Source organism: Stegostoma tigrinum, chromosome 9, assembly GCF_030684315.1.
Source record: "Stegostoma tigrinum isolate sSteTig4 chromosome 9, sSteTig4.hap1, whole genome shotgun sequence".
In the NCBI taxonomy this organism is placed as follows: domain Eukaryota; kingdom Metazoa; phylum Chordata; class Chondrichthyes; order Orectolobiformes; family Stegostomatidae; genus Stegostoma; species Stegostoma tigrinum.
Genome location: NC_081362.1, coordinates 53,635,492 through 53,707,580, shown reverse-complemented (window position 1 = coordinate 53,707,580; position 72,089 = coordinate 53,635,492).

The window sequence follows — 72,089 nt, the reverse complement described above, 5'->3', positions numbered from 1 at the left end:
TTCATGAACAACTCAGACACTATGCTGTACATCTTATTGTTTGAACTATTTTCTTTTTGGACAGTCCTTGTTCCTAATCCATGTCGATATGTGTGGCGTTACCATTTTGGTTGTGTTGAGTAATTCATAAACTCACACACTTTGTTACACCTGGTTACATTGATCCCTTATGGAACAGAAGTTTGGCTCTGGGTGAAGGATCTCCATACAGATAAGGGAATCATTTAAAATTAACCTTGATGGAACCTACCGAGGGGCGGTGAATAACCAAAGGAAATCAATTAATCACTCCCTCACTTAACTGCTTGAGGCATCCGGCCTAGAACAGTAACAAATTGGGAACTTTGCCTAGGGGCATACAGTGTAATTTACAAGAATAACAAAATGCCCTTTGACGTGGAAATCAAGGGGTATATGTGTAGCGATCAAAAAGACAATGGGTTTGTCAGCAAGGAAAACAGATTCATTGGACAAAGTTGTGGGAGGTCATTACTGACTGCAATAAACATTTAAAGAGCTGGTGGAGCTTTATTTGAATTATATGCTGGGGAGAACATGGTGTCCATGGTCTAGACTTCATAGGAAGCCTAGATAATAAAATGTGAGGCTGGATGAACACAGCAGGCCAAGCAGCATCTCAGGAGCAATGTTCATCCAGCCTCACATTTTATTATCTTGGAATCTCCAGCATCTGCAGTTCCCATTATCTCTGATTCATAGGAAGCCTGCCTGTCATTGCAGTACTGGGTACCATCCCCACGCTGGAAGAGCTTAACAAACTGATTCACCTGTCATGGGCAAAGTTCAGGTCTAATGGTATGATGTCTGAACTCATCAAACAGGAGAAACCAGCACTTTTGTAGCATCTACACAAAATGCTCAGTCTCTGCTACAGGGAGGGAGTGGTGCAGTCACCCAGACCTCTGTGATGCAGTTAAAGGTTGTGGTATTATACAAGTGTGACTGCAGAGACAGCTATCAAGTCATCTCCCTGTTGAGAATTTGGGGGAAAGTACATGTCTGTGTTGCCTTGTCAACCTGTAGATGTTGGATGATTACAATTACCCCAAAACCTAATATGGGTTCAGAGCAGGAAGATTTACAATTGAGATGAGTCTTTCTATCCAGTATCAACAGCAGGCACAACGTTGTGAACAAGGGAGAGCACTGTATATTGACTTCATTGATTTCACCAAGAAATTAACTTGGTGAGCAAAAACAATCAATTTTAACCGCTGGAGAAAAGTGACGGCTGACAACAGTTGCCCAAAGTTGATCTCAGCTCATTACAGTTGATCTCACATTTTCCATGACAGCGTGTTGTGTAAGGTCAGATATGACAGGACAGTATTGAAACCTTTTGAGGCCTGCATTGGGGTCAATCTGAGTTATGTTTTGGCACCAATATTCCTCAGCTTATTGTCCTCTTTGATGTTATCTTATGCTTTCAAAGCATTTACAAAGATTATGCACTTCCTATTCTGAGGGGGAAATGTTAACTCTGATTTTTCTTCGCAGATGCCGCCAGACCTGCTGAGCTTTTCCAGCAACTTCTATTTTTGTTCCTTGTTTAAAGCATCCGCAGTTCCTTCGGTTTTGTCACAACCCAGGATCTTGTTATGTATCCACTTACCAGCATTGACCATGTGGTATTGGAGTTTCATCTATCTAGCTTTCACAATCACTCACAGCCTTTCATTTGATGCTGAAATCGACATGTACATTACAAAATCTGTAGCTGTCACATTCAAGCTGAGTGAAAGAGAATGGAGCAATAACCTGACTGAGAACACCAAGTTGCGAGACAACCAAGTCTGCATTCATCAGTGCGCTCTCTGTAGTGGTGAGGAATAGGCAGGGCATGCTCGGGGGAAGAAAAGGCTGAACTTTTTCCATCTTTGTTGTCTCAGATATCTCTTGGTAGGGAATGCCATAAACTCAGTGCCTGGAGTGTGCTAATTCCATCAGCATACATCCATCGCTAGACCAACAATATCTACACTGGCTCAACCATATTCATCAGATGGTTATATACACAAACAGTTATATACACAAACATGTCTGTATAATAGCCTGGCCACTGGATTATGGCCAGCTGGGCATTCATATCTCACCTGTAAGCTACGAAGAAGTTGAACATTGCCAGAGAAAACTGGGAGACTCTCACCAGCATCTGTGATTTTCGGAGTATTACTATTTAGAATAGGCAAGCAGAAATAAAAAGCTCAGTTGATTGAGAAGAGTGTTCAGAGAAAACCAAAAGCTTGAAGATTATGCACCTTCTCAGATCAATGTCTTCCTCTGCAACAAAATGTGGCAGGGACTGCCATACCAGAGTGGGGCTCTGGACCCACATCAGAAATCTCAATGCAGATTTGACCACCATAGTGCAAGCCAACATCTTCATAATTACATAGGAACATCTATTTCTGTTCATCTTTCTCCATGCATGTGTGGGTGTGCAAAATCATAGAATGGTTCCAGTGTGGAAGCACGTCATTGGCCCATCATGTCCACACGGACCCCCCGAACAGCATCCCACCCAGACCCACCCCCCTACCCTATCTCTGTAACCCTGCACATCCTATGGCTAATTCACCTAACCTACACACCTTTGGACTGTGGGAGGAAACCAGACCACATGTAAGAAACCCACACAGACGCAGGGTACATGGGCAAACTCCATACAGACAGTTGCCCGAGGGTGGAATCAAGTCTGGGTTCCTGGCACTGTGAGCCAGAAGCTCTAGCCACTGTGCCCCAAACAAAAGCGAGTCTTAAACTTTTGCATCTTTTTGGCTAAACAGCTCATATCACCTGCTTGATCCCATACGCAGATATATAAGGCAAGTGTTACTCTAAACATGTACTTCTGAGCTGAAATATTGAAGTCAACTTCTAATGCGAGTACTGTCCTAAAATAATATGATTAACTGAAAAAGTTTAGTGTCAAATAATACCTTGAACACAGGCCTAAACATACATCTTGACATTGAAAAAATTGAATTGTCTTAAACACTGGATTGATTTATATGCTGTATTCTAACATAATAGGCTGCTTAAGAAGGCGTTTAATACACTTGTCTTCATCACTCAGACTTTTGAGTATACGAGTTGGGATTTTATATTGAGGTTTTATGAGATGTTAGTGAGGCTTCTTCTGCAGTATTATGTCCAGTTCTGGTTGTCCTGTGACAGGAAGGATATTATTAAGTTGGAGAGGGTGCAAAAGAGATATACCGGAATGTTGCTGGGAATGGAACGTTTAAATTGTAAGGAGAGACCAGGTAGGCTGGGACTTTTTTCACTGGAGTGTAGGAGGTTGAGGGGTGACCTTATGGGAGTTTATAAAAGCAGGAGAGATATAGATAAGGTGAATGATAGATATCTTTTCCCTATAGTGGGGCATATCAAGACTAGAGGGTATATTTTTAAGGTGAGAGGAGAAATATTTTAAAAAGACTAGAGGGGTGTTTTTTTTACACAAAGAGTAGTTCTTGTGTGGAATGAGCTTCCAGAGAAAGTGATGAATGCAAGTACAATTACAAGATTGAGAAGATATTTGGATAAGGACAGGAATGGAAACTGTTTGGAGGGATAACGGGCCAAGTGAAGGCAGGTGGGATTAGTTTAGTTTTGGATTATGGTTGGTATGGACTGGTTGGGCCGAACGTTCTGTTTCTATGCTGTATGACTCGATAATTCCATAATAATAAAGTTGCCATTTAACCTTGCTGAGCGTCCTAATGATGTTGAAAATCTGACATTTAACATGGCAGTGGGAACGTGGTGGAAACACCTGATTCCACTGTAACTTCTGACTTACTTTGTTCCTGACAGGCAGATTGGATTAAATGTGACCCTGATATGTAATAAAACTCTGTAACATTCACAGCATTCTGTAGCTAACTACTTTAAATCTTTGAATTAACGCAAAATAAGAAGTTATTTTCGAGTGGTGACAACATTTATGAACTTCATGGGCAACATCCACAATAAAGTGAATTCATAAATTATATTGCTTTTGCGAATAATGCAGACATTTTGGGAGCTGACAGTGGCTGATTTGCATTGCATTTTGCTGCAATTGGCAACTTAAATGTGAGGAAAAATGTTTCTGCTAAAAGAAAAATACATTAATATTCCAGGCCATCAATCTGACATTTCTGCAAATGTTATTTAAGACCTTCTCAACTCTTTGTGAAACTTAACACCTTGAAAGGTAGTTACACACTTTTTATGAGGTAATAAAATCTACTTTATTATAAAATTCATTATAGGACATTAAAACTGCTGTGGGCTTGCCAGTCTGTTTATAAATACTTTCTTCCTCTCTGAGATGCTATTTCTTTAAAATAGAAACAAACAAATTGTCAAAAGAATTTAAGGTACCTACTCTCTTCTTGTACCTCAGACAGCTGTGAAGGTGGCATGTCAAGGCCATTTGGTCAGATCTTTAACCTGAAGACCTTAACCAGAGCTGTAGGGGTTCAGTCTGTTCCTTCCTAACAGGGCTCAGAGGTGCATACCACTAGACCACAGGGAGGAGAGAACCTGTAGTGCACTGAACTTAAGTTATGTCATATCCATTCCTTTCTTCCTGCCTTCTTTCCTGGTTTGCAGTGCAACCACCATCCCCATGGGGTAAAGAACATTACTGGCTACTTACCCAGTATGAATAGACACCAACAGGCTTTTTCACCATTCTAATATTGCTACATTCACAGACACATCCTGTAGGTCATCAGCAACAGCCTTAATTTCAATTTAGTGTCTCCCAGTGGAACGACCTGCTCTAGTATCAGTACAAACTTAACAGTTACTTTCTTTCAGGTCACAGAATTAAACAGAAGTTTTATCTGACATGATTAATGTTTCCTGAACATCATGTATATAAAGAAAAGCACCCTTAATGAAACACATAGATCTGAGGATTATACAGAGGTCATACTTAACGCTTCCAAATAGTCAAGCATAGATCTGCAGTTCAAATGAGACTGATTTATTTACAAGTGGAAGAAAACACTGCACTGATGCCATTTAAACTTCAATTAGTCAGCAGAGAAGAAGTGTGGATGCCTAGAAGTAATTATCCTGCTCTCTCTGACAATCCTTTCCTGTATTCACAGCACTTGCAGGTGATTTTGAAACACAATCTACCAACAGCTGCAAAATAGGCAGTTAGTTTAGAGACTGAAGTATTTAACCCGTGTGGCTCTTTGAGCCAGTTCCAGTTTATTGTTTTCAGTCTCTTTGGAAATCCAGCCACCCCTGAAGAAGATTACAATATGTCTTGCAGAATTATTACCAGTGTTTTACATATGATGTCTGGCTTTGGAATTTGTTTCTGTCAAAGTTTGCAAAGTTCATTACATTCAACAATCATGAAGAATTTATCATTGCCTTAAATTTCATTATTTCAGTAAGACTCAATTTTATGATCTTGTCTTTATTGAACAAGATGTGATTTATCAAATTAAGAAAGACTGACTTGATGTATAGGAGTGAGGCTTAAGAACAAGGAAGATACCAGCTTCAGTATCTAGTAAGTCAGCATATTAGAACTTGGGAAGTAGGCTCATTTACAGATAATATTTAACAAAAGAACAGACTGTTTAGCATATCCAGCCCATGTCTATATTGTAGGAGCTGAGTGGGGAGAAAGTAACCAGGGTTCTTGCCTTAGATTATTGTTTCCTCAGCCCTTTTGGAATATTCGGCTCTAAGTTTTTCAGCTGAGGATAGATTCAGGCTCAATGTGATGACCTTACAATCAAACAGTGTGCTACAATAGCCCCAAATGTTTCTTAAGCTTGTGAGACTTCCACAACCACAGTGAACTAAAGCTCTTCCATCTGACTCTAAAATACTCAGACCATGTTGAGATATATAGGATCAGAATTTTTGCAAAAATCCAACAATACAGGAACATCCAAAAAGTTAAGACCTGACAAGGACAAAAATAACTGCCTTATTCAATTTTTTGGTCTTGACTGTTAATTTGAAAGAGCTTGGTTGAGGAAAATATCTTTCCCACTACCAGTAGGCTACTTGTATTGCAGCAGGTGATCACTCTGTACCTGACTGTGAAGAAAACAGAACATTCCTAATTGCTTTACCGTGCTTTTACCACTCATCCAGTATCATGCACATTCTTTAGAGGCAGAGATAGAAATTACAATTATTCACTGATAGTCTTATCCTACTGTTTTGACATTTTTGTTTGCACAGTGGGTGGAATTATACAACTGGAAATGGAAAAATGCAACTAGACAATGGAATTATATCACTGAACAGTGGAATTTTGTGATTGGACTATAGAACTGTACAACTGGAGGGTGGATTGTAATGTAGGACTGTGAAACCCAAGCAGTTTTTGTACATGAAAATAAAATATGGTAAGTGTTTAATCTGAAATAACTAGTAGAAAACCATAGAAATTCAGAGCAATTCAGGCAGCATCTGAGGAGAGGCATAGAGTTAAAGTTTCAGGTCAATGGCTTTTCATCAAAACTGGAAGAAGTTAAATTTATAGATGCAGTGGATCGAGCAGAGAGGAAGGTGAAACTGGAAAAGTGAAATATTGTCTTCTAAATATACCAATCAAAGGAATGGTTTCACAATGCAGTGATTTACCAAATGGTATGCGAACTAGTACAGAGACAATGTTGCTATTGAAACAAAAGATTTACGAAGTAAGAAATAAACAGCTCGAGAACTGAGTTATGAAAACCAGGAAAATATCCCAGTGAAAGATTTTGTTGCCAAGATGCAATATTATCGAGAATTTCAATGCAAGATTTATTGTTTCATTTTCTTATTTTTACCAAACATTTACAAATCAGACACAAATGACATGCAAGGCCTAAAAATATCACATTAAATACTTTTATCACACATATTGATCATCTCTTTCCCTTCTTGACTCAAAGAAATGTGTCACATTAATTTCAGAATTTTTTAAGTGCTTCGTTATGTGCAATATCTATTTTTTAAAATTACTTCTTCAATTTTAAAGTCAATACACATTGAAAAAATTGTTACTGATCTAAATCCTGGTGTAAGAGGTGCCTTATTTGGTCCTGACCATAATCCAGAAGAAGAACCTAAGTTCTTTAATGGCTTCCTGGAGGCTAGGTTGAGCTAACCCATGTACTATAATGGCTGCTAATAGTACAAGTTATGATCTAAGTCTACTTTAAGAGAGCTTTAAGACCAGTAAAAATCCAGATGTTGAAAATACTTAAATTATGGCTTGAGAGAACCTTGAAGATTTGTAGATTATGAAAGCTCATAAATCTGCTCAATCTTACAAAAAAACAATGCCTTGCCCATTTAAGGACTTTGAAGGGGTATATTCATCCTTAGGATGTTAGGCAGAAAGTTCCATAATTTTAATCCTCTGAGCGGAAAGAAGAATAAGGCATGTCTCCATTAAAATTATCTGACTTGATCAGAACCTTGAAGGTGATCAACAGCACCTTCCATTTCAATGAACTGCAACACATAGAAGGAAAAGAGCAGCTGGGACTATCATTTCCAACTACCTTATATAAAAATATAGAGCCATTACTTCACCTGTACTGAGCCAAAAAACTTGGCACCCCTGTGTTTGTAGCATGATGGAAATACCTTCACCGCACAGTGTTATACTATAGCAGTCTACACACCACCTGCCCCCTGCCTGCCCAAGGGAAGTTAGGAAATGGGCAATAAATGCTGACTTTGCCAGTCATGTTCACATGACATGACTGAATAAATTAAAAGAAAGGCCATTGTTGTGCAAGTTCAGGAGGGCTGCAAACACATCTTGGTGAGTTCTGCAGTGTATCCTGAAGATAGTACACATTGCAGCCAACATGTGCCAATGGTAGCTGGAATGGATACTCAGGGTGGATGGAGTTCCATTAAAGCAAATGACTTTGCTCTGATGGGGTTGCATGTCTTGTGTGTTATTATAGTTACGCTCATTGAAGCAGGTAGAGAGTATTCCATCACACTCCTGACTTTTAAGTTGTAGGTAGTGAAGAGGCAATGGGGAGTCAGGAGATGACCTATTCATGGTAGAAAACCCAACCTCTGTTCTGCTCCATTTGCCATGGCATTCATATAGTGAGTTCTGTGGAGTTTCTTGTCAGAGGATGCAGGTAATTTCTTGATGGTAAAGTTGTTGAATATCAATGGAGGTACCTAGAATCTCTCTTGTTGCAGATTGTAATTGCCTTGTCTTATGGTGTGAATATTCCTTGTTACTTATCAGCCCAAGTCTAAATATTGTCCTGATTTTGAATTACTTTATATGTGAAGAACTGGAAATTGAAATGAACAATATGTGTTCATCAGCAAACAGCTGAGAGAGATTAAATGCTCCTTTGGGTTTCACAAGAATAACATGGGCTGCTGCCATTCTGAATCAAACCATAATTTATAAGATTTCATTAGTGGTTTGTTAATCTTAACAATGATTTCACCCAATTTTTCATAAATTCCCATGTTTATAAAACAGCTGTTGCCAAAAGTCACTTTCACTTCCAATACCAGTGACCAACTATTTCGAAACATATAAGCATGTAAGAGTATTGTATTTGCACATACTCCACAATATTTCTTTCTGTTAGAACAAGCAACAAACTGAATTGAACTACTGATCACACATCAACTTCCGAGTGGCCTCCCAAGGGGATGCAATGGCCTAGTGGTATCATTGCTGGACTGTTAATCCAGAGACTCAGGCCATGTTCTGGGGATAATAAAATGTGAGGCTGGATGAACACAGCAGGCCAAGCAGCATCTCAGGAGCACAAAAGCTGACATTTCGGGCCTAGACCCTTCATTCTCTAACACTTGGACTAAGGCTGGAGTACAACAAAAATCCTCTAGATTCATTAACAGCGTGCTCTTGCGGTGTAATCTATACCCGACGAGAACCACATTATCTAGAGGTAGGCCGTACAGAAACAAACTATGCCGTAGGTGTGAGATGGCAAATGAGACCCTACCACACATCTCAGGATACTGCCCATTCGTTAAGAACGCTCGAATCAAACGCCATAACAAGATCGCTGACCTGTTACAGAAACATGTCAGTAAGTACGGCTGGACATCGTACGTGGAGCCCAGACTATTCGACAAATTAGGCTCCCTATGGAAACCCAATCTTATATTTAAGAAAGACCAGAAGATCGCAGTTGTAGATGTCACAGTGCGGTACGAAAATGACAGTAAAGCACTGGAAACAGCATGGCGTGAAAAAGTGGACAAATATAAACACCTGAATGCCGAGATCACGGAATTGACAGGAGGCGTGGTGCCCAGCTACTTTGGCTTCGTGATGGGCGCACGAGGCAAGTGGTCGGAAATGAATAACCGCCTCATGACATTCCTCGGCATCGAGAGATATGACACGTTCGCCCAAAAGACCTCGAGACTCACTTTGTCACTGACACTCGAACTCTTGCAACTCTTCAGTGACAAGTGAGCAAAAACCACAAACGGTGAGATAAGATCCTCCACCGAGACATAAGACCATCAAAGCGGCACGTAACATCAGTCTCCGTTAATGACAATAACAACCTGCCTCATATAACACCAGTATCAGCTGGGCCCTTGGTCTGTGGTGGTGCTAGAGAGTACAAAAACATCGACGAGCGATGTAAAGACTCGGAAAAGGCACTTCCCCAAGTGTTCCATCTCTGATGAAGGGTCTAGGCCCGAAACGTCAGCTTTTGTGCTCCTGAGATGCTGCTTGGCCTGCTGTGTTCATCCAGCCTCACATTTTATTATCTTGGATTCTCCAGCATCTGCAGTTCCCATTATCTCATGTTCTGGGGATCTAGGTTTGAATACTGTCATGGCAGATGGTAGTACTTCAATAAAAATATCTGGAATCTAGAATCTAACGATGACCATGAACTCATTGTCCATCACTGGAAAAACCCATCGAGTTCAATAATGTTGTTTAGGGAAGGAAATTGCCATCTTTACCTGGTCTGGCCCACATGTGACTCCAGTCCCACAGCAATGTGGTTGCTCTCTGGGCAATTAGAAATGGGCAATAAATTCTGCCTAGCCCGCGATACCCTCATCCTGTTAATGAATAAAGGGAAAAAAAATCACTGTTCTGCATAAGCAATTGGACAGTCTATTCCAGCCAAATGCATTTTTGTGCTTTGATTATGCATTGTATTCCATTTTGCAGCTTGCCTTGAACTTAGAGAGACGAGCAGACTGTGTCTTTCATCCAGCTTCCTCCTGCCATCTTCATGCACTTGGAATCCTTACTCTAACATCCTAATTAAGAGCTTTCAGTATTCCTCTGAGACTCAGTGGTTAATGAGCACCATCCGGTAGGTCAGCTACAAGCTTTTTGCCCTGAGATAAGGGGCAAACTGTTGAAAATTCCCATGGAAATAATCAGATGAACCTTTTAATGAGTTGAACATCACAGAGAACAGGAAAAAATAGTGTAGAATAGGTTGTTTCAGGAATTTAGTGAATAAATCTTATAGTTTACTTCACTGTTGTATGGTGAGCATATGTATTATGAAATACCATTGAGTTAACATTTATAATCTGGCAAATGATTGGGATAAGCCAGCCCTCCCACCCTTCATTAGAAACTCAACCTCAACGGATTTAGTTTAACTTAAACTCTCAATGTGATGGTGCCTTCAGAAATATAATTTCTCCAAATTTGTAAAGACACTTGGGAGGTCTGCGCATAGACTGTTGAGCAGGATAGTATGGCAGCTGGTATGAGGTGTAATCAAATACTAATAGAATGTTTCTCACTCACCATTTGTGACAATGAAAACTACAAATATAAAAGGTAATTAGCTCCCAAGTTTTGACAGGATGACCTAGGGGTAAAATTCTAAATGCCAGTTTGTACAGCAAATTTAGGTTTTGCCATGCTTGGTTTTTTTCATGCTTTAGGCTACGTTATGATTCCAAAGTGGCATTAGTAGCGTATCTGAACAATTCTGATATTAGGCACCATTTTGGTGAAGGTGTAATTACAGGTTGGAATTATGGAGAATAGACAAATTCTGATGTCAATCTATCAATGTGAAATGTTTATTGATACTCCAGCACTGGAGTTCTTAAGTCCAGGTGTTTTCCTGTCTTAACCTTGCAAACTGAGGATACGGTCATCACATATAGGAACCTGAGCAATGCTTCTTAAAGGGTTCATAAACTACTTTAGTGTTGGTTAATTTTGTAGAAGTATTTTTTAGAAGTATATGGTGACCTCCAGAGCCCTACAAAGTCATTAAAATGTATGGGAATGGTGCAGACGTACTCTCTTGACTTCATGAATTATGTGTTACCACATTTACTCGCAGGCATACATTGGAGTAATTTTCATCCATATGGAATGCATCATGGCAAAGAAAATGAGCAAAAGTGACACAGAACAGCTCAAAAAGGCAGCAGAGAATAGGGGAGAAGGACTGATGGGAGGAGATCGTTAAAGTGCTTCAACAGCAATTTCCCTGATTGAAGGTCAGTGAGGAACAATGTGTCAGGGGTTTCTGCCTCACGAAGTTGCACCTTATTGAAATCTGTACCAAATGCAAATATAACTGCAAATTTAGAGGGTGAGGACAATACCTGTGAAGGTGACTGTGTCCATGAATATTACTGTATCTGGCCCTTACCAGGTCAGAGAAGGTAATATGTGTAATATCGTTGTCTTTATTGTCTAGATAAGAATAGTTGCTGAGATTGTGTATTCCAAGTGAATATCTAATTCTCTCTTAGCAAATAAAAACAAAGCAGGTAGCTGTGTGAGGTTTGCAGGTTTACCCTGGTACAGGCTGTTATTCATTGCACGCAAGATGGTTTCTCGATGTTGCACATCAACCTTGAGCTGTCCCACACGGAGAAGAATTCTGTTCCCTCACTGTCCAGCTGTCATTTACAATCAGACACATCTCATCGTGCAGGCCACTGTCCAGAATCCTGGCATCCGTCAATCAGTCTGTGACGGGCTGCTGAGCCAACTCGATTTTAACCCCATCATCATTAATACAGTGCCTCACGGGATGCTGCTGAGCAAGGTGACGGCCCACGGTGTTCGAGGTGAGCTACTGGCTTGGATTGAGGATTGGCTGTTGACAGAAGGCAGAGAGTTGGGACAAAAGGCTCTTTTTCGGTATTGCAATTGGTGATGAGTGGTGTCCCGCAGGGTTCAGTGTTGGGGCTACAGCTGTTCACCTTATATATTAATGATCTGGATGAAGGGACTGGGGGTATTCTGGTGATGTTTGCTGATGATACGAAGATAGGTGGGCAAGCAGGTAGTACTGAGGAGGTGGGGAAGCTGCAGAAAGATTTAGACGGTTTAGGAGAGTGGTCCAGGAAATGGCTGATGAAATTCAATGTGAGTAAATGTGAGGTTTTGCACTTTGGAAAAAAGAATACAGGCATGGACTATTTTCTAAATGGTGAGAAAATTCGTAAAGCAGAAGTACAAAGGGATCTGGGCGTGTTGGTCCAGGATTCTCTAAAGGCTAACTTGCAGGTAGAGTCTGTAATTAAGAAAGCGAATGTAATGTTGTCGTATATCTCAAGAAGGTTGGAATATAAAAGCAGCAATGTGCTTCTGAGGCTTTATAAAGCTCTAGTTAGGCCCCATTTAGAATACTGTGTCCAATTATGGGCCTCACACCTCATGAAGGACATACTAGCCCTGGAGCCTATCCAGCGGAGATTCACGTGGATGATCCCTTGAATGGTAGGTTTAACGTATGATGAATGACTAAGGATCCTGGGATTGTACTCATTAGAGTTTAGAAGGTTGAGGGGAGATCTAATAGAAACTTACAAGATAATGTATGGTTTAGAAGGGGTGGACGCTTGGAAGTTGTTTCCGTTAGGCGGGGAGACTAGGACCCGTGGGCACAGCCTTAAAATTAGAGGGGGTAAATTTAAAACTGAAATGAGATGACATTTCTTCAGCCAGAGAGTGGTGGGCTTGTGGAATTCATTGCCACGGAGTGCAGTGGAGGCCGGGATGTTGGATGCCTTCAAGGCAGAGATCGACAAATTCTTGATCTCAGAAGGAATCAGGGGCTACGGGGAGAGTGCAGGGAAGTGGTTTGAAATGCCCATCAGCCATGATTTAAATGGCAGAGTGTACTTGATGGGCTGAATGGCCTTACTTCCACTCCTATGTCTTATAGTCTTATAGTCTTCCTTTGTCCCACAGCATCCACTTCCACTCCTAAGATGCTGCTTGGCCTGCTGTGTTCATCCACCTCCACACTTTGTTATCTCGGATTCTCCAGCATCTGCAGTTCCCATTATCTCTGATACAAATCTTCCCCGTCTTACTTGTCTTTTTTTGAATAGCTTTTACAGTCATTGAGTCATACAGCATAGAAACAGATCCTTTGGCTCGTCATGTCTATGTTGATCAACAAAGACCCAACCACAGTAATCCCATTTACCTGCACTTGGTCCATAGCCTACCTTTAGCCCTATTAGCTTGTCCAGCACTGTCTCCTCAGTGATGAAGATAGTTTCTAGGTCCTCACCTGCTAGAACTTTCTTGTCATTAGTTTTCGGCATGTTATTTGTGTCTTCCACTGTGGAGAAAGACACAAAATAACTGTTTAATGTCTTGGCCATTTTCTCATTATTAAATTGGTCTTCTCATCCTCTAAAGGACCATGTTTACCTTCACCACTCTTTTATGATTTACATATTTATAGAAACTTTTGCTGCCTGTTTTTTATATTCTGAGCTAGTTTACTCTCATAATCTATCTTACTTTTCTTTATAACATTTTTTTGTGGCTTTCTGTTGGCCTTTAAAGATTTCCCCGTCTACTAGTTCCCCACTACTCTTGGCTTTTTTGTACGTTTTCTTTTTCAATCTGATACTTTCCTCTATTTCCTTAGACATCCATGGCTGGCTCTCTCTTTCCCTAAAGTTCTTCCTTATCACTGGAATATACTTCTGCTGAGCACTATGAAAAATCACTTTGAAAGTCCTCCACTGTTCCTCAATTGACCCACCATAAAGTTTTTGCTTCCATTCTACCTTAGCTAACTCCTCCTTCATTTCTTCATAGTCTCCTTTGTTTAAGCACAGGACATAGGTACTGGATTTAACCTTCTCATACTCTATTTGTATTTTAAATTCGACCATACTGTGATCGCTCCTTCTGAGAGGATCCCTAACTGTGAGATCATTCATTATTCCTGTCTCATTGCACAGGACTAGATCTAGGATAGCTTGCTCCCTCATAGGTTCCATTACATATTGTTCAAGGAAATTATCGCGGCTGCATTGTATGAACTCCTCCTCATGGCTGCCATGACCGATCTGGTTTGACCAATCGATATGTAGATTAAAATCCCCCATGATAATTGCTGTACCATTTTTACATGCATTAGCTATTTCTATGTTTATTGCCTGCCCCACCGCGATGTCATTTATTTGGTGGCCTTTAGACCACACCTATCAGTAAATTCTTCTCCCTGCTATTCCTAATTTCTACCTAAATGGATTCAACGTTTTGTTCAGTAGAACCCATATCATCTCTCACTACCGCCCTGATATCATCCTTAAAAATCAGAGCAACACCACCTCCCTTACCTTCCTGTCTGTCCTTCCGAACAGTTTGATACACCTGGATATTTAACTCCTAGTCATGACCATCCTGTAACCATGTCTCTGTAATGGCCACTAAATCATGCCCATTTGCCATGATTTGCACCGTCAACTCATCCACCTTGTTTTGAATGCTCTGGGCATTCAGATAAAGTGCCCTTATGCCAGTTTTTGCACCTTCTTTTTGCGTCTTATTGCGTCCATTACTAATAGCTCTTGAGTTCTCCTTCCCTTTAACATTTTACCTAATTTTCAATGGAGTTGAAGGCCCCTCGTCACCTGCTAACCTGCTGCTTTGACTTACCTTTATTGTTATCCTCCCTCTACGCTCACTTCTCCCTTCCCCCCTACTTACTAGTTTAAAGCCCTATTAGCCACCCTATTTACCCTTTTCGCCAGAACACTGGGCCCAGCCCAGTTCAGGTAGAGTCCATCCCAGCGGTATAGATCCCTCCTGTCCCAGAACTGATGCCAGTGCCCCATGAAAAGGAAACCCTCTTTCTCACATTACTCTTTTACTGTGTTTACTTCCCTGATCCTCGCCTCCCCATGCCAATTTGTACGCGGCTTGGGCAGCAATCCAGAGATTAGGACCCTTGAAGACTGTTTTTTAATTTTGTTCCCAGTTTTTCATAATCCCGAAACAGGTCTTTTTCCCTTGTCCTGCCTATGTTGTTGGTGCCTACAACAACTAGATCCTCCCCCTCCCTCTCTAGTATCCTCTCAAGCCGGTCAGAGATGTTTCGTACCCTGGCACTGGGCAGGCAACACGCCATGCGGGATTCTCTATCCTGCTTGCAGAGATACTGTCCATCCCCCTGATGATGGAATCCCCTACAAATACAATCTGTCTTTTTGCTCCCCCCTCTTGAATGGCCTCCTGGACCATGGTGCCTTGGTTAGTTGACTCATCCTTCCTACAGCCCTGTTCCTCATCCATGCAGGGAGCAAGTGCCTCCAACCTGTGGGACATTGTCAAAGGCTGCGGCTCCTGTGTTCCTGTCCACAGGGTCCCTGTACCTGCCTCTCTTGCAGCCATACACTGCTGTCCCTGCCTGCCGATCGAATTAACATTAGTTAATGCCTTATTTAGGGAAGAAACTTATGATTTTTGGCTATTTCTGCCATTTTCTATACCTGTGGTGGACTCTGACCAAGAATTCATCCTTGCGTGGGGATCAGGATCTTGAAACTCGGCGATCCTTTGCCACCTACAAAGATTTATCAATCAGATCTCACTTGTATTTGAGGTGAAACTTCTATCACCCCTACATTTTACCTCAGAACAGGAAGCATCTCATCACAAGGTGAGTGGAGATTTTAATCAGTTAGAATAGAAGTTCCTCTGCCCTCGCTTCTTGTTGAAGGAGATGCATTGTGTATTATGCATGTAGACTATACTTTCCAAAGACTATACTTTCCAACAGGTAATTGGTACAAGGCACTAACTGTTTTGAATCAGCACGTGATTACAAAACTAAAATTGTGTCTAATAATGGGTGCAAATGTGTGATTGGAAAACATTTGCTAAGTGAGATGATTGCAATGTTGGAGGAGAGATATCTTGCTGCAATTATACAGAGCTTTGGTGAGAGTACACGTGAAATATTTGGTCTCCTCATCCAAGGAAGGATGTTCTGGCCATAAAGGAAGTGCAATGAAGATTTACCAAATTTGATTCCCGGGGTGGCAAAACTGGCATAAGAGGAGAGATTGAGTCAGTTAGGATTGTATTCACTGGAGTTCAGAAGAATGAGGGGCGATCTCATTGAAAGGAAAAGAGCTTTAACATGGCCAGTTAGGGTAAAGACAGCAAGGATATTTTTGATCGCAGGGTGGGCATAACCAAACATTAGAAGCTAAGAATACAGGGTAGGCCAATTAGGACTGAGCTTGGAAGAAATTTCTTCAGTCAGGGAATGGTGAAGCTTGTGGAATTCTCTACCACAGAAAGTGTTTAAGGACAAATCATTGAATGTTTTCAACAAGGAATTTGTTATAGTTCTTTGGACTAAAAAGATCAAAGGGTACGGGGGAAAAGGGAGGACAGGATACTGAGTTAGATGAACCACCATGACCACATTAAATGGTGGAGCAGGATTGAAGGTCAAATTCCCTGCTCCTGTTCCCATTTTCTATATTTCCATATTTCTATGTTGATTACACTGGTAGCCAATTTAAGACTGTCAGTCAGTCAGAGTGGTGCAATTCTTCTTACTGTAAAGTACATATATTCCTATGCAGGGCCCAGTTCCTTGTAGATAGTAGGATCACACATACACACTGCACCTATTTCAACTTAATGAAAGAGGCCACAGCTACACTGTAGCTCATTCCTTCGGGCAATGCCTCGAGCATTCAGAGTCATCCTGCTCGGCTGAGGAAACATAGAAGACAGTAACAGGAGGAGGCCATTCAACCCACTGAGAGCACCCTACCATTTATTATGATTATGATTGATCATCGAGTTCAAACCTCTAATCCTGCTCTTCCCCATATCTCTTGATCCCTTCAGCCAAAAGAAATATATCCAGCTTCAAACCATCTTGAAATCATACAATGTTTTGGCCTCAATCACTTTCTGTAGTAGTGAATTCCATTTGTTCACCACTCTGGGTTAAAAAAAATCTCCTCATCTTGATCTTAAAAGGTTTCTCTCTTATACTTTATTTACGACCACTGAACTCCCACACCATCAGGTATATCTTTCTTGAATTATCTTGTCGAGTCCTGTTAGAATTTTAGAGGTTTCTATGAGATACTTTCTAATTCTTCCAAATTTCAGTGAATATAATCTTAACCTCTCCTCATACACCAGTCCTGCCATCCCAGGAATCAACTTGGCAAACATTTGGTGTACTCCCTCTATAGTAAGAACTTCCTTCCCCAGATGAGGAGACCAAAACTGCTCACAATGTTCCAGGGTATGCCTTTACCAATGCTCTGTATGATTGCAGTGAGACATCCTTGTTTCTGTACTCAAATCCTCTTGCTATGAAGGACATCACACAGTTTGCCTTCATCTCTGCCTGCTGCATCTACACCTACGTTAAGTGTCTGGAGCATGAAGACACCCAGATCTTACTTAACATTCCCTTCCATCAGTTAAAGCTATTCAAACAGTAACCTGCTTTCCTTTTTTTTTGTTACCATTGGGGATAACTCCAGATTTATCCAGATTATGCTGCAACTGCCATGCATTTTCCTACTTACTTCGCCTATCTAAATCACACTGCAACAACTCTGCATCTTCCTTACAGCTCATCCTTCCACCCAGCTTTGTGTCCTCTGCAAATTCTGAGAGATTACATTTAGTTCCCTCATCGAAATTATGAATATATATTGTGAAGAGCTGGGGTCCTAGTACCAATCCCTGCTGTGCTCCATTTTAGTCACACAATTTTCAGAAAAAATACCCATTAATTCCCACTCTCTGTTTCCTGTCTGCTAAACAATTTTCTCTCCATCTCAGTACTCTACGCCCAATTCCATGTGTTTTCGTTTTACATGTTCATCTCTTATGTGGGACTTGGTCGAAAGCCTGCTGAAAGTCCAAAGAAACTACATGCAGTGACTATCCCTGAACGACTCTATCAGTTACACCCTCAAAGAATTAGAACATAAACCGTACAGGCCCTTTGGCCCATGATGTTGTGCCCAACTCATACCACATACCTAAGGTCTATCTAAACTCCACCCCTACCTTATACTACCATCCATATGCATACCTAATAGTTGCTTAAAAGCCTCTAATGAGGCCGACTCCACTTCCCTCCCTCCCGACCACTCTCTGAGTAAAGAAACTACCTCTGATGTCTCCCCTATACCTGCCTCCACTCACTTTAAAACTATGCTCCCTTGCAATAGCTATCTCCACCCAAGGAAAAAATCTCTGTCTGTCCACTCTATCTATACCTCTGCTCATTTTGTACACCTCAATCATATCACCTCTCATCCTTTGTCATTCTAAAGAGAAAAGCCCTAGCTCTCTTAACCTTTCCTCGTAAGACCTTCCCTCCACTCCAGAGAACATCCTGGTAAATCTCCTCTGCACCTTTTCCAATGCTTCCACATCTTTCCTGTAACAAGGCGTCCAGAACTGGACACTATACTCCAGATGTGGCTGAACCATGCTTTTGTGTAGCTGGAGCATAACTTCAAGGCTCTTGAACTCAATCCCTCTGTTAATGAAAGCTAACACACCATACGCCTTCTGAAGGTATATCCACCTGGGTGGCTGCTTTCAGGGACTGTGGACATGAACCCAAAAATCCCTCCGCTCCTCCATGCTGCCAAGAATCTTTCTGTTAACCCTGTATTCTGCTTTCAAGTTTGTCTTTCCAAAATGAATCACCTCACACTTTTCAGGATTAAACTCCATCTGCCACTTCTCAGGCCAGTTCTGTATCCGATCAATGTCCCTCTGTAACCTAGAACAGCCCTCCGCACTATCCACAACTCAACCCACCTTCATATCGTTTGCAAACTTACTAATCCACCCTTCCACTCCTTCATCTAAATCATTTACAAAAATCACAAATAGATGGGGACCCAGAACAGATCTTTGTGGTACACCACTCGTAACTGAGCACCATGTTGAATATTTTCCATCCATTAACACTCTTTGTTTTCTAAGGGTCAGCCAATTCTGAATCCAATCTGCCACATTTACCCCTATCCCATGCCTCCTTACTTTCTGCACAAGCCTACCATGGGGAACCTTGTCAAATGCCTTGCATGTATACCACATCCACTGCTCTACCTTCATCCATATGTTTGGTCACGTCTTCAAAGAATTCAATAAGGCTTGTGAGGCCTGATCTACCCCACTCAAATCCATGCTGACTATCACAAATCAATCTCTGTCTATCCAAGTGATCATAAATCATTTCTCTCAAAGCCCTTTCCAATAATCTGCTCACCACTGAAGTAAGATTAACTGACCTGTAATTTCCAGGGTTATCCCTATTCCCTTTTTTGAACAAGGGAATAATGTTTGCCACTCTCCAAACTTCCGACACTGTACCCATGGGCAATGAGGACGAAAAGATCATCGCTAAAGGCCCTGCAATCTCTTCTCTCGCTTCCCATAGAATCCTTGGATAAATCCCATCTGGCCTGCGGGACTTACCTATCTTCAAGTTCCTCAAAATTCCTAGTACATCTTCCTTACTAATATCTGCCTCCTCTAGCTTACCAGCCTGCTTCACATGGTCTTCCCCTATAACTAGGTCCCTCTCAGTTGTGAAAACCAAAGAAAAGTATTCATTAAGGACCTCTCCTATCTCTTTAGTCTCCGTGCACAAATTCCCTTTATAATCCTTGATCAGCCCTACCCTTTCTCTGGTCATTCTCTGATTTCTCATGTATGTGTAAAAAGCCTTGGAGTTTTCCTTGATCCTATCTGCCAAGATTTTCCAATGCCCTCTTATTGCTCTCCTAAACCCTTTCTTCAGTTCCTTCCTGGCTAACTTGTATCCCTTCAGAGCCTTTTTCGGTCCTTGTTTCCGAAACCTTATACAAGCACCGCTCTTCCTCTTAACCAGTTGTTCGACCTCTTTAGAAGACCAAGGCTCCCTCACTCAGCCACATCTTCCCTGCCTGCCAGGGCAAACATATTGAGCACACGTTGTATGCATTCCTTAAACAATCTCCACATTTCTATAGTGCTCTTCTCTGACAGCATCTGTTCCCATTTTATGTTACCCAGTTCTTGCCTGACAGAATTATGATTACCCTTCCTCCAATTATAAACCTTACTCTGCTGTATAGACCTATTCTTTTCCATGACTATTTTAAAAGTAGCAGAGTTATGATTGCTACCACCAAAATGACCTCTTACCAATAGGTCTGACACTTGGCCTGGTTCATTGTCAAGCACCAAATCCAAAGTGGCCTCTCCTCATGTTGGTCTATCAATATACTATGTCAGGAATCCTTCCTGAACGCACTGGATAAAATCCATTCATCTAGACTATTACAACTGAAAAGTTTCCAATCAATATTTGGAAAGTTGAAATCACCCCTGACTATAACCCTGTGACTTCTGCACTTTTCCAGTATCTGCCTCCCAATCTGCTCCACTTGTTTACAACTATTAGGGGGTCTGTAAAAAACCCCCAACAAAGTGATTGCTCCTTTCTTGTTCCCGACCTCAACCCAAACTGACTCTGTCAACGTATCATTCTCAAACTGCCTTTCAGTAGCTGCTACGTTAGCCCTGACTGGCAATGCCAATCTGCTGCCTCTTTTACCACCCTCCCTATTTCTTTTAAAGTATCTAAATCCCAGAACTTCCAACAACCATTCCTGTCCCTGAGTTACCCAAGTTTCTGTAATGGCCACAACATCATAGTTCCAAGCTCCCCACCAAGCTCTTAGTTCATCCCCCTTATTTCTGATATTTCCAGCATTGAAGCATACACATGTCAAATGCATCCCTGTGCCCACAATTACCCTCCATTGACCGCATTTCTTTATTAACAACCTCACTCCCTGTTGTGTCTGTTGAAAGGCCGAATATCTCATCTTCTGAATTACAAATCCAGTTCCCAATCTAGTTTAAACCATCTCATATAGCTTGAGCAAACCTCTCTCCCAGGATATTTGTGCCCTTCCCATTCAGATGCAACCTGTCCTTTACTGTACAGGTCCCACCTTCCCCAGAATTTGCTCCAATTATCCACATAATGGAAGCCCTGCCTCATATACATGCCCTGTAGCCACGTATTTAGCTGCACTCTCTACCTATTTCTTACTTCCTTACCACATGGCACTGGTAGTAATCCAGAGATAAATACCCTGTTTGTCCTGCACTTCAGCTTCCAACCGAACTTCCAGTACTCGTTTTTCACATACTCAGTCCTTTCCCTACCTATGTCATTGGTATCGATGTGTACCATGACTGCTGGTTGCTCACCCTACTCCTTAAGGATCTTGAAGACATGATCTGAGACATCACGGACTCTGGCACCCGGGAGGCAACACACCATCCATTCGTCTTGTTTGTGTTCACAGAACCGCCTGTCTGCGTCTCTTCCTATTGAATCCCCCATTACAATTGCTCTCCTATTCTCCCCCTTCTGTTTTGTGCCACAGAGCCAGGCTCAGTCCCTGTCCACTGTGACCTTCCCCGGTAGGTCATCCCCCCAACAGTATCCAAAGCAGTATATTTATTATTGAGCGGATTGGCCACAGAGGACCCCTGCACCATCTGCCTATTCCCTTCCCCCCTCACTTAGCTACCTTAGTCCTGTACTTTGGGTGTGACTACAATTTGATTTGTCAAGTATGATTTCCCTTTTTAAATCCATGCTGACAGTGTCTGATTTTACTACTGCTTTCTAAGTGCTCTGCTATAAAATTCTTCACAATGGACTCTTCACCCACTTGTTGATGTCAAGTTCACTGGTCTATAATTCCTTGTTTTCTCTACACATCCCCTTTTAAATAGTGGGGTTAATTAGCTGCCCTCTGATGTGTAGGAACTGTTGCAGAGTTTAGAGAATTTTGGAAGATGACCATAATGGCCACTTCCTTAAACCTAAACAAAGTTTGGTAGTTAACTGTCAGTCATCATCTAACTGGTGGATTTTCCATGACAATACCTAGATCAATCAAAATTAAATCAAAACTGTGTGCTCTCCATATGTAATAAAGAAATATTTTAACTTCACATTGTTCTTCTTGCAAATGTCCTGATGAGTCCAAGATGAAAAGCTTCACCAAAATGTATTTTTGTTCAGAAATAATCAATTTCTGTAAGAACAAATGATGACACGTATTTAGGCCTATAGCATGAAAGAGTGATTATATTAAATTTTATGATAGTTCAGTTGGTAAATGCAATTTTCCTATGTTATGAGTCGTACAGACTGGCATCATATGCATTTGAAGCATGCTCTGTGCTGTATTTATTGGTCACATGGATGTGGCAGCATGAATTGGACAATTACTCTCAGTTGTCTTATGATGGGGATAAGTGAACAGTATTAATTAGGAACCACAAACTTGACTGTTCTTCCACTATTACCCCTGAAAATGTCAAATATGTGGCCCTTTAGCAAGTAAAGTTTCAGTGCCATGTTGATTTTTCATGGGTTTGAATACCTTGTATTATTTAGTGTCTTCTGTAACATATTTTAGACCATAAGACCATAAGACATAGGAGTGGAAGTAAGGCCATTCAGCCCATCAGGTACACTCCGCCATTTAAATCATGGCTGATGGGCATTTCAACTCCACTTCCCAGCACTCCCCCCATAGCCCTTGATTCCTTGTGAGATCAAGAATTTGTCGATCTCTGCCTTGAAGGCATCTAACATCCCGGCCTCCACTGCACTCCATGGCAATGAATTCCACAAGCCCACCACTCTATGGTTGAAGAAACGTTGTCTCATTTCAGTTTTAAATTTACCCCCTCTAATTTTAAGGCTGTGCCCACAGGGCCTAGTCTCCCCACCCAACAGAAACAACTTCCTAGCGTCCACCCCTTCTAAGCCATATATTATCTTGTAAGTTTGTATTAGATCTCCCCTCAACCTTCTAAACTCTAATGAGTACAATCCCAGGATCCTTAGTCATTCATCATATGTTAAACCTACCATTCCAGGGATCATCCGTGTGAATCTCTGCTGGATACGCTCCAGGGCTAGTATGTCCTTCGTGAGGTGTGGGGCCCATAATTGGACACAGTATTCTAAATGGGGCCTAACTAGAGCCTTATAAAGCCTCAGAAGCACATCGCTGCTTTATATTCCAACCCTCTTGAGATAAATGGCAACATTACATTCGCTTTCTTAATCACGGACTCTACCTGCAAGTTAACCTTTAGAGAATCCTGGACCAACACTCCCAGATCTCTTTGTACTTCTGATTTGCGAATTTTCTCACCATTTTGGAAAAAAGAATACAGGCACAGACTATTTTCTAAGTGCAAAACCTCACATTTGCTCACATTGAATTTCATCAGCCATTTCCTGGACCATTCTCTTAAACTATCTAAATCTTCCTGCAGCTTCCCCACCTCCTCAGTACTACCTGCCTGCCCACCTATTATCGTATCATCGGCAAACTTCACCAGAATTCCCCCGGTCCCTTCATCCAGATCATTAAAATACAAGGTGAACAGCTGCGGCCCCAACACTGAACACTGCAGGACACCACTCGTCACCGGTTGCCATTCCGAAAAAGAGCCTTTTATCACAACTCTCTGCCTTCTGTCAGACAGCCAATCCTCAATCCAAGCCAGTAGCTCACCTCAAACACCATGGGCCCTCACCTTGCTCAGCAGCCTCCCGTGAGGCACCGTATCAAAGGCCTTTTGGAAGGCTAGATAGATAACATCTACTGCGTTTCCCTGGTCTAACATACTTGTTACCTCTTCAAAGAATTCTAACAGGTTTGTCAGGCATGACCTCCCCTAACTAAACTCATGCTGACTTGTGCTAATCTGACCCTGCACTTCCAGGAATTTAGAAATCTCATCCTTAACAATGGATTCAAGAATTTTACCAACTACCGAGGTTAGGCTAATCAGCCTATAATTTTCCATCTTTTGCCTTTACCCTTTCTTAAACAAGGGGGTTAAAACAGCAATTTTCCAATCATCTGGGACTTTCCCTGACTCCAGTGACTTTTGAAAGATCACAACCAAAGCCTCCACTATTTCCTCAGCCACCTCCCTCAGAACTCTAGGATGTAGCCCCTCGGGGCCAGGAGATTTATTAATTTTTAGACCTTTTAGCTTTCCTAGCATTTTCTCTTTTGTAATGCCTACCATACTCAACTCTGTCCCCTGGCTCTCCCTAATTGTTGGCATACTACTCATGTCTTCCACTGTGAAGGCTGACACAAAGTACTTATTAAGTTCTTCAGCTATTTCTTTATCTCCCATCACTAGCCTTCCAGCATCAATTTGGAACGGCCCAATGTCTACTTTTGCCTCTCGTTTGTTTCTTATGTATTGAAAGAAGCTTTTACTATCATTTCTAATATTACTAGCTCGCCTACCTTCATATTTGATCCTCTCCTCCCTTATTGCTCTCTTTGTTATCCTCTGTTTGCTTTTGTAGCGTTCCCAATCTTCTGATTTCCCAGTGCTCTTGGCCACTTTATAGGCTGTCTCTTTTTCTTTGATATATTTCTTGACTTCCTTTGTCAGCCATGGCTGTTTAATCCTACCCCGGATAATCTTTCTTTTCTCTGGGATGAACCTCTGTACTGTGTCCTCAACTACACCCAGAAACTCCTGCCATTGTTGCTCTACTGCCTTCCCTGCTAGGCTCTGCTTCCAGTTGATTTTCATCAATTCCTCTCTCATGCCGCTGTAATTATGTTTATTTAACTGTAATACCATTACATCCGATTTTGCCTTCTCTCTTTCAAACTGCAGACTGAACTCTACCATATTATGATCACTGCCTCCTAAGTGTTCCCTTACTTTCAGGTCTTTTATAAAGTCAGACTCATTACATAGCACCAAGTCCAGAATAGCCTGCTCCCTTGTGGGCTCCATCACAAGCTGTTCCAAAAAGCCATCCTGCAAACATTCCATGAATTCCCTTTCTTTAGATCCACCGGCAACATTATTCATCCAATCCACCTGCATATTGAAGCCTCCATGATCACCGTGACCTTGCCTTTCTGACACGCCTATCTATTTTTCGGTGCATCTTGCGCCCCTGGTCCTGATCGTTGTTAGAAGGTCTGTACATAACTCCCATTATAGTTTTTTTGCCTTTGTGGTTCCTCAACTCCACCCACACAGGCTCCACATTCTCTGACCCTATGTCATTCAGTGCCATAGATTTAATTTCATTCTTAACCACTCCCTCTGCCCACCTCCCTGTCTTTTCGATATGTTGTGAATCCTTGGATGTTTAACTGTCAGTCCTGAACTCCCTGCAACCATGTCTCTGTGATGCCTACCACATCATAATCAGTCAAGAAGATTTGTGCTGTTAATTCATCCACTTTATTGCGAATACTACGAGCATTTAGATAAAGTGCCTACATGCTAACTTTTTTATCATTATTAGAGAGATTGGAAATCCTAAAATGTCTTAAGCTATCCTTCCTTTTTGCTGTATTCCTAGTCTGCCTCGAGCTTAAACCCACCTGTACACATGCTATCCTGTTGCTTATTTTTCCATTTAACTCCATACTCCCCGTCTCTTTCACTTTCCCTCCCCCCCCGACTCAGAAGTTTAAAGTCCTACTGACCACCCTATTTATCCTTTTCGCTAGAACACTGGTTCCAGATCGGTGCAGGTGGAGACCATCCCAACAGTACAGATCCGCCCGGTTCCAAAACCGATGCCAATGCCCCATGAAATGAAATCCCTCTTTCCCACACCAATCCCTTAGCCACGTGTTTACTTCCCTCACTTTCTTTTTCCTATGCCAACTGGCACGTGGCTCAGGCAGTAATTCGGAGATTATGACCCTTGAGGACCTGTACTTCAATTTCTTTCCTAGTGCTTCATAATCCCTGAACAGGTCTCTAAACTAGCTTTGCCAATGTTGTTAGTCCCAACGTGGACCACAACAACTGGATCCTTCCCCTCCCGCTCCAGTATCCTTCCAACCCGGTCGGAGATGTCTCGCACCCTGGCATTGGGCAGGCAACACACCATGCGAGACTTCCGATCCGGCTTGCTTAGGATACTATCTGTCCCCCTAATAATAGAATCCCTTACAACAACTACCTGTCTTTTTGCTCCCCCCTCTTGAATGGCCTTCTGTACCACGGTGCCGCGGTCAGCTGGTTCATCCTGTCCACAGCCCTTTCCCTCATCTGTACAGGGAGCAAGAATCTCACACCTGTTGGTCAAGGGCAAGGGCTGAGACTCCTGCACTCCTGAACTCTGAATCCCCCTACCTGCCTCACTTACAGTCACACCTTGTCCCTGAACACTTTCTGAATTGGAGCTATTTAATCTACCGGGTGTGACTGCCTCCTGAAACAAAGTGTCCAGGTAACTCTCCCCTTCCCGGATCCGGATGTGCCACAGAGTTTGAAGCTCAGATTCCAGATCATTTACTCTGATCCGGAGTTCTTCCAGCAACCAACACTTGCTGCAGAAGTGGTCGCTGCCGTTCACAATGGGATCAGCCAGCTCCCATTGATAATTGATAGTTAGAAAGGATTAAAGTGACAAAAGCTTTCACAGAAAGCATAAAGAAAAATAGCAATTGAAAATTTATTTCTGTACCATTATTTTTGGGTAGGGGACTAAAGGGACTTTAACTGGGAAGGAGGGTGGTGGATGATGATCCCATCACTTACCTTCCTCCACCCTAACTAAATCTCTGTCAGCAATTGAGGTTCCTAACTGGCCAAATAATGTCCACTTTAAGATCTCATCCCATTGCTGCCAGCATTAATCCAGCAGCAGATGGAGGGTTCTCTGTACAGAGAGCACAACAAACATACCCAGCCTGTGGGCTTCTGATGGAGGCCAAGATTCCATGCTCAAAGACGCAAATTAACTGATCATGGAATCCCACACTAAGAAGTAGGGAACCCTCATGTCCTTGTAGTCAACACACCCCAACGCTGTATTCCCTCTCTGGTTCATCTCTCTGTCCCATTATACATGGCTGGTCTGGGATGAAGCGACGATGACTTCGGTGGTTCTTATTACCAGTGGCAGCCGCTGCTTGCCTAATGGTCCTGCTAGCCATTCAAGTGGTTGGTCTCTGATTGGCTGACAGTTTCAGTGGAGAGGACCTCTGCCCCTGTTGTCCTTGATCTCGGGGGAAGGCCCATCTTTATCCTCATCAGTACCTGACTGGAACAACATGTAGTAGATGTGTGGTTTTATGGGACTGTCATGGGCTCTACAGCTGGTGGACAAAACACTTGCCACCTCCACAAAATGTGATCCATGATACTTGAATTTTTGAGCCAAAGAAAATGTACATTATATTTATGAAAGTCTAAAAGAAAATATTTTTTTCTTGTACCTTGGTGGAAGTGTCAGCGAATTGTAGTGTGGGAACTGCAATGGGGCATCCGGGATATTAATGAACAGTGGGATCAACAGTTCATTTACTTACTTAAACAATAAGATTAAATATTCACAAGGAAGCAGAGGAGAGACTGAATATTAAGGGAAACAAAAGTTAAATCAGTTGTAGAAAGAGAATAAAGAGAGAGAAAGAAAGATTGAATTAGGAAAGGAAAGAGAAGAAAGACAAAAAAGAGATGTGGTTAAATATTGTTAAAATGTAACATTGGAAATTTTTTTGAATCTCTAAGTACAGATTACCAATGTGAAGAATGAGACCTACAGTTTAAATTTTTAAATTTCTGGTTCGGAAAAGTTGCTCAGTATTACATTAGCAATAATTGCATTCATGCACTTAATTTCCAGAGTTAATTTTGTTGCAAATTTAATCAAGATATAATGTGCAAATTCAACAAGTTCCTTAGAAATAATATGGGGGCTAAGCACAATGTATTTTGATGCAAAACAAATGGCAAAGCAATATAAATAGATAAGAAATTTGCAACTCATGTTCTTCATCCTGCACTTTAGGCACATTTAATTTTACTGATCTGGTCTGGTTTTACTAGTCTGGTCCAATATGTAGCTGCTTTATGAAGCAATCAGGGAAATGATGGTCACCTCAATGTTAATGGTTACCATTGCTTTTTTCTGAGTGAGTGCCTTGTGGGACAGATTATTTCATAGAGACACAGCTTTGCCATTGAGCAATCAAGCTAAAAGTAAACATCTGTCATGCGTATGAGTCAAAATGATCTGGAATTTTGTTTCTCGCCAGCTTATAATCTTTTTATTTTCATTTCTGAAGGTTGGACTGGTGAACATTTTCAAGTCAAACTTCATGTCCATTAATTAAGTGGCCAATATTGTCAGTGAGCAAAGAAACAAGGAATTCAACTTTCCTCAGGGATTTCTCTGGCAGAAGGCAGAAGAAACGCACGCAGAAACCATGAAAACAGAAATTCAGAAAGTATTTCACCAAGTAATGGAATATATTTTAGCCGCATTGTAGACCATCCCAGCATTGATGCATTTAGAATTTAAAAAGAAAATGTGAACTATTTGGTTTTTCTTTCTCGTCATGACAGTAAGAACACTATCCACCTCCTCTACTTATCCTGCCACACCCACCCAACAGCTATAGACCATAGGACCATAAGACATAGGAGTGGAAGTAAGGCCATTCGACCCTTCGAGTCCACTCTGCCATTTAATCATGGCTGATGGGCATTTCAACTCCACTTCCCTGCACTCTCCCCGTAGCCCTTGATTCCTATAAGACCATAAGACATAGGCTGGAGTGAGTTATTTCCACAAAGAACAGCAAGGTGGACCCTCATTTTCAGGCTTGTCAGATCTGAATTGGGTTTTTTCCCAGATTCCTCAAAGCAGTTGAGTTACTTCAAATCACCCTCCAGCAACAGGCAAGACAACCAGCACTGCAGGCAGAATGACAGGCCTCCTCTGCCTTAAACAAAACTAGAACATGCTGGAGAAACTCAGGAGTCCTGCTTGGCTGAGTGCTGAGTCTCTGCGTTTTTAATTGTTTGAAGATTGGGAAAGTGTGCACTTCTACTTTAAAGCACCCTCGCTTTGCACTGGCTGCCTAAGGAGTCTTTTCACTACGTTCAAAATGGAAGGCCTCTGATTGGCCCATTGGCTATGAGTGCCTACTCTCCTTGATGCCTAGGAATGCCTGCCTTCTTACCTTTAATTGACTGCTTCTAGGAAAATAACATTGAGTGATTGATTCCTACACAGTGTCAGCCTGCTGTTGGGGTTTCAGCTTGCAAGGGACATCTTGCCCATGGTATGGGACCCTGCTGGTTTACATAACTCATTACAATCCCTTGTATCTAACTGAGTGGATAACCCCATTCAATCTTCAGAAAGTTGAACTGTAGCCCAACATGAGACAGCGCCTTCAAAAAAGGAAAAGAAAAATTTAAAATAAATAAGAGTCCATATTTTAAGCAGCAACAGATACCAGGAACAGAACTCCAAGCTTTAGTCTAATTTTGGGGATTAAATTGTGGTTATTAATCACTCAAAATTTTCTGTGCTAGCCAATGGTATCATCGAAACCTCTTTGATTAGATTTCTGACTGTAATTATTCCCAGGTGTTAATCACAACATGAAAGTATACAGCTACAAAAAGAAGGTTACAACTTTTGTTAGAGGTTGATTCCCTTAGAAATATATAATTTTAAAAGATTCAGAAATAGAATGTTAATCTTGTCAAATACTTAAATGAGCAGTTACATTTTGGAAATTCCTCTAATAATTATAGCTGGTACAATCATGCTTCTGAAACAGGATAATTGTGTACTGTATTACTAATCAGTTCATTACAAATAGAATTCTTACTGACCTTCGGCTTATTCATATGAAATATAACCATAAGAATAATGAATCTGTAAACTCAACTTGGCAATTATATTGATTAAATAATGGAAGAGATCTGTCGTTACCCAAAGCTTACACAAACAATTTTGAGTTGTATTTGGCAAACAGCCACACTGACAAATTGAGCTGGATTTACATCGCTATGGCCACCATGCCTGTGGGATAATTATCTCATTCTTCTGAAGTTTGTTGATGAAAATATGCAGGAGTTTAGCTTATCCCACCTCAGCTGTGGGTGGTGACTGAAGCACCAGGTGTCACATATAGATGTGAGGGGGATGGGAGGAGTTGCAAGGTATGCGGGAATTGAGGGAGCAAAAATGTTGCAGTAAACATGAATTCTGATGACAGATGTTACATTATTCGAAAGTTCTGCTGCAGCCAGTGATGTGACAAAAAAAGTGACATGTGATGAGCACCAAAGGCAGAATTTCATGGTACAAGTCTTGCAAAAGCTCTTTTTCAAAAAGGACTCCCCATGGGCATTATTTTACAGGACTCAAAGTGCAAGTGACTAATGCTGGAGGTCAGAGAAACAACATTTAAACAAAATCCTCCTCGCAGAATTTAACACCATCTGTTTTCATATGGAGCCAAAATGTTTACCAATAAATATGATTTTGTTTAAATTGTAACGTCCAAAAATTTACTAGTTTGGAATTTTTCACTCTTTCAGTCTGTGACAATTCAAAATATTATTCATTTGAAATTCTGTGGAATTGAAAACTATAATTTATCTTTGACCCAGATTTTGCAATATCATTGCAGTGAAACTGATATCACTCCACTGAAACTGATAGCAACTTCAAGAGGACACACATATGCAAAATAATACCGAAATCCAGACGTTGCTGTCAGAGTCCAAAGTCCAAAGTTTTAAAGCATGAATATGTAGAAATGATTTACTGGGGCAATCCAAGGCATTGTGGTTGCATTTGTGCAGGGATTTATAGTTTATCTTTATCTATTGCTTCATCTGTAGGTAGCTATTATAGATGCCTTGACTGGTTATTGTTTGGGGGTGATAGATCTGCCTCTACTTCAGCAAAGAAACTGGCGTAGGTAAAAGCCATTGGGTGAAGCTCATGATGAAATACGAGCCATCAGCCTCAGTAATGGCTGTAAAATTTCATAATTACATGTCCTTTATTACATTGCATAATGATCCTGAAGCAGTATGAAACAATTAATTAAGATTTTGAACCATGGCTTTTTTGAAATTAAAAGGTACTCGGTCTGTGAAATGGGAAGTGGCTTTCCTTTAAAGCATGAAGGAGACGGGTGTTCAGGGAATCTGATATATTGAGCCTAGATTTGTAAGATGCACTGAACTAAGGAAAATTCCTCTCAAGCAATCATAAATGAAGTATTTTGTATGAAATGTAGTGTCATAGTACCCCAGATTACACTTGTCACGTGCCATTTTGCACTGCTGTTTGCCTCATTCAGTGTTTTTGGTGTAGCTGATAAGAAATTGAGTGACTTGTAAATCACAGGCATTTAAAACAAAAAATAACTCATTGTTTTGTCTTTCTTTCTAAAAACATTATCAGTATCAAAAGTGGAATGCTGACAAAATGCTTCAAAATGTTTTATTTACCTTGCTGTCAAGTTGAGCATATTATCTACAAAGAAACCTATGATTCATAACAACGAGCTTTGTTTAAAAAAAGTTTGTGTTTTCACATTAAATTTTTAATTTATAAATATATAATATTAATTTTTTTGAGTCATAGAGTCATACAACGTGGAAACAGGCACTTTGGTCCAACCAGTCCATGCTGACCATAATCCCAAACTAAACCAGTGTCTCCCACCTGCCTGCTCCCGACCCATATCCCTCCAAACCGTTCCTATCCATGTACTTGTCCAAATGCCTTTTAAACATTGTAATTGTACCCACATCCACCATTTCCTGAGGAAATGCATTCCACATGTGAATCAACCTTAAAAAATTAGCCCCTCGTATCATTTATAAATCTTCTCCCTCTCATCTTAAAAATGCCCCTCTTAGTCTTGAAATCCCCCATCCTAGGGAAAAGACAACTACCACTGAGCCTATCTATTACCGCTCATTATTTTATTAACTTCTATAATGTTGCCTCCCAAACTCCTACGCTCCAGTGAAAAAAAGTCCAAGCCTATTCTGCCTTTCTTTATAACGCAAACTTTCCATAACTAGCAAGCACTCATGTTTCATTACTACTCCAAAATAACCTCATTGACTTTGAAAAGCTTTTATTTATTTGTCGAAAGTTAATTTTTGCTACCACAATAGACATTCTGCAAATTCTAAACATTGTTTCTTTCTAAAAACATTTATGGCTTGTATCTTAATCCAATTTTAATTGTGTATTTTGCAGTGTGAAATTTAAATTAAAAGTGAAGAATAATCAGTGCTTTTAACTCCCTGGCTTTCTCTCTGTGACAATGCAACAAGTTGTTTGGCTGTTGATCATGTTTGCTGGTATTGGAGATCTACAGATCAGGGAAAGGGAAAACGAGGTCACAGAGATTAAAAGAATATTTCTTTTTTGTTGGTGCTGTGTGCTGTTGCTTTGTCATGGATTACTAAATTTTGCCCATCAACATTTTAAATATTTTTCAAATTCTGGTTTTAGTATGTGAAAAGTTGGATGTGAAAAGTTATTTTTAATTTTGCTATCCAACACCTGAAGCGATTGGTTCTTTAAAATTTGGTGTGTTTTCATTATTTGTTTTCAATGTCTACATTCACATGATGTGTGCGTTACTGACTAAGCCAGCATTTATTTCTCATCCCAAATTGTCTTCGAGAAAGTAGAAACAATAAAAGGCCATTATGAACCAGCTGCTACAGTTATTTGGACAATGGCAGACATTAAGCCACATGAGAGGTTTGTTGTATTTTAAGATCATCTCGGTAAAATATTCCAGGATCCAGACAAACAAGCTAACTTTCACCCTCGTGCAGTTCTATGTACACTGCAAAAAAGATGACATTAATCGATATCTGAAGTACATTGTCACTTCTCATGCAGGAATCACACCACAACAGAATGACATCACTGCTTTATTGGCAGTATAACTGCACAGGCACAATGAAATTGCAATAAAGTAATTGTGCTGTGATGGACCAATTTCACTGTAGTACTGGCAAGCTTACTGCACACGTGTGTTTTATATAGGCTCAGTGAGAACCTCTCAGTGGATGTCAGCAGACACAACAGGAAAGAAAAAAAATTAAATAAAAACTGAAAGAACAGCAGATGCTGTAAATCAGAAACAAAAGCAGGAGTTGCTGGAAAAGCTCAGTAGGTCTGGCAGCATCGGTGGAGAGAAATCAGAGTTAATATTTCAAGTCGAGTGATCCTTTCTCAGAACTGAAGACAAAGAAGGTCCCCGATTCTCAACCTTATTTTGCTTCAAAGCAGATTGTTCATTTTCTGTTTTGTCTTAATGTTGTGTCCATTTTCTATAACTTCTGGATTGCAATACCTTAAAAATACAAAAGATTGTGGGGATAGGTGGGAATCCTGTGTTGGCATGGAGGGTATAAGGAGCAATTGAGGGTCTGTGGAGGAGATTGGGTTGTTATGGCATGGATAGGGCATGGGGATTGGGTGTGTTGTGAGAGTGTGTGTGAGGGGTCAGGGCTGGAGAGCCTAATATTTAAAAAAAAAGCTGGCACAACACCCCAGAAAAAGAAGGCAGGCCTTTCAACAGTCTGCCTTGGAAATATTGTGGCAATATTGCGACAGCTCTGATCTTTGGGACGGACTTCCATCCCTCACACTATTCTCCTTCCTGCCATTCAGGTACATTTCTCTTGAAGCCAGTACAGTGAGCCAGGAGATTTCCCAACTCTCGCTATCTGACTTTGGAGTAAAAAGCCAGGCCAATATTGCATCCCATAATATTGCCTCTATATGTTCCTATTGATATCTGCATGTGAAAGGAAGAGATATCCAGTATCGACTTATAATCAAGGAAATATGTTATTGCAAAAGATAAGATAAGATTAGTAAGAATGCTCATTGTAAATATAATCTGTAAGGGAAGAACAATTCTTTCAGCAGAGCATTGTACAATGACTTAACTGCCTCCCTTGTGCCTTTAAAGAGCCAACTATTTCCCTAACATGATGAGAAAAAAGTAATTTCAAATGGAAAAATCGAAGGAGGAAAACTTCCTTCAGTATTAATTTTTCTGTTTTTAAGCTTCCTTCAAATTCTGCTGGAGAATTATTTTCTGTTAAATTGGCATCTATTTGTCTATCAATGAGACCAATCAATTTAATCTGGTCTGGCAATAAAAAGTCACAATTTAAAGTGTTTTGGCATGGAAAAGTAATAACAATAAAGGATGTAAGAGCCAGTCAGTTTTATTGGATGATCCAAAGGTTTCCACATAGTGAAGATGTTTCCAAGTCTCAGTTCACTATTTTTGACTGATATATTTGCATTGTAGAGAAGTAAAGACACTTATACATTTACTTGATGTTCTACATTACAGGACAATTTCATAGTTTCATTTCTGTAGTCTAGCCATTGATTAGAAACCCTGTGGTCTGTTAATCATTTGCAGTCTTTACAGTATTATACTTGTTTTGTCAGTGAAGTAAGAATTTGAAGCATGGTCAAATGTTTCAAAATGCTGAAGAAATTATCAAACTGATTTCATTGACAGCACCAAATATTGTCCACTAAGAACCATGTCAGTCCTAACTCTGTGTTGCCAGATGCTTATCAACACAGGTTGAAAAACTTAGTCTGCCTGCATCTTTGGTTCCTTAAACCTGGCTCTTTGAGACTTTTTAATAAATTATGAAAATAGATTTGCTTTGTGGGATATTTTGATATTATGAGATTGAAAAGGCATTCTTCGATTTGGTTTTGTATTCAAACCCAAGCAGGTACATTTGCATCAGAGATAATGGGAACTGCAGATGCTGGAGAATCCAAGATAATAAAATGAGAGGCTGGATGAACACAGCAGGCCCAGCAGCATCTCAGGAGCACAAAAGCTGACGTTTCGGGGGTAGACCCTTCATCAGAGAGGGGGATGGGGTGAGGGCTCTGGAATAAATAGGAAGAGAGGGGGAGGAGGACCGAAGATGGAGAGAAAAGATGATAGGTGGGGAGGAGAGTATAGGTGGGAAGGTAGGGAGGGGATAGGTCAGTCCAGGGAAGACGGACAGGTCAAGGAGGTGGGAAGAGGTTAGTGGGTAGGAGATGGAGGTGCGGCTTGGGGTGGGAGGAAGGGATGGGTGAGAGGAAGAACAGGTTAGGGAGGCAGAGACTGGTTGGACTGGTTTTGGGATGCAGTGCGTGGAGGGGAAGAGCTGGGCTGGTTGTGTGGTGCAGTGGGGGGAGGGGACAAACTGGGCTGGTTTTGGGATGCGATGGGGGAAGGGGAGATTTTGAAGCTGGTGAAGTCCACATTGATACCATTGGGCTGCAGGGTTCCCAAGCGGAATATGAGTTGCTGTCCCTGCAACCTTCGGGTGGCATCATTGTGGCAGTGCAGGAGGCCCATGATGGACATGTCATCTAAAAAATGGGAGGGGGAGTCGAAATGGTTTGCGACTGGGAGGTGCAGTTGTTTATTGCAAACCGGGCAGAGGTGTTCTGCAAAGCGGTCTCCAAGCCTCCGCTTGGTTTCCCCAATGTAGAGGAAGCCACATCGGGTACAGTGGATGCAGTATACCACATTGGCAGACGTGCAGGTGAACCTCTGCTTAATATGGAAAGTCATCTTGGGGCCTGGGATAGGGGTGAGGGAGGAGCTGTGGGGGCAAGTGTAGCATTTCCTGCGGTTGCAGGGGAAGGTGCCGGGTGTGGTGGGGTTGGAGGGCAGTGTGGAGCGAACAAGGGAGTCACGGAGAGAGTGGTCTCTCCGGAAAGCAGACAGGGGTGGGGATGGGAAAATGTCTTGGGTGGTGGGGTCGGATTGTAGATGGCGGAAGTGTCGGAGGATGATACGTTGTATCCGGAGGTTGGTGGGGTGGTGTGTGAGAACGAGGGGGATCCTCTTTGGGCGGCTGTGGCGGGGGCGGGGTGTGAGGGATGTGTTGCGGGAAATGTGGGAGACGCGGTCAAGGGCGTTCTCGACCACTGTGGGGGGAAAGTTGCAGTCCTTGAAGAACTTGGACATCTGGGATGTGCGGGAGTGGAATGCCTCATCGTGGGAGCAGATGCGGCGGAGGCGGAGGAATTGGGAATAGGGGATGGAATTTTTGCAGGAGGGTGGGTGGGAGGAGGTGTATTCTAGGTAGCTGTGGGAGTCGGTGGGCTTGAAATGGACATCAGTAACAAGCTGGTTGCCTGAGATGGAGACTGAGAGATCCAGGAAGGTGAGGTATGTCCTGGAGATGGCCCAGGTGAACTGAAGGTTGGGGTGGAAGGTGTTGGTGAAGTGGATGAACTGTTCGAGCTCCTCTGGGGAGCAAGAGGCGGCGCCGATACAGTCATCAATGTAACGGAGGAAGAGGTGGGGTTTGGGGCCTGTGTAGGTGCGGAAGAGGGACTGTTCCACGTAACCTACAAAGAGGCAGGCATAGCTGGGGCCCATGCGGGTGCCCATGGCCACCCCCTTAGTTTTTAGGAAGTGGGAGGAATCGAAAGAGAAGTTGTTGAGGGTGAGGATAAGTTCGGCTAGGCGGATGAGGGTGTCGGTGGAGGGGGACTGGTCGGGCCTGCGGGACAGGAAGAAGTGGAGGGCCTTGAGGCCATCTGCATGCGGAATGCAGCTGTATAGGGACTGGACGTCCATGGTGAAGATGAGGTGTTGGGGGCCAGGGAATTGGAAGTCCTGGAGGAGGTGGAGGGCATGTGTGGTGTCACGGACGTAGGTGGGCAGTTCCTGGACCAAGGGGGAGAAAATGGAGTCCAGATAGGTGGAGATGAGTTCGGTGGGGCAGGAGCAGGCTGAGACGATGGGTCGACTAGGGCAGGCAGGTTTGTGGATTTTAGGAAGGAAATAGAAACGGGCCGTGCGGGGTTGGGGAACAATGAGGTTGGAGGCTGTGGGTGGGAGGTCCCCTGAGGTGATGAGGTCATGAATGGTGTTGGAGATGATGGTTTGGTGCTCGGGTGTGGGGTCATGATCGAGGGGGCGGTAGGAGGTGGTGTCGGAGAGTTGGCATCTGGCCTCGGCGATGTAGAGGTCAGTGCGCCATACTACCACTGCGCCACCCTTGTCTGCGGGTTTGATGGTGAGGTTGGGGTTGGAGCAGAGGGAGCGGAGGGCTGCCCGTTCTGCGGGGGAGAGGCTGGAGTGGGTGAGAGGGGTGGAGAGGTTGAGGCGGTTAATATCTCGACGGCAGTTAGAGATGAAGAGGTCGAGGGAGGGTAGGAGGCCTGGGGGTGGTGTCCAGGAGGAGGACTTGTGTTGGAAGCGGGTGAAGGGGTCAGTGGAGGGAGGGTTAGGCTCCCGGTTGAAGAAGAAGGCGTGGAGGCGAAGGTGACGGAAAAACTGTTCTATGTCCAATCGTGACTGGTATTTGCATTCCTGGTTTTGCTTACAGAAATGTGATTTCTGCCATAAGACACTCACTGCAGGTCTCCATCTCACAGACAATCCAGAAAAAGATGTAGTGCAAGCTACACTGTTATCCTATGGGTTTCATGACATGAAGTCAAAGTGGAGCTGAAATTGAGTGTTGATGCGCTACATAGAAACACGGCTACTAAAAGAAGAGCATAGGAGCATTCAGAGCTGCTGAGAGGTGGTAAAAATCTCAAGAGAAAAAGTAACCAAAGAAATATCCGGGCAAGGCACATTGGCTGCAATCTTTTCTTATCTGTTGCTCAAAATAAAAAGTGATTTGAAGGAGAACTGACAGCTTTTCCACTCACGATGACAAAATTACAAAATTGCAACAGATTTAATGAACAATCTATAGCAGGTACTAGAAGTTACACTTTTATCACTGTTGAGAGAGATTGTTACAAAATATATTCCTTCTTAGATCTCTCAGAAGGATAAAAAAAGACAGCAGAAGGTTTGAAATCTTTGAAAGCAGACTTTGAATGCTGAGTGAATGGAGCTTATGATTATTAGAGCTCAAGATGAAAAACAGCTTATCGATAGATATGTGACTGCATTAACACAGCTCACAGAGTCCTATGAACTCGGACACTTAAGAGATGATTTTAAGAAAGACAGCATTGTCTTAGATATGAGAGATCTTACTATGACATAATGACTGTTAAGAGAAAAGACTCAATGTTAACAAAATTCTAAACATGCTGGCACTCCGAGGTTTTAAATCAATAGAACGGCACATACTTAGGACCACAAGTGATCTTCTTTGCAATTCCTCACTACTTTGATCAGCAGCTCAGAATTGTCTACAATGTTGAAAAGCAGCTTAGTGCTTTAAATCTCAACAATGTGGAGAAAATAAACATTTATCCACAGAAAGTGCAACAGAAAGATCAAAAATGAAGGTCTAGGTGCAACTATTGAAGAGATCTTCGCGTAAAAACAGTATCTTAACTGAAAGGAACCAATCCATTTTACACACAGAGATAATGGCAACTGCAGATGCTGGAGAATCCAAGATAATAAGCAAATTTACTAACCCATCCTTCTACGCCCTCATCCAGGTCATTTATAAAAATGATGAACAGCAGTGGACCCAACACCGACCCTTGCGAGTTCAATCTGGATAAATGCAAGGTATTGCATTTTGCTGCACCAAACAAGGTAGAACTTAGAAAATTAATGGCAGGTGTGGCCGCACTTGGAGTATTGTGTACAGTTCTGGTCACCGCGTTATAAGAAGGATATGGAAGCTTGGGAAAGGGTGCAGAGGAGATTTACTAGGATGTTGCCTGGTATGGAGGGAAGGTCTTACGAGGAAAGGTTGAGGGACTTGAGGCTGTTTTCATTAGCGAGAAGAAGGTTGAGAGGTGACTTAATTGAAACGTATAAAATAGTCAGAGGGTTAGATAGGGTGGATAGGGAGAACCTTTTTCCTAGGATGGTGACGGCAAGCACGAGGGGGCATAGCTTTAAATTGAGGGGTGAAAGATATAGGACAGATGCCAGAGATAGTTTCTTTACCCAGAGTAGTAAGGGAATGGAACGCTGTAGATTCACCAACTTTAGGTACATTTAAATCGTCATTGGATAAGCATATGGACGTACATGGAATAGTGTAGGTTAGATGGGCTTGAGATCGGTATGACAGGTCGGCACAACATCGAGGGCCGAAGGGCCTGTACTATGCTGTTATGTTCTATGTTCTATGTTCTATGTTCTATAATAAAATGTGAAGCTGGATGAACACAGCAGGCCAAGCAGCATCTCAGGAGCACAAAAGCTGACGTTTCGGGCCTAGACGATGAAGGGCCTCTGATGAAGGGTCCAGGCCTGAAACATCAGCTTTTGTGCTCCTGAGATGCTGCTTGGCCTGCTGTGTTCATCCAACTTCACACTTTACCATTTTACACACAAATGTTTAGCTAGGAAGAAGACAAACAAGCGGCACGGTGGCTCAGGGGTCACAGCATTAGGGTCCTGCATTCAATTCCACCCTCAGGTGACTGTCTGTGTGGAGTTTGCACATTCTCCCTGTGTCTGGGTGGGTTTTCTTTGGGTGCTCAGGTTTCCTCCCACAGTCCAAAATGTGCAGGCAAGGTGGATTGCCCATAATGTTCAGGGATGAGTGGATTCGATGGGTTATAGGAGGATGGATCTGGGTGTGAGGCTATGAGGGTCGGTGTGGACTTGTTGGGCCAAAGGGCCTGTTTTCACTCTGCAAGGACTCTATGAACTATGTAGTCTGTAGAGACATTGCTACAGAAATGTTGAACAATGATTCTGACAGATCATGGGGTGCTATGAGATGAAACTTCAGATGATTTGATCTATACCTCAAAGTAGGTTGACAACATCAAGTGTTAAGCAGAATAATGGTTTGTAACTGTTGTTGATTAAAACACAAGAAGAAGAGTATAAATTGAATATGAAATGCCAGATGAACACTGATACATCCTATAACAATACGAGCTCCATGGACCCGTGTAAAGTTATGCTACATGGAAATCCAAAAGTGAAACCCTCAAAGGGAACATCAAGGATTTGAGACACAGTTATGTTGACCCTGAGAGGGCAAGCTAGTCTGAGAGTCCCATGCAATGACAAGACCGTCAATCTAGAGTTCCACATAATAGGTGTGAATCTATTCTCAGCCACTTATCTCAATCGATGCAAGTCGAACATATGTAAATATAAATGTACCAGAAGAGTTTAACTACATTTCACAGGCCACATTTACAGACGTACAAACAGCACAAGGCAGAGCGTGTCCATGTGCTGGACTGTAAAGGAAATTGGACACTAAGGCCAAAAAATGAAAAGCTTGCTTTGCCAGACACAATTAATACAACTAAATAAAGAAGTGTCTAAAGCAACAGCGTAAATCAACAGTCAGCTGAGAAGGTTTTGGAATAAAATCAGAGAGCACAACATTCTATGCTGCAGACATTTTAGCAAAAACAGCAACTTATATACATACCATGTATGTAAAGACACTGACAGAAGAGAGGTTACCTGGAATAATTAAGTTCTAATGCCTGAAAACCACTATTTGTATAGCGCATAACTTTGTAAATGCAGATTGAGTTTTGTTTGCTATAGAAAGAGAGGATTTTTGGATTGAAATGCAATCACCTACAAATGTTCTTCCTAGCTTGCTATATCATGTTACCTCTGTTACAGGGTCCAGCATCGCCCCCAGTGTGCTAGCACAACCTCCGGCTAGCTGAGGAAAAAGATGTTCGAAACAACATTTGATCCAACACCAAACTCACGATATACAGAGCGCCAGTGGTTCCTGCCCTCTTATGGCTCTGAGATGTGGACTGTCTACTGTGGACACCTGAAGGTACTGGAGCAGTACCACCAACGTTACCTGCATAAGATTCTGTGAATCTGCTGGGAAGACAGAAGCACCAAAATTAGCATCCTCAACCAGGCCAACATTTCCAGCATCAAGGCAATCTTCATTAGCTGTGTTGGTCTGACAACATCATCTGAATGACTGAAATAAGAATTCCCAAGCAGGCCCTTTACTCCTAGCTTTAAAAAGGCAGGCAAGCTCCATTTGGGCGGAGGAAATGCTTCAGCAATATCCACAAGGCTTCACTGGTGAAATGCTGCATTCCCACTAACACCTGGTAATCGCTGGTCCAAGACTGTTCAAAGCGGAGGAGGCCTGGTCACCACACTATGCGTGGGATGTGGATGCTTTGGAGAGGGTACAGAAACGGTTTACAAGGACGTTGCCTGGTATGGGGGAGTTTAGCTCTGAACAAAGTTTGCCTAGACTGGGTTTGTTTTCACTGGAATGTAGGGCATTGAGGGGCAACCCGATAGAAGTTTATAAGACTGTGAATGGCATGGATAGAGTGGAAAATCTGAAGCTTTTTTTCCCAGGGTGGAGGAGTGAATTATGAGAGGACACAGGTTCAAGGTGTTGGAGGCATGGAAGTTTAAAAGAAATGTGCAAGGCAAGGTTTTCATACAAAGGATGGTGAGTGCTTAGAACGTGTTGTCAGAGGAGGTGGTTGAAGCAGACACAATAGCAACACTCAAGAAACACCTGGGAAAGTACATGAACAGAAAGGGATTGGAGGAGTATGGATCCTGCAAGTGAAGACTGTTTTAGTGCTGCAGGGCAAAATGTGTTGGCACGGGCTTGGACGGCCAAAGGGCCTGTTCCTGTGTTATAATATTCTTTTGTTCTTTGAGCATCTGGGAAGGTGTCGAGTAACTCGAAACTTGCTATCGGGAAAAAAGCAGAAGCCAGACAAAAACAGCCGAAGGAGCATGCGGCCATGCCAACATCCCACCCACCTCTTCCCATAAACTCCTTTGGCCCCAATAAAGGCAGAGTCTGCAAAAGACACATTGGACTGTACAGCCATCTATGGGCTCATCCTGAGAGTGGAAGAGAGTCATCCTTGTCTGCCAAGGATCCCTGATGATGATGCCATGAAGTACTCAATGTTAGCATCAATCTTACAACCAGTTAAGCTAGACTGTTCTCAGATAGTTGTAGTAGTAGCTTATTAATGTTTGTGTGTATTTGTCGAGTTTTGCACATGCATTCTTTGCTCATAATAATTTCTAACTGACTCAGAGCTGTTACATAACTTTATGATGAACCTCCTCAGTTGTAACTTACTAAAATTCATGAATAGGGTAGTTAGATGTCAATTCTAAAACGAGGCCACAAGAAGTCTGGACAACTGTCCATTATTCCCTTTTGCATACTTTTACATGTCTAAGATTAAAGTGAGTCTCCTTGTGAGAGGGTCTCTTATTTCAATTTGCTACTTCCTTGTCAACTAAGTACAACAGTATTTTAAAGGATATTTGAAAACAATATTAAAGGTTGTGTACCTTTTGAGCAGTGGAATTATTAGTGGCGTAATTGATGACACAATTAAAATTATGATTAAACTTTGTAGATCGCTGAAGTCTTTCTTGGCTTGTTGTTATTCATTTGCACATAAAAATATGACATCTCTTTAAGGGTTTCAACAAGTCAGTTCAGGCCCTGACAGCTAGCTATTTCAAGCTTCTATTCACAATAATTAGAATTAGATTTTATTGTCATGTGTACTGAAGTGCAGGGGTACAGGAGTACAGTGAAGAGTGGACAAAGTTGCCATTCCTAGTCCCATCTAAGTATAAAGGTACTTAGTGACAAAATCTTAGGTACAAAGTAGAAAAGTAAAGGAAGTATTGTTAAAAGTTTAACTTTAAAGTCCTTCTTATTATAAATTAGAAAAATAAAGAAATAAAGTTAGACATTCAACATTGAAAGCATACCTTAATAATATGCAACCTTGGGTAAAAGCAGTATTAGCTTATTAGAATTTGTAACTATTTGTGGACAATTTGCATAGACGTTGCTTTCCTCATTTGGACATATGCGAAAGTTGTAGAGAAATTCATTGTGTCTGTATGGAGCCTGGATGCAGCCATTTAACATTGCACTTTTCTTCTGGGGAACTGGATTTGAATCAATCCCACACAGAATAAGAAACTTTAGCCTCACAGTTGTTGAGACCAGTCCATGGTGCAAAGCTTCTTTCAAAATCCATATTAATCTCACTGTTCCAGATACAATCATATCATTCACAGACACCATACTGATTGACAATTGAGTTTGAGCAAGAGAATAGATGGGTCTCCTGGGTGTTATTTCTGGGGTTGGGCTTGAGATAGAATGTCAGGTTGACATAGGGAACTCAATGTTGCATTTGGCTCATTGATATAACCTTGACCTGGAAGTCTTTGATGTTGGAACAGTATGAACAGCAGAACTAACCAATTATTGCTCCAGAAATTCTACGCTTTGATTATCAAACATAAAAGTATATAGAAGACACAGTATGTGCAGCAGTTACTAAATGGTGGAGACTCATAGGTCGAGCCTACAGTACTTGGTACAATATGTATTACATTGACATTGAGTAATGCCTCATTGACATATTTATTTTGTTGTACCAGAGGAAGAAGTTACTTTGCTTCGGTCCAATTTGAGTCGATGAGCATGTTTGCTTTGGATTTATTAGAGAATGCTATGTTTTTAAAATGAATTTCCTGCCAGATTAAAGAAGGAAAAATCAAGAAGAAAAGTCAAGGCTGTGGCCAAACAGGTGGTAAGGCTATTATTATATTACTTTCTTTTCAACTGAGCTATTTAGTTAACAAAAACACTGCTCGCATGATGTTGAAAGATTATTAAAAAATTGGGTAATGCACAGCCACTTGTCTCTTTCCTATGGGAAGGGTCATAATATAATTACCTAATATACAAGTATTATGCTTCATTAATTTGATCATTACTTTGCTGACGTCCCAGCTCTTTTACAGGAAAAAATTGCTTTGGATTGCCAAGTTAAATAGACAATCGCAGGAAGGCTAAATTATGCATACATAGCATTCCCTGGGGCCTACAGCCAAGTTCATGTCAAACGCATAATAATTGGAGTATCCTCACTAAAAACAGCTTCTGTGGGCGTACGTCAGAAGTAATTTAAAATCTGCGTAGAGGATGTATTGATCTTCCTTTAGTTTCCTTTCTCACAAACATAACAGATGAAGCCACAATGTTTTCAAAAAGCACTAGCTCCCCCTCAACACACTTATTGCATTTAATTCTATAATAAATAAATTGATGTTTTGAGACATTGTGAACCCTTTTATCTTGAAGTTGGACTAAGTACATAACATGCTGTGCGTGAGCAATAGGTCTGTTTGGCTTGAGAAGGAAAATAACTCTCACACACTGCTTGTGACATAAATAGACAAGAAAAATAAAAGCAATAACAATTAGTTGATAACACTATGCTGTCTAGGGGGAATGACTCATAAATCACTGACTCCACATGTTTACACTGTGATAACAATTAACTGTATTCAAAAAAGCCAATTCTTCTAGGGACCTTTATTTTCCTTTGAATTAATTAGTTCATTAGCAAGATAGCCAGCATTCCTGGTCTGCAGAGTGCACAACACTGCTTGAATTATTTGTGTTTCACTTGGTTCACACTGGGCAATCAAATGTTTACAGCTGAGGCTAAGCTGCACTGAAGGAAGTTTGCCCTCGGAAATTGACAATTTAACATTTGTAATGAAAATGTGATATTGCACATGCAGACCAAAAGCAATGCTCTGTGAAATTCCTTGTGGAAGTGCAGAGGTTGATGTGCTTTAAATGGATTATTTTTGCCACTGCGGCTCAAAGCCAAATAATTTCTTTATGAGCAGCCTCTTAAAATTCAGTTATAACCGTACAGTCTAAATATTGGTCATCATGTTTGCAGAGATGAAGAATGCTGAGGTTATTTTTCCGTGCTTATTGAAATATTCAATTTTATTTCACCTATCTAAATATGAATAGCTAAAACAAAACCCATTTAATTAGAAATCAACCTCAGGAAGATGTTTTTGGGACTGGAGGAATATTTATAGTGGAAGACCCCATGTGTGAGTGTTAAGTGGCTTGTTCTTTTTGAAGTAAATTGATGACCTAGACTGTGGTGTACAGGCACGGTGGCTCGGTGGTTAGCACTGCTGCCTCACAGCACCAGGGACCCGGGTTTGATTCCAGCCTTGGGTGACTATCTGTGTGGAGTTTGCACATTTTCCCCATGTCTGCGTGTCTGGGTGCTCCGGTTTCCTCCCACAGCCCAAAGATGTGCATGTTAGGTGGATTAGCCATGCTAAATTGCCCGTAGTGTTCAGGGAGGTGTAGATTAGATGGGTTATAGGGGGATGGGTCTGGGTAGGACACTCTGAGGTTCAGTGTGGACTTGTTGGACCAAAGGGCCTGTTTCCACACTGTAGGGATTCTATGATTCTATGTCGCAATTTCAAAATTTGCACATCTTGGAATTCTGGTAAACTGTGAGGGGACAGTGTGCAACTTCTAAAAGATTCAGGTTGGTGGAATGGATGGTCAAGTAGGCATTTGTCCATATAAGGAAACAACTGACTGCATCCAGGATATATGTCATTTCTTCACTTCTGGACTGAACCTTTTCTGTTGTGGCTGTGGAGATGATACTCCTTTCCGCAGCAGGGAGAAATGACTGAGGTTTGACTGATTTTATTGTCCTTCTGGAAGGTTTCCTTTCTCAACACCTGGTCAATTCTTTTGTCTCCTGATTTTTCCACCAGCTTCCTGACTAAACAGGTCTTCTAGCACCTGGTCAATTGTGGAGACTTCCCACGTGTCAACTCTAATCCCGCTCAATTTGAGCTCTCGTTTGCAAACATTGTTGTATCACAGATGTTTCATGTTGGTCTTGTGCCAACAGCAAGTTCAACATTGAGCATGTCTTTGGGGATGCAGCTATCATTCATTCAGCTCTTGAGCCTCAGCCGGTGGAGTTACCACTAACTCAAGGGGCAAACAAACGAGGGCCACTTGCATGTCGGATATTTCCATATTCGATGCTTAGTCCTGCCGGGAATCTCCAATATTCATCTGAGGCAGGAGAGGTGGAAACCACTCAACCATTTTATGACATGTAGCTGATGAAACGTGTTGCAGAGAAATGTAATGTAATTCGTTTTGGAGGAAGAATGCAAAGAGACAATTGAAAAGAAGGGTGCAATTCTTGAGAATGTGCAGGAGTAGAAGGACCTGTCTGTGTATTTTTGTAAATCATTTAAGTTTGCAGTGATGTACAAGTATTTGTTTTCTAACACCAATGCACATGCAAACAATATTGAGGTGACTATTGAAGATTGAAAGAAAATTTCTGCTTTGATTCACACTTTAGTTATGTATCTCTACAATAACATTATTACTATATGCTTGTTTATTAAAATTGTATGTTGAATTGATATTTAGGGCTATTGCACTAATGATTGTTGTTGACAGTACATGTGCATGTGCAGGATATTAATTGGTCTTAAAATTATAATAAAAATTGTACAGTTTTACATTTTATTTCTGTGATCCAAAATTCTCTTTCATTAAAATAGTGTCATAAAGTCTCAAAGAAATTAAACTGGACGGATCACCTGGCCTCAACCTAGGCACAGGAAAAGACAACAGCAGAAACAGCCCTGTCAACCATGCAAAGTCCTCCTCAATAACATCTGGGGGCTAGCGCCAAAATTGAGAGAGTTGTCTCACAGACTAGTCAAACAACATAGACAGACCCAGCAGAGGCGGCGACACAGTGGTATACAGTGGGGAGGGTATTGCTCTAGGAGCCCTCAACATTGACTCCGGACCACATGAGGTCTCATGGCTTCAGGTTAAACATGAGCAAGAAAACCTCCTGCTGATTACCATGTACCATCCTCCTTCAGTTGATGAATCAATCCTCCTCCATGTTGAACAACACTTGGAGAAAGCACTGAGTACAACAAGGGCACAAAATGTACTCTGTGTGGGGGATTTCAATGTCCACCACCAACAGTAGCTCAACAACAGCATTAGATATCAGGCTGGTTGGTTCTTAAAGGACTTGGCTGCTAGACTGGGTCTGCGGCAGGTGGTGAGGGAACCGACTAGAGGGAAAAACATACTTCGCCTCATCATTATTTATCTGCCAGCTGCAGTTGCATCTGTCCATGGCAGTATTGGTAAGAGTGACCATCACATTGTCATTGTCGAGATGTAGTCCCACCTTCACATTGAGAACAACCTCCACTGCGTTGTGTGGCACTCTCACTGTGCTAACTGGGACAGACTTCACACAGATCTAGCAACTCAAGACTGGGCATCCATGAAGTACTGTGGGCCATCGGCGGCAGCAGAATTATACTCCAGCATAACGTGTAACCTCATGGCTCAGCATATCCCCAACTCAATCATTACCATAAAGCCAGGGGATCTACCATGGTTCAATGGAGAGTACAGGAGAGCATGCCACAAGCAGCACCAGGCATATCTGAAGATGAGCTACCAAGGTGGTGAAGCCACCAAACAGGACTACTTGCATGCCATACAGCGAAAGCAGCAAATGATAGACAGGGCTAAGAGATCTCACAACCAAAGGATCACACCTAAGCAGTCTTGCCATATCCAGTCATGAATGGTGGTGGACAATTAAACAACTCTCTGGAGGAAGAGGTTCCACAAATATCCACATCCTCAATGATGGAAGAGCCCAGCACACCAGTGTAAAAGATAAAGCTGAAGCATTTACAGCAATATTTAGCCAGAAGTGTCGAATGAATGATTCATATTGACTCCCTCCAGTGGTCCCTAGCAATAGAGATACCAGTTAGCAGCCAATGCAATTCACTCCACCTGATATTAAGAAATGGTTGGAGACACAGGATATTGCAAAGGCTACAGACCATGACAACATTTTGACAATAGTACTGAAGGTTTGTGCTCGAGAACTTGCTACTCCCCTAGCCAAGCTGTTCCATTGCAGTTACAACACTAGTATTTACTTGGCAATGTGGAAAATTGCCCAAGTATGTCCTATACATAAAAAGCAAGACAAATCCGAACCGGCTAATAACTGCTCCATCAGTCTACTCTTGATAATCATTAAAGTGATCGAAGGGGTCATAAATAATGCTTTCAAGCAGTATCTGCCCAGCAATAACCTGCTCATTGATGCCCAGTTTGGGTTCTGCCAGAGTCAGTCAGCTCCTGACCTCATTACAGTCTTGGTTCAAACATGGACAAAACAGCTGAATTCCAAAGGTGAGGTGAGAGTGACAGCCCTTGACATCAAGGCAACATTTGACAGAGTGTGGCATCAAGGATCCCTAGCAAAACTGGAATCAATGGGTATCAGGGGCAAATGCTCCGGTGCTTGGAGTCATACCTGACACATAGGAAGACGGTCGTGGCTGTTGAATGTCAATGATCTCAATTCCAGGACATCTCTGCGGGAGTTCCTCAGGGTAGTGTCCTTGGCCCAACCATCTTCAGCTGCTTCATTCTTCCATCCAGCATAAGGTCAGAAGTGGGAATATTTGCCAATGATTGCACAATGTTCATGATTCCTCAGATACTGAAGCAGTCCATGTTCAAATGCAACAAGATCTGGACAATATCCAGGTTTGGGCTGACAAGTGGCAAGTGACATTTATGCCACACAAATGCTGGTCTATGACCATCACCAATAAGGGAGACAAGCTAACCACCAGCCCTTTGCATTCAATGATGTTACCATCAGTAAATCTCCACTATCAACATCCTGGGGTTATCATTGACCAGAAACTCCGCTGGACTCACCACATAAACACAGCGGCTATAAGACCAGGTCAGAAGCTTGGAATACTGTGGTGAGTAACTCACCTCCGGACACTTCAAAGCCTGTCCACCATCTACAAGACACAAGTCTGGAGTGTGATGGAATACTCCCCACTTGCCTGGATGAGTGCCACTCCAACAATACTCAAGAAGCTTGACACCATCCAGGACAAAGCAGCCCGCTTGATTTGCACTACACCCATAAGCATCCACTCCCTCCACCACCGACACTCAGTAGCTGCAGTGTGCACTATCTACAAGATGCACTGCAGAAATTCACCAAAGATCCTCAGACAGCACCTTCCAGTCTCACAATCGTTTCCATCTAGAAGGACAAGAGCATCAGATATATGGGAATACTGCCACTTCCAAGCTCCCCTCCAAGCCACTCACCATCCTGACTTGGAAGTATATCACCCTTCTTTCATTGTCGCTGGGTCAAAATCCTGGAATTCCCTACCAAATAGCATTGTGGGTTAACCTAATAGCTGCTGAACTGCAGCAGTTCAAGATGGCAGCTCATCAACACCTTCTCAAGGGCATCAAGGGATTGGCAACAAAATGTTGGCCAGCCAGTGATGCCTACATCCCACAAATTAATAGAAAAAAATTTATGGGTGCATGAACATTTTTGAGACTACATTTGCAGCCAAAACTGTTACTACACACACTCCTTACAGTAAGCAAGTGCAGTCTTCGTACAATGGATTCTGCAAATACTGATGAGATAATAAATGATGTTGTTCTGACGTTAGTAGAGTGATCAGAGGAAGTGATTATACTGGAAGAAACATGTGAAGAGAGAGGCCTTGCATGACTTTAAGCATCACCTACCATCATAATATTATATGACTAGTGGACAGAACAAAATATGATCTCAAAGGAGTTGGGTACAACATCCAAATCTTCCTCATAGTCTTTGTAATAATGTAATTTTCATCAATGTAATCTTTAATTGGTTGCTGACATGCAACAAACCACTTCTTGTCCAAAATCAGAACTTCTTCTAGTTAGACCGATGAGTGTACAACTCTGGACGAAACTTGTCATGTGGATCCTAAACTCAATGAGAATGGTGGTCGTAAATCTATCACATGATTAGCTCCAACTCCAACAGTGTGAACAGACTCAAAAGGGAGAGAAAAGAAAATTCCTATTGGTAGAAGGATTGAGAACAAAAAGTGCAGATTTATAATCATTGACAACAAAAGATATTTTCCACACAGCTAATGGTTTACATCTGGAATGTATTGCCTGACAGGGTAAGTTGTGGTGGTGGGTTCAATTTGGAAATTCAAAAGGAAATTGGGCCACTATCTCAAGAGAAAAAATGGGCAGAACTACAGGGAAGGGCAAGGAAGTAGTCATTGGTAAATTGTTCCTTTGGTGATCTAGCCAGAAACACGATGGGCCGAATGGCTTCCTTTTGTGCTGTACTCATTGTGTGATCCTATCAAATCAATTCAGTCATGCTGCTTCATGCGTGCAAAGGAAAAGGAAAGCTGATGTGGTAATAGTGTACTTCTCACAACCCAGTGTCTTAAAACGACACAGTCTTGATGAAATAGTGCTTGGTAAACCTGCTTTTTTGCATGTTTATGATCACACAGAATGCTGGTGTAAATCATGTTGACATGTATCTTTGTGCTTGTGAGCAACATTGACCCAAATGATGGAAAATGCAAAAATAAACAATTAGCTTCAGATGAATTCTCCAAATGTGCTTCCATAGTAAGAACCTTCTCTTCTGAAGTAGTATAGTCCGGTCCAGGAATCCACAAAAGCAGAAGTGGATTGAATCAATGTGGAAGATACATGTCACTTTTTCAGCTGTAAGTGCTGTATTCTATGATTTTAAAGACTCTGTGCTGACTTCAAAACCGACTGAGAGAAGCTAAGTATACAGAACAAGTGTGAGTATTGGGTGAAAAGTGTGTGTGTGGGTGGGGTGGACAGATGGGTGAGGCACTAGGGTGAAAATTAACTGGTTGGGTACTTGAGGTTGAGGAATCAGGTAGGTTGGGGGCAGGATTATTGTGTGATAGTGCCAGGTTGATGAGGGAGTGCTGGGGGCATTGCTGGGGCCAGTGGGACCTGGTGGTGGAGCCCAGTGGCGTCAGGTTACTGAGGATGTCGATTCAGAGGGGTGTGTCAGAGTTGAATTGAGGGTGAGTGGGGATGTCAAGTTGAGTGGAAGTATGTGTCCAACAGGGTTGGTTGTAGGGAGGGATGTGAGTGATTCGGAAGGTGGTGGGTTTGTTGGCTCCAGTGAGGCTCAGTTGAGGGTAAAGAGGATGTTGGGTCATGGGGCATGGTGATGGGTTCTGATGGGGTCATATTGGCGGTCAAGGTGATGCCTGGTTGTAGGTGAATGTCAGGGTCCGGGAGGGTGAGGGTTGGGTGTTTGCCAGATGAAGTTGAGGTTGGAGGAAAGTTGGATTTTTGGGGGTCTAGATGTGTAAAATTGCTGCAGTATTGTGACTAGGGTTGTAAAGTTGGGCAGAGTACTTGTGGATTGGAAGAAAGGACGTTAGAATTTGGCGTTTGTTAAATATTGATGTTTATAAAATGAAAAGGGGGAAAGCAATGTGTGGTTCCTTTAAAAGATGATATGCTTTTTCTAGGCTTGGAGATTTTAAAAAAATATGTGGACAGCTTGTGGGTTTGCAGGTGTACAGAGTACCTGAATGTAAGATTTGTATCAAAAAGCTGAATGTTTAGAAGGCCAAGCCACAGTTTTGTTTTGGTATTAAGATAACAAGTTTTGAATAAGGTAATTAATTTAAACCAGGTACTTAGATACTAAAAATCAATTGAATATATATCTAATAGTTTCGACAACGTAGGACAAAATTCTATTGTAAGAAATTGATATATCATCAAGGGTATGTCATTAATATGTCATCATGGGGATAGTTGCAAAATCAGCAGAGAGCAAACTTCCACATGCTAAGAGATCAGCTCTCCCAGCTCTTGGAGAAAATATCATTTGAATCAAGGTACCACGCCATTCTTAGATAATATTCCTGACAGAAGATTTTGATGGAGAAGACACTCCTGACAGAAGATCAAAGCTGAAGACGCAGAACATTCTGGGAGACGTAACCTGGCTGTAATTTCCAGAGACTAAGTTGTAATTCTTAAAAATTTTTTGCTTATATAAGTGGGACTTGTATTTATTTTAACAGCATACCATTAGAATTTTGTTTTATTTGGGAATAATTAGTCATTAGAGGGAAATTGTTTAGTTAATTTGTTCACTGTTAGAGAAGATAATAAATTGCTACTTGTTGATTATAGAGTGAGCATCAGGAGTTTATTTCATTTAACTGCTTCTTTATAACAGATTGGGGGTGAGCGGCAGGTTATACAACTTTTCACAATTTTTTAATAGATTACAGGGCAAGGCAAGCCTTTCTGGGTGTTTCAGTTTTAGCCATCAGAGAGTGGTCGACTTCTGCTTTAGAACACTAGGAATAGTGGCTTCCAGTTTGTGGGTGGTGTTGTGCCTGGATTTCTAACAAGGTGATGGCTGTCAGAGCAGTGGATGTGGCTGCATGGGGTGTGGAGGTGGGTCTGCACCATTCAGGATGAGGTAGGGAGTTATTGCTGAGTCAGGGATTCAGTCTAATAGTTACCCATGAATTTGTTGTTGCAGTGACTCAGTGGTTAGCACTGCTGCCGCACTGTGCAAGGGATCCAGATTCAATTGGGTGACAGTCTGTATGGAGTCTGCACATTCTCGCTGTGTCTACGTGGGTTTCCCCCAGGTGCTCTGGTTTCCTCCAACAGTCCAAAGACGTGTAGGTGAGGTGGATTGGCCATGGGAGTGCAGGGTTACAGGGATGGGCTGAATAACCTGCTTCCACGCTGTAGGGATTCTGATTAGAACAGGTTTTGAATGTCTAACCTTTCCTGGAGAATCTTTAATTGAGTTGGAACACTCCAAATTCTCTGTTATGACTCAGAGCTGGGGTCTTTTCTACATGCCATGTAATTGCTCCAAATCAATTCCCATGGAAGTAACTGCATCAGGATTTCCATTTGATCTTGATGGATAAGTCCAAGCTATACTGCTGCAACAACTAGCTAGCCATTAGGTTTACAGCATCAACATAATAACAGTAAAAATTTGCCCCCAAAATAGCAAAAAACCACAATGAATGTCTTTACTAAAGCAAGTGACTTTGGTACTTAGATCTGTGCAGTGGAGATTGGAAGCCAGTAAGAAAATAATACAGTCATGTAAGTCAGACTTACAACCATTTTTGTTCTTGATACAAGAAATACTATTTTCACAGCTAACACTCTTGGGATAGCAATCGCTGTTTAGTCAGCAAGGGCAGGGTTAAATAAATTTTACAAAGCTGACTGCAATATTAATGCAATTGTACATGTTATTAAAGTTAAAAATAGAATTCCCCGGAGGAACTTACCACTCAGTGAACAAGCTCAACCGCAAGTTTGATCGGTGCACATATGGATTTTTCTCATTCAATTTTTGGCACCAGAGTTCTGTTATATGCAAGCTGTTTAACTTAGAAATGGTTTATTATTGGGCTTTAGTGTACTAACAGTGGTTAAAGTATCTCTGCATACTTCATTTATAATCTGCCCATTGCTCTCCCATTATGAGACTCTCCCATAGTCCAATAACTAAAGTCATACAATCTATCTATAATCTACTCCAAATAAATTGAGAATAAGCTGATTAAACAACAATGTCACTTCTAAAGTGATAAGCTTACAACATGGTCCAGTGAGGTATCTGCTTGCTGTCTAATAAAGCTTACTTTCTCGCTGGTACGGCAATGTGCCTCTATGTTGTAAAGATTCCTCAAATTAATCTGATCCCTTTTACGCCAGAGGAACCAATCAGGAGGCTACTTGCTGCAATTGTCTTTACTTCTGAAATAGCCTTTCCTTCTGTTTTTTTGTATCAGTGCATTGCTGTGCCAATTATTTTTTGGTTATGCTATAGTGTTCAATATTACATTTATAAGACGTGCACGTGGTAGAGTACTGATTATTGAGCTTTTTACAACATGTAGATCTTGCAGTTGAGGGCAGAATATTTGTAGCTGGTCAAAGATGTTTCAATATGTGTGGTGTAGTAAGTGCTAGAAAACTGTGTTAAGCAGGGATCCCAAAATTATCTTGATTTCTTCAAGGTTTTCAGGGATGGTTTCTGAGTCCTATGGGGTGTTCCTTTGGTTATTGGAAGAAATCAAATGAAGTATTTAAAAAGGCAGTTAAGAGCCATTTAACAATGAATTCCTTCACTTCCATCAGTGCGCAGCTTCTGTATCTTACATCAACTATTCACCAAACCCAGCACTTCTCAAACATTTTCCCACTGCGACTTTGAATTGATCGAAAATTGTCTTGACATCTCTGTGAGAAGTGTGAGTGGGAGGAGAGTTCTGTGGGCCCTGTTAGAGTTGGATACAGCTGTTACAACTCAGTCAATGTTCCATGGAAGCTTTTGCTGTCTCGGAACGTGTAACAGCAAAATTTCAGCTCCCAACCTCACTTGAGGTCCTGAAGCCTGCTTTGGAAAACGCTGGCTAATTTCTTTTAAACCTAGTTTCACGATTGAATATACTGAGTATCAATGTCTCCTGCTTATGCATAGGTTTCAGACCGAGATCAGTAGCTGAGATTCATAGGTTTGTGGGCAGCTTGCTTTTGAAAGTGCTCACTGTTATATAAAGGTTGTTCTGAAGAAGTTAATATCTTTGTTTCATTGAGCTCTACCCAATCTGATGATGTCACATAGTCTTTAAATGGAACTGGTTGAGTTTTATATGTATACTCAAAGGAAGCAAATGTCTTCCATACAGATCCAAACAGTCGTTAGTTGGTACTTCAGTTCCAAAGAACGATCATCAGACCCGAATCATTAACTTTACTTTCTCTCCATAGATGCAGCCAGGCCTGCTGAATTGTTTTCCAGCATTTTATGTTTTTGTTATAAACAATTTGTCTTGTTTTAGTCCCTGGTTTTTAAAAGCACAAAAATAAAATGACATGGTCTATGCAATGTGCAAAAAGGCAAGACAGAGACCTTTGAACATTCCAGTAGGTACAAAGTGAGTGACTGCTGAGACAACAGGCTACTACTCTATTTTTTTTTGATTAGATTCCCTACAGTGTGGGAACAGGCCCTTCAGCCCAACAAGTCCACACCACCCCTTGATATATCCCACCCAGACCCATCCCCCTATAAATCACACACCCCTAAATACTACAGGCAATTTAGCATGGCCAATCCACCTAGCCTGCACATTTTTAGACTGTGGGAGGAAACCAGAGCACCTGGAGGAAACCCACGCAGACACGGGGAGAATGTGCAAACTCCACACAGACAATGGCATGAGGCTGGAATTGAACCTGGCCCCCTGGTGCTGTCAGGCTGCAGTGCTAACCACTGAGCCACCGTGCCGCTCTATTTCTAGACCAATATCCTGGAGCTGCCTTCCTGGCATTGTAGATCTTCCTAAAGCACACAGGCTATAACAGTTCGAGAAGGCAGCTCATCACCATTTACTCAACAGCAAACAAGGGATGGGCAATAAATGCTGGCTCAGCCAGTGACACCCACATCCCATGAATTAATACTTTTTAAAAACTGCTCCTCTTTCAATGCATGATGAGTGCCTGTTCTGGCCAAAACAAAAAAGTAGCCTGGCAGTAGCACTGCCAAAAAAGTTATTGGTGCACCCCAAAGTACAATTTGAAATGGTAAACTGTCTTATAATTGAGTCAGACTTGGGCTATACTGATGTAGTGAGATAAGGACGTGTCTGATGTCAATCTCCATGAATAAAGTATTGGGCGGTCAGTGCCTATGGAGCAAATCCTGAGATGCTGGGGAATGCGGGTCAGGATAGAGGTCCAGAGGATTGAGCTCGCTACCGGGTACCACCAGACTCTGTCTGTAATGCAGGTTGCTATCTTGTTTTTATCCCGGTAAAATAGCAAATTGTACATAAATGAGGAGAGAATAGGCAATGGTAGGATGTTAATGCATGAAAGTAAGCTTTTTGCTGCTCGCTAGTGCAATTCCTGTTTTACCATCCAAGCCTTGGGTGCAACATCAAACTTTTTGTTTTCTTCAGCATCAAAAATCTGTTTCTTCTAATTGCACCATATTTCCAGAATTGATTCACCATTGTCCCTTTCATTCAGGAGCTGGGATGTTCATATCTATTGTTTCATAAATGTTCATCAATTCAATTTAACTCACATCCTGTTCAGAATCTGGCCTGCCTCCCAAATAAAATTTCCATGCTCAATTAAATAAATCAAATCCACGCCACTTTCAACAATAAAATGAACCTAAATAGAGCATATAAGGAGCTGTCAAAATGACATACAGTGAGAATGGTACCAGAGTGGCCAAAAGGATGTTTGTTCCACCTTGTCCAATTATCTTACTCAAGATTACTTCTGGAACTTGGCAGTGCTGTTTACATGAAAAACATTGAATTGTAACCAAATAAAAAGGGCAGATGTGTTGCTCAACTGTTTTTCCGAAACGTGAGTTATGGCCTGTTATAGTATCTCAGCAGTAGGACCATAGTGCTCTGCAATCAGCTTCACATTTAAATTGTGATAGATGAGATGCGCAGCAGAATTAAATCTGGATTTGAGCTCAATAATTGGGACAATTTTTCTTCATATTTGTTAAAATATCACAGCCCTTCTGAAAAAAAAACTGCATTGTGATAGAAATAAGAAAGCACCACCTTGTGGTCGAGCTCAGTTTTAATTTCAACCAGTTTTGGGAAAATCCACATTCTCTTTTCACTGAGACATCCTGAGTAGGATCATGATATTCTTCTAACATATACCCGTTTTGTGTTTTGTGAGGAAATACTGATGCAGCAATGCTCATTTTGCTCTGGTTTTCTGCTGTTCCAGCATTGCCAATAGTCTTTGAGTGTGGTCACCCTCGAACTAGGCATGCCAGTATCTGCCGCATTCCCCTCTGCTTGTATCAAACTGACAATGTATTCAAATCGCTAGGAATCTACTTCTCTAGGAGGTGGGAGTGGTTGCAATTCTGCTAAATGGGCAAGAAACATTTCACAAGTGAGTTTCTGATCTTTAAGTGGGTTGTTACAATTGTATTGTTGAGCAAAAACGCATTTTGCTGAGCTAATACCTCTTCAGGTATTTGGCCTTGACATTTCATGCTGAGGGTGGTGAGTGTATGGAATGAGCAGCCAGGGGAAGTGGTGGGGGTTGGCACAATTCCAACATTGAAAAGACATTTGGATGGGTAAAAGAATTGGAAGTGCTTAGAGGAATATGGGCCAAATGCTGGCAAAAATGACTTGATTAATTTAGGATATCTTGTCTGCATGGATGAGTTGGATCTTAGGGTCTGATTCTGTGTTGTACATCTCTATGACTCAAAGGCTCTATGAAAATTGATGTGTGTTCATTAAATTTGGCTTATGAAGTTGAAAATATTTAGAAAATTTAGACAGCTCACCTGATGACAAGAAATGCAGACACTACTGATGGAGAAGGGCAGCTTCTGCCTCTATACAGATAAATTTGGTGGTAGTAATGTTGCTTCTGGTTGTAGGCTGGGGGTCAAGCCATATTTTGAGAATTTGGCTGCGTAATTTTAATCAACACTTCAGTGAGGTCCTGAGGTGGGCTTACGTTATTCAAAGCCCTGTATTTAGAAAACGTGCTACACTAAGGCTACATTGTTTACTGTGGGTAGGTAATCGACCACTTTCTCTATCATTCCCAAGGATCAATCCTCCTTTCATATTTTTGGCTTTCCGGAGGTCCAGAGTCTTGTCAATGGTGCGTACGTAAATATTAAAGCTCAACTCTTGGACTGTCATGGATTTAAATAGAAAGGGCCAGTTTTGACCCGGTCAGCGTGTACATTAATGAAGAATGGAGGCAGAATCTTGTTGAGATTTCAATGGTTTCGTCTGCTGACTGGACTCAGTGAGACAGCTGGGTTGCTTCTTATTGTGAAGGCCCCACCAAGCTACGAGCCAATCAGTCAGTGGCAAATCCTGCAGTAGACCTTTCACTCATTTCAAAAACATGGGGACTCATGGTATGGCTCACAGTGAGATGCCTAATACTGAATCCCTTGATGAGGCTTTCAGTGTCTGTGATCGAGAGACCGAACCCTAGCCGTTGGAGATGGTAAGTTGTCTGGGTGTTTACTGATCATGCGGGTAGTTCCAGTGACATGCCTGGCTGCAGCCGGGTTAATCCAGCAGTAGGAGATAAGACTCTTACATGGCCACTAATTGGTCACTTAAAGGCTTCGATTATTGTGGGCAGGAAATCTGGCCATCGGCCTCCTGAGGCTTTCATATTTTGCTGTTGAATTAATGTTTAACTAAAATGACGACAGAAAGTAAGTTACTGACAAAGCACATTTCTACTTGAATGTTATAGATTCCACCACATGAGGAAGTCATACCTTATCTGAGAATTCTGCTTTTCTCATTTCACTTTAGACCGTGTGCTATAAACTTAAATAAGTGTCATTATGGGTGTGAAATGACAGAGCTGGCTAAAGTAAATTGGGAAATTAGGTTATATCAGTCAAGATGCATTGGTAGAAATATAAGAGAATCTGCATAACACTGAGAAAAAATACATTCCAGACAGAAAGGCTATAGGGAAAGATTGCACTGTCTGCGGCGAACAGAGAGTTAAAGCAACTATCAGATTGAAAGAAAAGTGTACAATTTCCATGAAAACATTTTGCTAGATTGGCATATGGGACAAAATGCAAGAAACATTAAAGAATGCCTAAAATAAATGAGAGAGAAATTACAGAATGAGAGAAGGCTGGCTAGAAATATTTTAAAAATGTAAGAGTGACCTCTGGGATGCCACAGGCATCAGTGCTGGGGCCACAATTATTTACAATATATGTTCATGGCTTGGACAAGGAAAGTGAATGCGTTATAGTCAGACTTGAGGATGACAAAAAAAATGGTGAAAGGCATGGTGTGAGGGTGATGCAAAGGGATATAGACAGGTTAAGCAAATGGGCACATACTTGGCAGATAGAGTACAACATGGCAAAATGTGATGCAATGCATCTTGACAGGAGGATTAGCGGAGCAAATATTACATAAGTGGAGAAAGAATGTAGAAAGGGATTTTGGGGCACGCATGCATAAACTATAAAAAGCCAGCATTTAAGTTCAACAGGTAAGAAGGAATGCAAACGGAATGTTGCCCACTATTTCAAAGGGAATTGAATTTGAAAAGAAAAGACATCTTGCTAAGACTACACTATATATGTCTTTTTCTGGAGCCCTGCAGCGATTGGTACTAGGAACCCATATGTTGATAAAATATGTTAATAATAAAGACGAGGGGATGAAATGTAATATCTCCAAATGTGCAGATATCTCAAAGGTGGGTGGAATGATAAGCTGTGGGGAAGATGCAGAGATGTTGCAGAGTGATTTGAACAGGCTGAGTGTGTGGGCGAATGTGTGGCATATGCACTATAATGTGAATAAATTGAGAATATACACTTTGGTAGCAAAAACAAGAATTCAAATGACTGTAAATTGATGGAAGGGAATGTTCAATGATACCTAGGTATCCTTACGTTCCAATTGCTGAAAGTAGTGCAGGCGCAGCAGGTATTAAAGAAGACAAACTGTAAGTTGGCGTTCATAGTGAGAGAATTTGAGCATAGCAGCAAGGCTGTTTTGCTGCAATTATACAGGGTATTGGTGAGGCCACACCTGGAATAGTGTATGCAATTTTAGTCTTCTTATCTGAGGAAGGATGTTCCTGCTATAGAAGGAGTGGGGCAAAGGTTTACCACATTAATTCTTGGGTTGGCAGGGCTGATGTATAAGTAGAGGTTGAGCTGTTAGGATCATATTCATTAGAGTTTAGAAGAATGAGGGGAAATTTCATAGAAATGTATAACATTCTAACAGAACTAGAAAGGGTTAATGCAAGAAAGATGTTCCTACTTCTTGGGGAGTCCAGAACAAGAGATCACAGTTTAAGAGCCAGGAATCTTTTAGAACTGAGATGAGGAAAGATTTACTTCACCCAGAGAGTGGTGAGCCTGTGGAATTCACTCCCATGGTAAACAGTTGAGGCTTAAATATTGTATAAGTTTAAGAAGGCAATAGGTAATAGGGCTTGTGGCTAGAGGAATCAAGGGAGATGGGGCCGGGATAGGATTAGGGCACTGAGCTCAATGATCAGCCATGATCTTATTGAATGGTGGAATAGACCTGATGGGTTGAATGGTCTACTCCTGATCATATCTTCTATCTTTCTATGTTTCTATACAAAAAAAATGGTTAGACTACACTGGAATATTTTGAACAGTTTTGTCCCCTTATCTACAGAAAATTATACGGCCATTGGATGTAGACCAGAGAAAGTTCATTAGGTCGATCCTGGAATATGGAAGTATTGTGTTATCAGGAGAGATTGAATTGGCTGGGCTTGTACTCATTGGAGTTTAGAAGAATGGGATGCTGCCTTAGAACAATACATAAGACTCGTAGGGCGCTTGACAAGGTAGATGCAGAAAATTTGCTTCCCCTTATGAGAGAGCTTATGGCCTCAGAGCATAATCTTCAACTAAAAAGCCAGCCATTAGATAAGGATGAATTTCTTCTACCAGAAGGTAGTGAATCTGTGGAATTCTTTACTGCAGATGTCTGTCAAGGCTAGGGTCATTAAGTATGTTCAGATCAGCCATGATCTCATTGATAGTAGTGTAGACTCAATGGGTTGAATTGCCTAACTCTGCTTCTACGTCTTCTAATCTTATTTAAAAAGGGAAAACAGTAGGTAACTTGAGCATTGGTCCTCTTGAGATCTGCCTAAGGAATTAGTAATAGAAAATAAGGCAATAATAAATAGTTCCAACAGATATTCTGTCTTCGCTGTGCAGGATATAAATAACATTAGAGCAGTAGTTATAAAACAATAGGCAAAAAGAGGAAGGAACTTAAAAACAATTGCAATTATCTGGGAAAGGGTATTGAGAAAATTATTAGAACTAAAAGCAAGCATGCCTTCTGGCTCTGAGTGACCTCATTCCAGAGACTTAAAAGCCATAGTTGCTGACAGAATACATAAAAATGGTTTCAATATTCTGAAAGACTCTAAACTCTGGCAAGGTCCTATCAGATTGGGGATATGAATGTAACTCTTCTATATAGAGGGAGGGAGACAGGGGGAGCTGGCAACTCCAAAACATCATTCATAAGGAAATGCTGAAATCTAGCATTAAAGAGATTATAGCAGGGAACTTAGAAATTTGAATGCAATCAGGCAGATTCAAGATGGTTTTATGATAGGAAATTAGACTTGGCTGATTTAAGCATTTTGAGGAATTAGAAGGCAGCATGAATAAAGGGGAAGCTAACAGAAAGGAGTTGACAAGGTATCACATCAAAGGTTACAACACAATAATTTCTCCTGCTGTAGGAGTGTTAGATTTTTGGGTTTGTGATCACATTTACCTAATAAAAGCAGTCGTCCATTTGGAAGCAATTTTCAGATGGCATGTGGAGTTTAAGAAGCACAGTTTAGATGTTGTGCATTAGTTAATTAGTAAGTATATAACCAGTCACAGTTGAGGATGCTTGACTGATTCTGAAGCCATTCTATTCAATGCAGGAGTAGGGTCAGTGGAACCTTGTTTTTTTGGAGCGGTGGAATGTGTGTCACTGATTTTTCACATTTGGTCTTGGTGGCAACAGTCTTTGTGCTTCCGTTGAGTTGATGCATGGGAACTCCCAGTCTTCTCCCAGAAGATGGTGGCTCATTCCCCTGGATCCTCTCTCTTTCTCCGTCCCCACCTACCCCTGTTCGTGTCCTATTTTGGGCTTGGCAATCTGTGCTGTTTCAATCTGAGCCCTCATGGCCCAAGACCTGTTACTCTTGACATCAGGATGACCTTTGTCCCTTTGCTGCCCTTCCTCTGAGGGTTTGTTTACCATTCTTTATAAGAAAAAAAGCCTTTGATTTTCCCAAGCGATACATTGATAATAGGGTACATAAGGGGCCAGATAAATCATTGTTACTGCAATGGGGCCTTGTGACCTTAATGATACTTGTGACCTTTTGTTTTCATATGCTAGAAGTTTGGAAAACATGTAACTAGCATCATAGCAGTTAAATAAAAACTCATGCTGAGTAGTACATCTAGGAAGTTGAGCTTTCATAGATAACTCAATTTCTACCTATGGGTAATATATTGTGTAAGGATTTGTTAGCTAACAGGAAAGAGATGGTAAGCATAAATGGCAAGATGAAACATATGGACTTTGATAGGGACAAAAACAAAGTTGCTGGAAAAGCTCAACATGCTTGGCAACATCTGTAAAGGAAAGAAAAGTGTAAATGTTTCAGGTCCAGTGACCCTTCCTCACAACTGTTCTGAGATCTGACGAAGGGTCACCAGACCCAGAACGTTTACTCTGTTTTTTCCTTCAACGATGCTGCCAGATCTGCTGAGCTTTTCCAGCAACTTTGTTTTTGTTACTGATTTACAGCATCCGCAGTTCTTTCGGCTTTTATTTACGGACTATCATAGGGGTTGGTTCCAGATCCTCAACTCCTGGCAATCTGCATCAATGACTTGGATGCTGAATATGCTGCTGACGCAAAGATATGTAGGATAGTAAGCTGTGAAGAGGACATGAACAGTCTGAAAAGGGATATAGATAGGTTAAGTTATTGGACAAAAATTTCACAGGTAGAATTTAATGTAGGAAAATGTGAACTTATCTACTTTGGCAGCATATTATTTAAATGAAGAGTGACAGCAGAGCCTAGAGGTACACAGGGATGTGGGTTTCCTGGTACATGAATCACATTAAGTTATTGTGCAAGTGATTAGCAAGACAAGTTAAATAATTTTTGGAAAAAGAATGGAATATAAATGTAGGGATGTTTTGCTACATTTGTACAGAATAATAATGAGACCACATCTAGAATACTGAGTATTGTTTTGATTTCCTTATTCAAAAAAACCAGTTGCATTACAATCAACACAGGGATGGTTCTCTCCACCGATTTCTTGGATCATCATGTTATCATATGAGTTTGTGCCTGTATCCGCTGAAGTTTAGGAGAAACAAGAGCTGATCTTAAAAGACCCTGAAAAGACAATGACAGGGGGGTTGCCTCCTGAAAAGATGATTCCTCTTGCGGGAAAGTCTAGAGCTGGAAGACATAGTTTAACAGTAAAAGGTCTCTTAATTAAAATGGAGCTTAAGAGATTATGCTTTCTCTCAGAGGACTGTGAATCTAAGGATCTCTCCCCAGAGAACAGTGGAAATGGGTTACTGAACATTTTCAAGGCACAGGTAGATAAACTTTTGATCAACATGAGAGTCAAAAGGGTGTCAGCAGTAAGTAGAAAAGTGGAGTTGAGGTCATGATCTCTCTGCACCACAAATGATGCAGTAGACCACTTCTATGTCATCAGTTTATATGTGCATTACACCTTGGGCCATACATTGGAGTTTAGGTCTATATTCTGAGCTTCTATCCATAGTTGAACCTGACCCCACTGTTTTCTGATTCAAAGGCAAGAATTATACTAAATGAGCCTCTCTGTTATTTCCTCTTGTTCTTTAATGTTGCCAATCATTCCCGATTTGATATAACCAGTAAATTTGAAGAGTCTTATTAATGAGTGTTTTTTTTCCCCAGACTGTCAAAGTACATAAGATACAACAACTGCACAGGCATAAGTGATGTATTATCCCATTAGTCAGTTTATTGTCAATTAATACCAAATTAAGACTTTTAATTTGATACAGATAACATAGATACACATACTTCATGTTTGATTCTTGATAAGAAAAGAACTGAGAACAAGGGCCGCATTTTCAATCATAGCTGGGGAGAAGAGTGGGTGTGAGTGTGATTTGAATCTTGTGCCCCTGAAGGGTGACCTTGGAATCATATCATCTTCAACTGGCAATTTTCAAAGTATCTTCAAGGAGAGGGGATGGGAAGCCCATTTGTGAATAATTAATGGATACTTAAACTCCTTTAGGAACTGTTATGGTCCTTACTGGAACAGGTCCTTAAAAAATTGAAAAGATTTTCAATCCTTTTACCAAATGAACTATCTGGTCCATGTTAGCATTCAGCTGTTGTTCTGCTGAGAGCAAAAGAAAATTCATGTCCATCTGTGCTTTTGTGAAGTTTGAGGAGTCAACCAGATCAACTGGATCAACTGCAATGTGGTATCCATTGCCACTTTGTGCTGTACCTATCCAAATTGCCCTCTCATGGGTTGCCACTCTCTTTGGCAAAGTACAATGCTGATGGCTAATGGAATACTGACCTTTATTTCAAAGCATTTGGAGTAGAAGAGTAGAGAGGTCTTCCTGAAACTTTAGAAGTTGATGGTAAGATTATATCTGGAGTGCTATGAGCAGTTTTGATCCCCTTAAAGAAAGATATCATTTCATTGGAGGCCATTCAGAGAAGAGTCATGTGGATGATCTCTGCTATGGGGGGGTTGTCTTATGGGCAAAAACCAAACATGTTGGGACTCTACTCGCTGCAATTTAGGAATGAGAGGTGAGGTCATTGAAACATATAGGATTCTTAAGAGGCTTGATGGGGTAAATGTTGAGAGGATATTTCATTTTTTGGAGAGTCTAGGACTAGAGGTATAGTCTCAGAATAAAGGGGTGCCAGTTTAAGGCTGAAATGTGCAGGATTTTCTTCTCTTAGAGGTTTGTGAGTCTCTGGAATTCCTTGCCTCAGAGAGCTGTGGGGGCAGAGTCCTTATGTGTATTTAAGGCAGACGAAGATGAATGGATTCTTGGTCAGTGAGGTAATCAAGTGTTAAAGGAAAATGGCAAGAAGGTGGCTGTGTTGAAAGTTGGATCAGCCATGATCCTATTGAAATGCAAAAATGGTTTTAGGGGCTGAACAGCCTACTCCTATTCTTATTGCTTATGGTCTTATTCTCCAACATAGCTTCCACTTGCTTTGGCCGTTGGGACCAAGCAGGCATTTTCCATCTCCTGCTCAGCCCTTCTTCTGGGAACTGAGCTCACATCATGCTCAATCGACCTACTGATATCCAAAAATAGTGCAGTAGAGTGACCCATACCCCATATTTGATCAGGGCCTAGAATTCATCCGGATGTCAGGTTTATGAACTCAAAAAATTGGCTTCCAAATGTCAAATATACTAAATTGCAAGAAAATCAATGGTCACAAATGTAGGCTATATAATTTGGAAAACATAAGACTATTTAAATATCTTTTGTACAGCTCCTCCAAGTGCAATACCTGGTTGCTACTTGCCTTATCTGTCCTCAGGAGAATATTGTATGTGGATTAATGCTACACAGTTGTGTGTTAACAGTTTGAATCAGTGGGATTTCTGCCCCATAGCCTGATTACATTCTTGACTAAGAAATGTTCAAGTTATTTAGAAACTCTGATGTCATCACTGTTTTATACTTCTTGTGGAAACATCCTGTTGATTAGTGAATTCAAAATGGAGCAGATGGTGCTTCTCTGTTAACAAATTGCATTTCATTCTGCTGAAGGAACAAGTCCATCTGGTGCAGTTGCAATTCACTAATCAGAGGGGCAAAACATTGTAAAAGAAATAATAGATTTTTGTTTGAGGGTGGAGAATTTTGAACCGTAAAACCTTTCACTCCTTACATCAAGCACATCTTTATACGTGTCAGAAACATGAAACTTTACAATGCAGTTCTCATGTTTTTGTATCACACTTAATTAAAACGAAGATAAAGGTAATATTTTTAAAGAGGTTAGAAGGAAGCCTACTATTGTTCAGAAACTCTGGAGCCTTTACTGAAGTTGAAGTTAAGGAATGTTTTTGTGGCTGGCTACCTGGCACTGCACTCTAAGTCTTGATAAATGTTACTACCAAATTAAGATTCCTGAATCAATGCTGAGACATCAATATTGTTTTAACTAACTTAAACACAAGTTAACTGGGTTGTATTAAAAAAAATCATGTGGTTATCTAAGCTGGTGACCTTTGTTAATAAAATTATGGGAAATAGCTACACAGACGGCAGTAACACACACAGGGCAAGGACCAGAAATAAAAGGCCCCAGTGCAACTCCTGACCAAGGTGCCCTCCACCTGCTTACCTTGCCCAGCTGGACAGACACCTAGTCCAGCTATACCCCCACAATCTGGCATTCCCCCTACCTAAAACACTCATCTATCTAGCTGCCTCCAAACCCCCTCACCACCCTGGCAAACTACCTCCCTCACCCACCTGGCACCTATCCCCTACTCCCCTCACTTACCTGGCACCCAGCCTGTACACTTCTTACCCACCTGGCCCTCCGTTCACACCTACCTTACGTACTTTAGAACCAGAATTAGAATTAGATTTATTGTCACGTACTCGCATGAGCACAATGAAAAGTTTACAAGTCACCACTTATGGCACCATCTTAGGTACAAAGGTACTTAGATACAGATTTGGAATAACAAGCAGGGAAAAGTGAAAAAAAAGTAAAGGAATGAAAGGTCCAGCACTACAGATTGTAGGAATAAATTAGAAAAATAAAGAAATAACAAGTTCAGTATAATAGTCCTTCCAACCCAGTCCATGTTGATAATTAGCCTTTAGTCCACATGGGGCATTGATTCTAGACTGCGCCATGCCTCACCTCGAGGCTTTAGAGGCTGGGAGACCACTCTTGACTCGTCTTGAGAGCAGAAGTCCTTTTGAGGCCACACTGGGCAGAAGGACCCCTTGCTGGGCTGCTGGGAGAGCACTTGCACAATGACTGGTGGTGCTGCTGGATATTTAAAGCACAGCACACGTTGTTAAAAAAAAAGCCTTGGTTTTGACAACGATCCCCTCTGCTGATGGCTGAAGAATCCAGTCCACAAATATCCAGAGTAGAAATCATCTGAATATGACTCCTAACTTTGTGGTCAGATCAGGACTAGAAATCAGGTTTCCCAGTTCCTGGTGGGAATGGCGTAGCCATTGCCAATTTTGGGATCCCACCCAGACTTTTCCATTGTTGTGCTGCTGGGCTTTTTGGCCTGAATTTTAAACAAAATACATGAACATGTATAAACTGTGAATTAACGAGCAAACCAAATATATCTAGTACAATAGTTTTATATAAATTATTCTGTGAACCACTGCTGTCAGTAAAATAATTGCTTACGTTTTCAGGCTTTGTGATTATGTTTCTATTCAATTGCCCATGAAAAATTTCAGAATTAAATGAGTAAAAGGGAATATCGACTAAGGAAAGCAAATGCCTATGCTCCAATAATCACACAATGACTAACTTTTTTTGAAACACCATTGTGCACTATCAATCTTTGTGACGTTGCTAAATAATCTACAACATTCTTGTACTGTTAAAAGTTGAATGTTACTTTGCCTTTCTTAGGCAGAATGTATTCCATTTCTGAAGGGATTCTCAAGCTGCATTTATACTTCTTTCAGTTGCACAAAATCATTTTCACGAATGATGTTTTGTTCTCTCAAATTACGATTTATGAAAATTTCTTAATGGTTCATAGCTTTCTTTGTACTCAGGGTGCCTTCTCTCCACTCACCTAAACACTACAATTACTCAGGCTAAAATTTATATTGTTATGACTAAGTCCAGAGAGGGGGGAATAAATTCCATTCTTTCACTCCTGGGATGGGCTATCACAGAGTTTGTATTTTTAAAAAGATGTGATTTTTTTTCAATTCAAAGTGTATTTGACCATGTGTAAATGTATAAAGAGTCAAGTCAGTCAGGTTCTCGAGTTAGCAAGTAAAGGTTTTTTTTAAAATCATTCATTAAAAAAAATGCTCAATTAAAAGTAAAAATATTTCTAAATCCCATGATAAACACTTGTAACAGAATAAGGAATGGAGTGAGGTGGAATCGGAAAAGAATAAAAAAAGTGCATAAAAGAAGAAGAAATGTATATTCTGATGTTCCTTTAGTTGCCAGGTAGCCTGGTGGTGTTGCAGCCAATTTGAAATGGTTATTCGACTGCTGGTAAAATTGACAAGAGAACATTGGCATTAAAAATAAGCAGTCCTCAGTACCTTTGGAAAATTAAAGGGTATTAAGCTGGTTTTAGGATAGTGATTTTTGTGGTCATCCAAATTTATCTTAAGGCCTGTGAATTAAATCACTTTGCATGCATTCAAACTTTAAGTTTTGAGAACCAAAATAAAGAAGGTGGTCAGCCCAATCCTTCCCACCACTCCTGATCGATCCCGCACACTGACGAAGCAGGTGAGGTGTCAGGCAACCTGGCCACCCTTAGACCCATTGAGGGCCTGAATGGATCTCATTTCATATCTGCCACTGTAATACATCTTGCTGTGGAAAAGAGAAGCCTAGTAAGTTTCATTGTATGTGTTCAAGGCAGTCAGGTAGAGATGGTACCTCCTATGCCCATTGAGGCCACCCAGTTAAGGTGGTATCTTCCCCGAATATTGTGCCACTAAACCCTGAGCCCTCAGCTTCCAGATGCATTGCAGTCCCCTTGCTTTTGTCTCCATTCCCTACCTGATCAAAATGCTTGCCATTACCTTCAGTCTGGGTGACATCATAGAATCCCTACAGTGGGGAAGCAGGCCCTTTGGCTCAACAAGTCCACCCTGACACTCAGAGCATCCCAGCCAGACCCATTCTCCTGTAACCCACCTAATCTACACATTCCTGAACACCACAGGCAATTTAGCATGACCAATCAACCGAGCCATCACATGTTTGGAGGAAGGTGCTGGCCAATCAGATTAGTCGGCACTTCTTCTGAGGGGCCTAGGCCTGAAACATCAGCTTTCCTCCTCCTCTGATGCTGCTTGGTCTGCTGTGTTCCTCCAGCTCTACACTTTGTTATCTCAGATTCTCCAGCATCTGCAGTTCATACTATCTCCAAGGAAAATGGTGTGTTGGCCTTTATACCCAGAAGACTTGTGTACAGGGGCAGGATGGCTTGCTGCAACTATACAAAGTTTCAGTGAGACACACCTTTAACATTGTATGCAGTTTTTTCCTTCTTCTGTAAGGAAGGATGTTCTTGCTATACCCAGGAGTTCTGGGAAGGTTTACCAGACTGGAATCAGAGATAATGGGAAGGGTCTAGGCCCAAAACGTCAGCTTTTGTTCTTGTAAGATGCTGCTTGGCCTGCTGTGTTCTTCCAGCCCCACACTTTGTTATCTTTGATTCCTGGAATGGTAGGGCTGATGTATGAGGACAAATGGAATTGCTTAGGATTGTTTTACCTGAGTTCAGAAGAATGAGGGGAGATCTCATAGAAACCTATAAAATTCTAACAGGTCTAGACAGGCTAGATGCAGGAAAAGTGTTCCCAATAACCCAGAGTTAAGGGTCACAGTCTTAAGGATATAGGGTAAACCATTTAGGACTGAGATGAGGAGAAATTGCTTCACCCAAAGAATGGTGAGCCTGTTGCATTCACTACCACAAAAAGCAGTTGAGGCCAAACCATTGAATGATTTTAAGGAGTTGGATATAACACTTGGAGCTAAAGAGATCAAAAAATATGGGTGTAGTGGGGAAGCGGGAACAAGCTATTGCATTGGATGATTAACCATGGTCATTGTGAAAAGCAGACCAGGCTCAAAGAGCTGAATGGCCTATGCTTTCTCCTATTTTCTACATTTTTATCTTTACCATTTCTTATGCAAAAATATTCTTCGCATAAAATGGAGATCAGCCTTGATCGGATCTACTTTTGCAGAACTTTAGAAGCTTGGCACCATTCAAGGGAAAGCAGGCCACTTGACTGCCATCCCATCCATGATTTCAACATTCACTCCTTCCATAGCAGCATTGTGTTGTGTCTGCAAGGTGCACTACAGGAAAAAAACAAGTCTCCTTTGACATTACCTGACAAATCCACGACCTCTGGCACCCAGAAGGGCCAAATGACCAGGTACACAGAAATAGTATTATCTGTATATTCCCCTCCAAAATACACCATCCTGGCTTGGCACAATATCACTGTTCCTTCACAGTCACTGGTCAAAGTCCTGGATCTGGGTTCCAAGCAGGACCATGGACATACCTACACCCACGGTACAACAACTTGAGAAGGGAGCTCATCGTTATCTTCTCAAGAGCAATTAGGTTTTGGCAACAAATGCTGGTTTAATGAGTGACACCAACACCCCATGAACAAACTGAAAAAAAAAATTGAATGCATGATTCTAACTGTGACCTAGCTAGTGTTTCATACCAACCTTAGTACAATGTCACTGCTCTTATAATCATACCTAGGTAAAAGATAAAACAAATCTTAGAATCATAGAATCCCTACAGTGTGGAAACAGGCCATTCTGCCCAGAAAGTCCACACCGACTTTCTGAACAGCATCCCACCTGGGCCCACACCTCTATCCTATTCCAGAAACCCTGCATTTCCCTTGGCAAATCCACCTATCCTGCATATTTTTAAACTAAATATTCCAGCTTTTTCTCCCTTAAAAATTCCAGACTGAATTAGAGTCCCACACACATTCATGAGTATTTTCTAACTTAAAGTGCAGATCTAACTGACTATCATTTCCAGTGGCCTCCCTCACTCAGACGAAATGTAGTCTACACCAAAGCAATGCTACAACTACCTCGTCTGTTACAAAATGAACTACTTTCTTCCCTGCTATTAAACAAACTCGGGGAAATGTTTCGAAAGCTGTTCACATCACAGATAGAGTAGCATCAAAGGTGGACAAATTGTTTGCATCTCTGTTGGAATCACCTCAACAAAGACCGCACCACAGCTGAGGTAGTGGATTCAGGATAGCGCCTTGGTTACAATGTCCTTTTGTTCAATGTCTGTGTCATAGAGTCATGGAGCCACACAGCATAGAATCTGACCCTTAGGTCAAAACAGTGCACGCTGAACATGTTCCCAAACTAAGCCAGTCACACCTGCCTGCATTTGGCCTCCGCTGTAAAATATGTTTGGCTCTCCAAACATTTCCTATTCATGTACTTATCCAAGTGTCTTTTAAACATTGTAGCTGTTCCTGCACCCACCACTTCCTCTGGCAGTTCATTCCACACACTAACCACTTCTCTACGTTAAAAAAAACCCATGTCCTTTAAAAATCTTTCTCCTCTCACCTTAAAAATATGCCTGTTAGTTCTGAACTCCCCCAACTTAGTGAAAAGACCTTTGCTATTCACCTTATCTACATCCCTCATGATTCTATAAGCATCTATAATAATGATAGAACCTCAACCCCTTAAGTTCAGGTGGAAAAAAGTCCCAGTCTATTTTTTATAACTTAAACCTTCCATTCCTGGCAACAACCTATTAAATCGTTTCTAAAATCTCTCCAATTTAATTATATCCTTCCTACAAAGGGTGATCAAAACTGCACACAGTACTCCAGAAGATTCCTTACCAATAACTTGTACAGCCCCAACATCATGCCTCAACTCCTATGCCCAAAATGCAATATCTCATATTTTTCAAATTAAACTCCATCTACCACTCCTCAATCCATTGACCTAATTGACCAAGATCTCTGTAATCTTAGATAGTCTTCTTCACTGTCCACTATACCACCCATTTTGTTGTTATCCATAAATTAACTAACCACGTCTCCTATATTCTCATCTAAATCATTTATATGAATGACAAACAGATATGGACCCAATATCAATCCTTGTGGAACACTGCTGATCACAGGCTGCCAGTCTGAAAACCAACCCTCCAGCACCTCCCTCTGTCTCCTACCATAAAGCCAATTTTGTATCCAGTTAGCAAGCTCACCCTGAATCCCATGTGACATAACTTTACAAATTCATGTCCCATGAGAACCCTTATCAAAGACCTTACTAAAGTTCAAGTAAACCAAATCTACCACTTTGCCCTCATCAATCTTTTGTTTACTTCCTCAAAAAATTCAGTCAAGTTAGTGAGACATGATTTCCCTCAAACAAAGCTATGCTGGTTATCCCTAATCATTCCTTGTCCCTCCAAATGCATGTAAATACTACCTTTCAGAATCACTTCCAACAACTCAACTACCGTGATGTCAGACTCACAGGCCTATAGTTCCCAGGTTTCTCTTTACAACCTTCTTAAATAAAAACACAACATTAGCCACCTACAGAACCTCACCTATGGCTAGATATGATACAAATATTTCTGCTGGGAGATCTGCAATTTCCTACCTAACTTCCCATCCTGGGGTACACTTGATCAGATCCTGGAGTTTTATCCACATTTATATTTTCAAAGAACTCCAGCACTTATTCTTTGGTAATGAGAAAA